We start from the raw sequence: 72,089 nt of genomic DNA, 5'->3' as shown, positions 1-72,089 counted from the left end.
TGGCTGAATGTTTCTAGAACAAAATATTTCAAAATGTGTCAGAGTCTCCATGCAGAGGACCCAAGTTTCAGGTGTAGCCAACACATAGTTTTATATGAGAAAAGTGAAGTGAATAAAGCTGGAAAAAACCAAAAAACCCCAAAACATATTGTGTCAATGGTGTGACCCTGGGTTCTACCCCCAGACCCCTTCTGGGCTATGCTGTGCTGTGCTCCATTGTGTTTGACTCTTTGTGACCCTATTCACTGTAGCCTGCCAGGCTCCTCGTTCCATGGAATTTTCCAGGCAAGAATATTGGAATGGATTGCCATATCCTTCTCCAGGGATCTTCCCAACCTTGGGATCAAACCTGGGTCTCCAGCTTCTCCTGCATTGGTAGGCAGATTCTTCACCACTGAGTTACCTGCGAAGCTCTGAGCCTGTCAAAACCCTGGTGGTCTCATTTGCTTCCCAACTTTATATCTCAAGCCAGATCCTCCTGCAAGTTCCAGATGCACATTCAACTGCCAGCTTGCTTCACCCTTGGGGCCAATGAGCGTTCAGACTCAGCCTGTCCACAGAGTGACTGCCAGGATCTACTGTAATGTGAACAAAGCTAGGTGCATAACAGGGTTTGTAGCATGCTAGCTTTTAAGCCTAAGAGAGGGCGGCCAGATGTGAATACACGAAGTGAATACACATGCATGTATCTGCATTTATTTATGTATTTAAGGAGAAGACAGGCACGGTCCCAGAAGTATTACTCTTAACTTACCTTACTCTCCCTCTCCCTTCTTCTGCTTACTTGGATCACCCCGGGGTGAACCTCCACCCACAGATTCTTGCTGCTGCTTTGTCTTTGGGGGACCATGTCTTTCCTGTCTTGGAAGATGGCACTCCCATCTCCCAAGTTGCTCAGGTCACAACCTTGAGGTCAAGGTCCAGTGTTAACTTTTCTCTCACACCCCAGATCCAATTCATCAGCAAATTCTGTTAGCTCTGCCTTCTAAAAAATAAGAAAAAAGGAATCCACCTGCCAGTGCAGGAGACATAGGTTCTATCCCTGGTCCAGGAAGATTCCACATGCTGCCAATGCAGAGCAACTAAGCCCATGCCCCATAACTACCACTCAGTGGACATGAATTTGAGCAAACTCCAGGAGATAGTGAAGGATAGAGGAGGCTGTCGTGCTGTAGGCCTTAGGATTGCAAAGAGCTGGATGTGACTGAATGACTGAAGACACACACTGCCTTGTAAATACACATAAGCTGGGTTTCCATCTTCACTCTCTTGCTCCCCACAGTGTTATGATCCACAAGCTAGGTGGACTTCTTGGTGGGGCCCTGGAGGGTGTGCTCTGGCCCTCGGCCTTTTCTTCTTTTCTGGAGAAAGATTTGTTTGAAGATGAGTTTTCTTGCTCTGCAGGGTTGGCTCTGGGCTCCAGCGGTGAATAAAGCAATGACAATTTCTTCAGTCTACTTTTGATTTGCCTTCCCCAGTGCAGTGTTAAGGACCAGCCAGGGCCAGTTTCCAAAAATTCCTTTGATTAGTTAGAAAAAGCCTTACACAATTTCACCAGAGGGACCCCAGAAATCAAATGCATAGTCAGCACAGGGATGTGCTGAACAGAAAGTTCAAATTCAGTGAATAGGGTGGTTTTGGTTAATTAACTAGTAATGGGACTTCAAGGCTTCTTCCCTCAGCTCAGTTGGTAAAGAATCCGCCTGCAATGCAGGAGACCCTGGGCCGATTCCTGGGTTGGGAAGATCTCCTGGAGGAGGGCTAGGCTACCCACTCCAGTATTCTTGGGCTTTCCTTGTGGCTCAGCTGGTAAAGAATCTGCTTTCAATGTGGGAGACCTGTTTTTGATCCCTGGGTTGGGAAGATCCCCTGGAGAAGTGAAAGGCTACCCGCTCTAGTATTTTGGCCTGGAAAATTTCACGGACTGTATAGTCCATGGAGTTGCAAAGAGTTGGACACAATTGAGTGACTTTCACTTTCAAGGGGTCTTCAAAGACTGTAATGTCTTTGCTGGTCCTGGGGGGCCCCCAGATGATCCACCCAAATGCAGGGACCTTGGGTGAGTCTAAGCTCTGGGGATGGGCAACTGGGTGAGGGGCGGCTCCCAGGTCACCCTGGGCTGCTACTGGACAATTAGAGAATTTTGCTGTTGTAGTCTCTAAGGTTGGGCTGATTGAAAGTGATGCAAAGGTCCAGTGCGACTAAGGTTTCATTAAGATTCTTGCTATTGTCAATGAGTATTTTAAAGACATAATTTATTACACGGGGGACTCCTGAGAAATCACTCCCATGTTATTCTTATTGGTTGCTCTGTGTGTGTTCTAAAATGCAGATAACTTACCCTCAAGTTTATTTCTTTAATAAGTTCATATTGCCAAGCTTCTAAAGGCCCAAGGGTCAGTAATGCCAGGCGCCACCCCTTCCTGGGTAAATCCCCTTCCACAAGAGACACAGCTGCTATACTTATTACCTACCCTGGTAGGGAGATGCAATGTTGGGAAGACTGCAAAGCCCTAGCTCTTTAAGAGGGAGAAGTTCCTAAGCAAAGGCTTTGGAGTCTGAATTGGGTCCTATTGTCTTAAACTGGGATCGTCCCAGGTGACACTTGCGGTAAAGAACCTGCCTGCAAATGCAGGGGACGCTGGAGATGCGGTTTGATCCCTGGGTCAGGAAGATCCCTTGGAGAAGAAATGGCAACCCGCTCCAGTATGCTTGTTGGGAAATCCCATGGACAGAGGAGCCTGGTGGGCTACAGTCCATGGGGTCGCAAAGAATCAGACACGATTGAGAACGCATGCGCAAAACACGTCTTAGACTGGGTTCCCTTGAAACACTGTAGCCATTGCCTGGGGAGTCTCTGGGGAGAGATGCCCAAGGCAGTTACGAGGGCAGGCCTGGGCATAAGAAGAAGACAAGTCCATCTCCTGCAACTGAGGCCCATCCTACCTGAAAACTCTGGTTGGTCCCAAATCAAGGCAAGAGGGCTGTGCCTTTGCACCCCCACATCACCAATGGGGGATGGTTACCTGCCATGAAGGGGGGATCTGGTCTATATTATCTACTACACCTGGCTGTCACTTGCTGACCCGCCTGCCACTGACACATTTATATCATCTGAGAAAGCTACTGAATCCCTCCAAGCCTCAGTTTGCTCATCTGTAAAATGGATTAAAAGATACCCTGTCTTAAGGATTAGAGATATAAAGCTCCTAGCACAGTGCTAGTGTGGCTAATAATATGTAAAATATGCACTGATTACCACAACTTAGTACAAAATATGTCAAATATTTTCACATAAATTACCTGCTGAAATGACAATATTTTGGATATACTGGATATATACTGATATATACTGGATATACTGGATTAAATAAAATGTATTAGTCTAAGAGTCACACACGAATGAGTGACTGAGGTAACTGATAGGTCAAATTAATCCCACCATTTCTTTAAAATTTTTTAAATTAAATTGATTAATTAATTTATTTTTCACTGTGCTGAGTCTTCATTACTGCAGGTGGGCTTTCTCTGTAGCCAGTGGGGGTTACTCTCTAGTTGCAAGAAGTGTGCAGGCTTCTCTTGTTGTGGAGCATAAGCTCTAGGTGCCCAGGCCAGGAGTTTTCGAACATGGGCTTTAGTTGCCCCACAGCATGTGGAATCCTCCTGGACTGGGGACCAAACCCATGTTCCCTGCATTGGCAGGTGGGTCTTTACACATTGGGCCACCAGGGAAGTCCTCTTTTTACTTTTTATAATGGTAGCTACTAGAGAATTAAAATTACATATGGGAGGCTCATTAGATTAATACCCTCTATTTATACTTAAGTAGGAAAGACTATAGTTCAGCTCCTAGACAATGTCCTTGGCAATTCCATCATTTCATCAGTGACATACTAGTTAACAAATCATCTGGTGTTGACTGGAGATAAAGAGAGCCAATGTGAGCTTTTGATGAGTCTTTTATTATTTTTTGAAATGAATTAATTTTATTTAATTGCATTAATTTTAAGGCGAAAAAAATTATACCAACATTGGTCTTTCACAGTAATGAGTAATAACATCATGTCATTATTGGGAAATTAGAACTGACATATACACACTACTATGTTTAAAATAGATAACTAATAATGACCTACTGTTTAGCACAAGGAATTTGACTCAATACTTCATAATGGGAAAAGCATCTAAAAAATAGAGTGGATATATGTGTATGAATAACTGATTCACTTAGGTGTACACCTGAAACTAACCCAACAGTGTAAATCAACCATACTCCAATACAATTTTTTAAAAAACCATTACCCCCAAACTGGGTTCAACTCTTGGTGAGTGTTGAGCCAAAAGACACAGCCAAGCCAAAGACTGGGAGGCGGGAGGGCTTATTACTTGTAGCAGGTAAAGGAGGACATGGAGCATCCTTCCCAAAGCATTGTCTCTGATGAGTCTTTTGAGTGTAGGTTCTAACTATCTCTGGAATTTTTGTGTTTCTAACTTAGCTGAACTGGTTGCCTGTAATTCACATGTTACAGATAGATTATGCTGAAGGATTTTAAGGTAGATTGCAGGGCACTTCCCTGGTGGCTCAGACAGTAAAGAAACTGCCAGCTGTGCAGGAGACTCTGGATCAATCCCTGGGTCGGGAAGATCCCCTAGAGAAGGGAATGGTTACCCTCTCCAGTATTTTTGCCTGGAGAATTCCATGGACAGGAGCCTGCTGGGCTGTGGTCCATGGGGTCACAAAGAGTTGGACATGACTGAGCGACTAACACTTTTACTTTCCCCAGTGGTCCAGTGGCTAAGACTCTGCACTCCCAATGCAGAGGGCCTGGATTCGATCTCTGGTCAGGGAACTAGATCCCACACACTGCAAAGACAGATCCAGAATTCAGAAACTGAGACTCAGCGTTCCCTTGTGGCTCAGACGGTAAAGAATCCACCTGCAATGCAGGAGACCTGGTGAGATTCCTGGGTCAGGAAGATCCCCTGGAGGAGGAAATGGCAACCTGCTCCAGTATTCTTGCCTGGGAAATGCCACTGACAAAGGAGCCTGGGGTTGCAAAGAGTGGGACATGACTGAGCAACTGACACACAACAACACAGCAAGACCCGGGGCAGTCAAATAAATAAAAAAATAGGTTACAAGCATTATCCCCACTTTTCAAGCCCTTTGCTCTTGAGACCATGGTGTTATAGCTCCAACTGAGTCTGACAAATATGTTTGTAATCACATTCAGAACATTCTGTTTAAGGAAACAGGAAATTAAATGCTCAGTTTTGGAAAGCATTTCATCCAAAATGTTTAACACATTTATCCTGGGAGCTTAAAGGAATCTTGCGTTTCTGCCACGCAGCTCCTGCTCCACTGATGTTAGAACCGAGACTATTTCATTGTACAGAGCACCTAACACGCCTTCCCACTGTTTTCTCCTTATAAAGAAAACATGACGAATTAGTGACCTGGAAGATCTGAATAAAAATCGCATAAGGAAATCATTGTTGAGACAGTTCTTTTCAGCTTAATTAATTCACTTTGGCTGTCCAAATTCATTCTAGGTCTGCAGGCAATTTTCAAGTAAACTGTTACAACAAAGTTCATACCAAAGATCTGGGACAAGGATGGGTGTTTGCTGAGCTGTCAGCTCAAGCTAAACAAATGCCAATAGAGAATCCTTAGGCAAATTAACTTCCCCCTGAATGGGTTCTTTTATGTCATCCATCTGCATTCATTCTCATGGGTACTTTCAGATGGGGCTAGCAAGTTAGATAAACACGAATGATGGAAAATTGTTTTGTTTTTTTTTTAAATCAATGGGTCAGTTTAAGAAAAGTTGATCCTGGTCTAAATAAGATTCTTTCTTTTTCTATCTATTTCAAGAACTCTAAAAATTTATTTCAATTTCCTCTCTCAATTTGCAAGGCATCTGAATATTTTTTGTTCTTCAGAATGTTAAATGGAGAGTGAGTGATAAATTGGGAGTTTGGGGTTGACACATACACATTACTATATATAAAATAGATAACCAATAAGGACCTGTTGTATGGCACAGGGAAATCTACTCAATACTCTGAAATGGCTTATATGGGAAAATAATCTAAAAAAGAGTGGATATATGTATTTGTATGATAGATTCACTTTGCTGTATACCTGAAACTAACAGAATATTGTAAATCAGTTCTACTCCATTAAAAATGTTATAAAAAGTTCCATATGATTTAGCAATTCCACTCCTAAAGTATATACCCAAAAGAATTGAAATCAAGTACTCAAGCAAATACTTCAACACAAATGTTCAAAACAGTACCATTGTTGTTGTTTAGTTGTCAGGTCGAGTCCGACTCTTTGTGACCCCATGGACTATAGCCTATCAGGCTCCTCTGTGCATGGGATTTCCCAGGCAGGAACACTGGAGTGGGCTGCCACTTCCTTCTCTAGGGGAATCTTCCCGACCCAAGAATCCAACCCACATCTCCTGCGTTGGCAAGCGGATTCTTTATTGCTGAGCCTCCAGGGAAGCCCAGCAGCACCATTAATAACAGGCAAATGGTAGAAAGACCAGAAATGTCCATCAACAGATAAATGGATAAATAAAATGGACTATGACTCACGGATAAAAAGAAATGGAATACAATGCTACAAATGGATGGACCTCAAAAAAGTGTGCTAAGTGAAAGAAGCCAGACATAAAAGTCACTTACAGTATGACTCCATTTATATGAAATATCCAGAATGGGTAAATCCACATAGAAACAGAAAGCAGAGTGGTGGTTGCAGAGGCTGGAGAAAGGATGGAACAGGGAGCGACACAGATAGGAGTTTCTATGGGGGTTATAAAGATATTTGGGACTAGACCAAGGTGGGGGATTATACATCACTGTGAACAGACTACATGCCACTGAACGGTATTCTTTAAACAGACTAATTTATGTTATGCAAATTACACCTCAATTAAAAAAAATCTGTCACCTTTTCTGTAACCACATATTTGACTGTCTGGGAAATGGAATTTTCTGAAAGTCTAAACCACCTTTTCTGAGCATCAGTCATTAATAGGTCTTCTGGTCCAACCTGGACTCTTAGACATCATAGTAGTGAGACACAAACTCATCCCTCTTTCATTGTGGGTCCTTTAATCCCTCCACTGCTCAGCTGTTTGCAGTCACCCTGGCTCTTGTATAAAGCTTTTTAAATTCTGCACAGTGTTTTTTTGACCACTGGGTGTCATGAGCGCACAATGTATGCTTCAGCTAGAAAAACTGCATGCTTAGGGGAATACGGCTTCATCCACGACGGCAGCAGTTCTCTGGATGGCCATGGAGAGGGCACCAGTAAAGTAATCAGGTTATGAGCTCTTGAAAATCTGTTTATGCAAGCACGACTGAGAAGCAAACAAAATACAGGCGATTGAAGATAAGCAAAAACACAGCACTGGCTTCCTCTTTGTTTTTTTCCAGCATATTTCAGTGGATTAGCTGTTATGGGAGGAAGATCAAAGTCTAACATAAAATACTCTTAGGGCCACTTCTCAAGTATTTTGATCAAGAAAGATGAGTGACCTGAAACTGTTTGGCCTCAGATGGTACAGGGCTCTGCTCAACCAGCAAATTAACATGAGGATAAGTAGATGCCAGTTGTCACTATCTTATTCCCAGGTGACACAATGGTAAAGAATCCACCTGCCAATGCAGGAGGCGCGAGTTCAGTTCCTTGGGAAGATCCCCTGGAGTAGGAAATGGAAACCTACTTCAGTATTCTTGCCTGAAAAATTCCATGGACAGAGGAGCCTGGTGGGCTACAGTCCATAGGGTCATAAAGAGCCTGATACAACTGAGTATGCTTTCACATAGGTTTTTTAATTTCACTAGAGAGTAACTTGTAAATTGTCCCGAATACAGTTAATCCTACTTCAGAATCATATGATTATGGAATTTTGGGCTATGTCCAGTCTTGGAACCAGTACTTCCTCACTGATAAATGTACTCCTGATGCCCTCTCTAAGCTGGGGCAGCTGAGTGAGGCCTGAATGTGCAAATCAGCCCCTTTAGTTATTCCTCTTGGCTATGAGAAATCGCCTGTGTTAATGACATCATTAACATTCTTTTAATTAGGAAGAAAGGTCAATGAACAAAGGAGGAAATAAACTGGGGCTCCAGAGAAGTTAAATCTAATAATTCCGAGGACACCAGGGTCATTTATCCCCTCAGTAGGTCTGTCTGCAAGTTACAAGGATTTTAATGGTTTGTGAAAACCTATTCATGTTCACGAAGGTGGAACTGTTGAGATGTGGGCTTAGAGAAATTGGAGCCAAGGCATTGGGAAGAAAAGAAATTACCACAAATTTAGATAAGACTTCTCAAAATATATTGTTTTATTTCTACGAGATAATCAACAATAGACATGTTAAAGCAGCAGCCTAACATCTGAGCAAACCCAGGAGTGAAGAGGAAGATGCTTTGACTTTGAGAATTCACCCTAATTCTCCCCATTCTTAACACTAATGATTTCCAGCATGGAAAAAAGAGCAGACTCGGAATGTAAAAAGAAGATTTGGTCATTCTTCAGAACTATTGTACAGGAAGAAATATAAGTGGGTATTTTGGGATGAGTGGTCAGAGAAAGCCTCTCTTAAGAGATGGACCTTGAGCAGTGACCTGAATGGGATGAAGGAGGACCCATGTGAGCATCTGGAGGAAGAGCATGTCAGGCAGGGGAACAGCAGGAGCAAAGGCCCTATGGTGAGAGCTCATTTGGTAGGTTTAAGGAACAGCAAGAGGCGAATGGAGTGATAGGAGGTGATGTTGCAGAGAGAGCAGGGCAGATGGTGTAGGGCCTGGAAGTCATGGTGAGTACTCAGTGGTACCCTGAGGGAGATGGGAGCCATTGGGTAGTTTTAAGCAAGGACTGCTGGGAGATGGCTTGTGCTTTAGAAGGATCTCTGGGGCCACTTGGAGAATAGACTTCAGAGACCAGAGTAGAAACAGGAGACCAGGTGGAGGCCACTGCAGGTGTGCAAGCAAGGGAGCTGGTGGCTTAGATCAGGCTGGTGATGGATCAGCGTCTGGTAATGGATTGAGTGTAGGTGACCCTCACATTTCTTCCTACCTTTGAGTTGCCATCCTGGTAGGCCTCCTTTGCCATTTCCATTCTCTGCTTCTTTCCCTGAAAGCTGTATGCAGGTAATTCCATGTGCCCTTTTGGAAAAAGAAAACACCACCACTATTTTTTAGATTGGTGCTAGTGTAAGTAGCCACATTACTCTCTTGCGTGTGTATTTTAAAAGGTTTTTATTTGTTTGTTTTTTAAATTAACACCAAAAGTCAAAGCATTATAATTTGTAAACTTAAATAATATGTCTTGTATCTTATTAGCTTAGTAGTTGGAACCACTTAGTCTTTAGGTGCAAATGTTGTTAGAGGACCATTGGTCTTCTAAAACCATTGTTGTTAGAGGACCAAGATAAAGTGTTTTATGGGTTATGAGACTGTACGTTTTTAAAAACAGCAATATGCAATAAAGAGATGAATTCATTCATGATCATACTGAATGGCATGTGGGATCTTAGTTCCCCAACCAGAGGGATCTGACCTGTGCTCCCTGAAGTGGAAGTACAGAATTTCAACCACTGGACTGCCATGGAAGTCCTCCCAAAATCTTACTTATTTTTAGTGTTTGTTTCCCCTGATCTGAATGTAAGCTCTGTGAAAGCACAGCTTAGAAAAGTGACAGAAATATTGTATATTTGTGAATGTATCACATGTTTTTATATACAAGTGACAGGCCACTCCCCCAACCCCCACAACTGCAAGAGATTCACAAAAAGGGATATTTTGGGGATAACAAACAGTGTGGAGGCAGTATCTGATATTGCTTCAGCTTCTCCCTGAAACCAGTGAGGACCCAACCTTCTGTTCATTCGACTTGGCCATCATTAGCACCCTGGCTTTTTGTCTTCATGGTCACAAGATAGCTGCTGCAGCTCCACGCATCTCACCTGATTTTAGAAAGGGGAAGAAACAATGTTGGCAAGCTCTCCTCTCATCTGTTTTTATAACAAAGGTAAAGATTTCCCCGAAATGTCCCCACTTGACTAACTTTTATGTCTCAGTGAAAGTCATGACTACTATTAGATGCAAGAGAGACAGAGAATTGGGCAATGTAAAGGAGTTACTTAGCCAGCAAGCATCCTTCCAGAGTAGAGTGAATGAACTGAAAGAGAGTCATCAGCAAAAGATGATACTCATCTAAGGGACCCCCAAAGCCCTATGGATATAGATTGAAAACTAGGAAAGTCTCAGAGAACCTTCATTCATTCATTCATCCCTGTTTTCTTTAGATTTTTTCTATCCAAGTTCACAAGTGACACTAGATTTTAATTTTTCTTTTACACACTGTCCTTGTTAGATTTTGGTGCCAAAGCTATTCTACCTTTATAAAATGGGCTGGAGAGAGTTCTCGATTTTTAGCAAGCTTTTTTTTTTCTGTGAAAGGCCAGATAGTAAACATTAGAGAGTAAATATTTGGCTTTGCAGAGTCTACAATGTCTGTCCTAACGTCTCAACACAGCTGTTATGGTGTGAAAGGAACCACAGACAATACGTAAAACAGTAGGCCTGGCCAAGTTTGGCCCACAAGCTGTGGTTTACCTGTCCCTATTCTAGGCTATGTTTTGTGTATGTTTAGATTTATTTTTTCAAATGTTTGGAAAAACTCTCCTGTAATACCTCATGGGCCTGTTTTTGATTTGGAAAATATTTTTAAATTGTGGATTCAATTTCTTCAGTAATTATAGGACTGTTCTGGTTGTCTCTTATGCAGAGACATTACCTTACATTGTATTTTTGAAGAAATTTGTCCATTTGATCTGTGTTTTCAAATGAACTGACAAAGAAGCTTTCATTATTAACTCTTTCTTTTATTATGGCAAAATACAAACAGAATAAGCATATTCATTCTAGTCATAAAACTTAAAATTTTAAAAATCGTGGCAAAATATATATAACATAAAATCTACTGTCTTAATCATTTTTCACTACTAACACATAGTTCAGTAGTGTTAAATACATCTACATGGTCATGTGACAATTTCCAGAACCCTTTCCCTCTTGCAATCTTGAACATTTTAGCCTTAAAATTTTTTTTTCTTTTTGACTGTGCCACATAGCATGTGGGATCTAGGTCTCTGACCAGGGATTGAACCTGCACTCCCTGCATTGGAAACTCAGACTCTTAACCACTGGACCTCCAGGGAAATCCCCATTTTAGCCATTTTTAAGTGTTTGATTTGGTGGCACTAAGTACATTCACAACGTTGAGAAACCGTCAGCACTATTCATATCCAGAACTTTCTCAACATCCCAGTTAGAAACTGTACCAATTGAACAAAACCTCCCCAGCCCCCTCTCCCCCTAGACTCTGGTAACCTCTATTCTACATTCAGTCTCTATGAACTTGCCTGTCCCAGGAACCTCATGTAAGTGGAGTCATATAATACCGGTTCTTTTGTGTCTGGCATATTTCACTTAGTGCAGTCTTTTCAAGGCTCATCGTTGCTATAGCATGTATCAGAATTTCATTTCTAGCTAAGGTTACAGTGGCAATCATTTTCCAGTATTAACAAATTAACATATTGTTTACCTTAAACTTGCATTAAATGTCAACTATAACTTTGATAAAGCTGAGAAAAAATTTTTGAAAAGATCTCATTCCTTTTTAGGGCTGAATAATATTCTATAGATATGGGTCTACCACATTTTGTTCACCCACTCCTCTGTCAACGGGCATTTGGGTTGTTTGCACCTTTTGCTGATTGTAAAGAATTACTGTTGTGTACGTCGCTGAGTCGGACATGACGAGTGACTTCACTTTCACTTTTCACTGTCATGCATTGGAGAAGGAAATGGCAACCCACTCCAGTGTTCTTGCCTGGAGAATCCCAGGGACGGGGGATCCTGGTGGGCTGCTGTCTATGGGGTCGCACAGAGTTGGACACGACTGCAGTGACTTAGCAGCAGCAGCAGCACCACACAGGTGTGCAGGTGACTGTGCTTTCAATTTTGGGGGGGTTTACACTGAGAAATGGAGTTGCTGGCTCCTATGGTAATTCTAAGTTTGATCTTTTGGGAAATTGCCAAACTGTTTTCCTTTATTATGGACATGTAAATACTAATTTGTTTTTGGCTGCGCTGGGTCTTTGTTGCTGTGCACAGGCTTTCTCTAGTTGAGGTGAGCAGGGACTCCTCTTCATTGTGGCGCATGGGCTTCTCATTGCAATGGCTTCTTTTGTTGCGGAGCATGGGCAGTAAGGCATGCAGGCTTCAGAAGTTCCAGCATGCTGGCTCAGATGCTGTGGTGTACAGGCTTAGTTGCTCCTTGGCATGTGAAATCTTCTCAGACCAGGGATAGAACCCATGTGCCCTGCACTGGCAGGTGATTTCTTATTCACTGGACTGTCAGGGAAGTCCCTACTATGGACATTTTAATTGAAGGTTTTCGTATTGAATATTGCACAAATCTTAAGTGTACACTTTACTAAATCACGTCACATCAACACCCCTGGGTAAACTGTCACTAGTTCAAGATCATGAGCAGCTCTCCTGAAGACCCATGTTCACTTCCATTCACTTCTCACACTATTGGTTAGTTTTGCCCATTTTGGAACTTTATAAATATAAAATAATATTTTATTTATTCTTTTGTGATAGACTTCATTCAGCATATTGTGAGGTTCATTCATGTTGTTCCCTGGAGCAGTAGCTAATTCATTCTGTTGTGTAAATATACCACCATTTACTTATTCGTTCTTCTGTTTTTTCAAATAATATTTTTATTTTGAAATTAATTTTTAATATTTGTTTATTTGGCTGTGCCAGATCCCAGATGTGGCACGCACGATCTTCGAACTTTGTTGTGGCATGCAGGACCTTTAATTGCGGCATCTGTAGTTCCCTGGTAGCTCAGCTGGCAAAGAATCTGCCTGCAGGAGACCCAGGTTCAATTCTCAGGTCGGGAAGATCCTCTGGAGAAGGGATAGGTTTTGGGGCTTCCCTGGTGGCTCAGCTGGTAAAGAATCTGCCTGCTATGTGGGAGTCCTGGGTTCGATCCCTGTGTTGGGCAGGTCCCCTTGGAGAAGGGAAAGGCTACCCAATCTAGTATTCTGGCCTGGAGAATTCCATGGACTATACAGTCTCAAAGAGTCAGACATGATGCAAAGAGCTGGACATGTCGCAAAGAGTCCGACACAACTGAGGGACTTTCACTCATGCCATTATACTTTTAAAAAGTAAACTTATTTTAGAATAGTTTTAGTTAAAAAAAGTTACAAAGATGATGTAGACAGTTCTTATAGTGGAAGCACTTTTTAAATTAAAAAAAAAATTAGTTTCCTAATTTTCTGTTGTTGTTACATAAAAATACAATTGCATCTAGGCTTTCCTTGTGGCTCAGATGGTAAAGAATCTGCCTGCAATGCAGGAGACTCAGGTTTGAGCCCTGGGTCGGGAAGATCCCCTGGAGAAGGAAATGGCCACCCACTTCAGTATTCTTTTCTGGAGAACCACTTGGACAGAAGAGCCTGGCGGGCTACGGTCCATACGGTTACAAAGAGTTGAACAGAACTGAGCAACTAACACTTTCACTTTCATATTGACTTTGTATATATTAACTTTATATATTTGGTTATTAATTGTAATAATTTATCTATTGATCATTTTGGATGTTTTACCTATCCAGTTATATAATCTGTAAATGATACTGTTTTACTTCTTCTTTCCAAATCCCTAAAAGTTTCCCCCTGTATTGAACTTGCCTGGACTCTCAGGGAAAAATAAGCTGTGGTAGCAAGTGTCCTACTCTTTCTCAGACTCATGGGAAAATGTCCAGTATTTCTTCTTTAAGTATGATGTTTGCTATAGAATCTTTTTTTTGTAGACATTCTTTATCTACAGTTTAGATTGGGAAAATCCACACCTTACCCTCAGTTTTGTTTTTTTTTTAAGTGAATTTTGATTTTTATCTTTTGGATGAATTTTATCAGTTGATATTTCTCCATATGTTGAAATGCTTTTGGTATCTTTTTCTCCTTAATTTTTGTTACATTAGTTTTCAAATGTTAAGCCAACCTTGCATTTCTGGGACAAAACCAACCTCTGATGATATATTATCCCATTTATATAACTCTGCCTTAATGATCTCTGATGCTTTTAGAGAGTCTAAAAAAAAAAAAAAAGTAATTTTTCCTACATTTCTAGTTACCTTAGTGGAAGTATTGATAAAATAAGCTAGATTTCTTTTGCTGAAGATTTTTAATTTCAGTGTATTGTTCTGTCCTCCTTTTCATTTTAAAATCAATACGGCGGAGGTTTGTGTGGACACAAAGCAAAGGAATCTGTATCCAGTGCAGAGGCTTCCCATGCATGACTCAGGCCAAAAGCTGACTGTTCCTTCTACACAACAAAAAGGTGTTGATCCACCCACACCTGGCAGATTGACTACATTGAGTCTTTGACCCCTCTCCTCTCTGCTATTAACATTTTTTTCAGGCTGCTGGGTTGCTGTTCCAGTCCAACCAGCTGACTCTGGTCCTACTATTATGGCCATTAAAAGTTCAATGAAGTGCCTAGCAATTGTGTTGTTGTTGTTTACTTGATAAGTCTTGTCCCACTCTTTGCAACCCTGTGGACTGTAGCACACCAGATTCCTCTATTCATGGGATTTGCCATGCAAGAATACTAGAGTGGGTTGCTGTTTCCTTTAAAAAAAAATTTATTTATTTTTAATTGAAAGATAACTGCCTTACAGTATTGTATTGGTTTATGCCAAATATCAACATGAATCAGTCATAGGAATACATATGTCCCTTCCCTCTTAAGCCTCCCTCCCACCTCCCTCCCTATCCCACCCCTCTAGGTTGTTACAGAACCCTGGTTTGAATTCCCTGAGTCATACAGTAAATTCCCATTGGCTATCTATTTTACATATGGTAATGTATGTTTCCATGTTACTCTCCTCCATACATCCCACCCTCTCCTTCCTCCCCCTCACTGTGTCCATGAGTCTGCTCTCATGTGAAAGTGTTAGCTGCTCAGTCATTTCCGATTATTTGCAGCCCCATGGACTATAGCCTGCTAGGTCCATGGAATTCTCCAGTCAAGAATACTGGAGTGGGTTGCCATTCCCTTCTCTAGAGGATCTTTTTGACCCAGGGACCGAACCCAGGTTTCCTGCATTGCAGGCAGAATCTTTACTATCTGAGCCACCAGGTAAGCCATGTGTCTCCATTGCTGTCCTGCAAATGATGCCATCAGTACAATCTTTCTAGATTCCATATATGTGCATTAGTATGTGATATTTGTTTTTCTCTTTCTGACTTATTTCACTCTGTGTAATAGGCTCTAGGTTCATCCACCTCATTAGAACTGATTCAAATGCATTCATTTTTATGGCTGAGTAATATTCCATTGTATATATGTACCACATATATACATTCTTTATCTACTCATGTGCCTATGGAAATCTAGGTTACTTCCATGTCCTAGCTATTGTAAATAGTGCTGCAAGGAGCATTGAGGTACACGTGTCTTTTTCAGTTTTGGTTTCCTCAGGGTATATGTCTAGTAGCGGGATTGCTGGGTCATATGGTGATTTTATTCCTAGTTTTTAAAGGAATTTCCATACTGTCTTCAATAGTGGCTGTATCAATTTGCATTCCCACCAATAGTGCAGGAGGATTCCCTTTTCTCCACACCCTCTCTAGCATTTATTGTTTGTAGACTTTTTAATGATTGCCATTCTGACTGGTGTTAGGTGATATCTCATTGTAATTTTGATTTGCATTTCTCTAATAATGAGCCATGTTGAGCATCTTTTCATGTGTTTATTAGCCATCTCTTGGGAGAAATGTCTGTTTAGGTCTTTTTCTCATTTTTTGATTTGGTTGTTTGTTTTTCTGGCATTGACTTGTATGAGCTGCTTGTATATTTTGGAGCTGTAAAGAATTTGCCTGCAATGCAGGAGCTGCAGGAGACGGGTTCAGTCTCTGGGTTGGGAAGATCCTCTGGAGGAGGACATGGCAACAAACTCCAGTATTCTTGCCGGAGAATTCCTTGGACAGAAGAGCCTGAAGGTCTACAGTCCATACGGTCATAAAGAGTTGGACACAACTGAAGCAACTTAGCATGCATGCATGCAATCCTTTGTCAATTCTTTCATTTCCTATTATTTTCTTCCATTCTGAAGGTTGTCTTTGCACCTTGTTTATAGTTTCCTTTGCTGTGCAAAAGCTTTTAAGTTTAATTGTCCCACTTGTTTATTTTTGTCTTCATTTCCATTACTCTAGGAGGTGGGTCATAGAGGATCTTGCTGTGATTTATATCATAGAGTGTTTTGCTTATGTTTTCCTCTAAGAGTTTTATAGTTTTTGATCTTACATTAAGGTCTTTAATTTGTTTTGAGTTTATCTTTGTGTATGGTATTAGGAAGTGTTCTAATTTTTTTTATACCTAGCCGCCCAGTTTTCCCAGTACCACTTATTGAAGACTCTATCTTTGCCCCATTGTATATTCTTGCCTCCTTTGTCAAAAATAAGGTACTCATAGGTGCGTGGGTTTATTTCTGGGCTTTCTATCTTGTTCCATTGGTCTATATTTATGTTTTTGTGACAGAACCTTACTGTCTTGATTACTGTAGCTTTGTAGTATAGTCTGAAGTCAGGAGGGTTGATTTCTCCAGCTCCATTCTGCTTTCTTAAGATTGCTTTGGCTATTTGGAATCTTTTGTGTTTCTGTATAAATTGTGAGGTATTTGTTCTAGTTCTATAAAAAGTGCCATTGGTAATTCGATAGGGATGCATTGAATTTGATAGAGATTGCATTTGATAGTATAGGCATTTTCACAATATTGATTCTTTGAATCCAAGACATGGAATATCTCTCCATCTGTTTATATTTTTTTTTTATTTCTTTCATCAGTGTCTTATAATTTTCTGTGTACAGTTCTTTTGTCTCCTTATGTAGGTTTATTCTTAGATATTTTATTCTCTATTCACTGTTGCTATGGTGAGTGGGATTGATTCCTTAATTTCTCTTTCTGATTTTCCATTGTTATTTTATAAGAATGCAAGTCATTTCTATGTATTGATTTTGTATCCTGTGACTTTGCTAAATTCATTGCTAAGCTCTAGTAATTTCTTGATAGTATCTTTATGGTTTTCTATATATGTTATCATGTTTTCTGCAAACAGTAAGAGTTTTACCTCTTCTTTTTCAATCTGAATTCCTTTTATTTCTTTTTCTTCTCTGATTGCCATAGCCAGGACTTCTAAAACTATGTTGAATAACAGTGGTGATAGTGGGCACCCTTGTCCTTTTCTTGATCTTAGAGGGAATGCTTTCAGTTTTTCATAATTCAGAATAATGCTTGCTGTGGGTTTATCAGATATGGCCTATATAGCCATATGTTGAGGTAGGTCCATTCTATGCCCATTTTTTTTTTGAGGAGTTTCTATCATAAATGGGTGCTGAATTTTGTCAAAGGCTTTTTCTGCATCTATTGAGATTATCATATATTTTTTTATCTTTCAGTTTGTTAATATGTGTGTCACATTGATTGATTTGCTTATATTGAAGAATCCTTGCATCCCTGGGATAAACCCAACTTGATCATGGTGTATGATCATTTTAATGTGCTGTTGAAATCCATTTGCTAGAATTTTACGGAGGATTTTTGCATATATGTTCATCAGTAATATTGGCCTGTAATTTTCTTTTTTGTGTGTTGTCTTCACCTGCTTTGGTATCGATAGTGTGTCACGGTCTTTGTAGACTGAGACCTGTGGACTGGAGTTGAGGAGAAGAGGGATGCAGGGGACCCAAGTCTCAAGTGAAACAAGGGTGCTTTATTGGTAGAAACGCGTATTTATATATCTTCATACAAGGCAGCTTTAGGCAATTAAAAAAAAAACTGAGCAGAAACAAAACCAAACAAATAACAATCTTCAAAGGCCAGAAAGCATGCCATATCCTGAGTAAGAGGGGCATAACTGAATAGATTACTTTTAAGTAAGGTCACTGAAGGGATTCACTGAAGGGAGTCACTGAAAGGAATCCAAACAGGTGCCCTTTCTCATGATCTCAGTCCTAAAAACTGCACGCAGCTCTGCTCATTCCTATTTTCCACAAACTGATAAGAAATAGAGAATCCTTGAGAAATGGCACACAAAAGAAAAGAATAACATATTGGATCCCTTAAAGCTGAATGTCCCCTGACAATAGTGGCCTCGTAGAATGAGTTTGGAGAGTTTTTTCCTCTGCAATTTTTTGAAAGAATTTTAGAAGGATAGGCATTAACTATTCTCTAAATGTTTGATAGAATTCACCTCTGAAGCCCTTTGACCCTGGCCTTTTGTTTTTTAGGAGATTTGTGATCACAGTTTTGATTTTACTGCTTGTAATTGGCTCATTCATAATTTCTTTTTTTTCCTGGTTCAGTCTTTGAAGATTGAGCTTTTCTAAAAATCTCTCCATTTCTTCCATGTTGTGAAAAGACAGGAAGTGAAAAGCAAAGGAGAAAAGGAAAGATATACCCATTTGAATGCAGAGGTCCAAAGAATAGCAAGGAGAGATAAGAAAGGCTTCCTCAGCAATCAATACAAGGGAATAGAGGAAAATAATAGAATGGGAAAGACTAGAGATCTCTTCAAGAAAATTAGAGATACCAAGGGAACATTTCATGCAAAGATAGGCTCAATAAAGGACAGAAATGGTCTGGACCTAACAGAAGCAGAAGATATTAAGAAGAGGTACCAAGAATACACAGAAGAACTGTACAAAAAAGATCTTCGCGACCAAGATAATCACGATGGTGTGATCACTCACCTAGAGCCAGACATCCTGGAATGTGAAGTCAAGTGGGCCTTAGGAAGCATCACTATGAACAAAGCTAGTGGAGGTGATGGAATTCCAGTTGAGCTATTTCAAACTCTGAAAGAGGACGCTGTGAGAGTGCTGCACTCAATATGCCAGCAAATTTGGAAAACTCAGCAGTGGCCACAGGACTGGAAAAGGTCAGTTTTCATTCCAATCCCAAAGAAAGGCAATGCCAAAGAATGCTCAAACCACCGCACAATTGCACTCATCTCACATGCTAGTAAAGTAATGCTTAAAATTCTCCAAGCCAGGCTTCATCAATACGTGAACCATGAACTTCCAGATGTTCAAGCTGGTTTTAGAAAAGGCAGAAGAACCAGAGGTCAAATTGCCAACATCTGCTGGATCATCGGGAAAGCAAGTGAGTTCCAGGAAACATCTATTTCTGCTTTATTGACTATGCCAAAGCCTTTGACTGTGTGGATCACAATAAACTCTGGAAGATTCTGAAAGAGATGGGAATACCAGACCACCTGACCTGCCTCTTGAGAAATCTGTATGCAGGTCAGGAAGCAACAGTTAGAACTGGACATGAAACAACAGACTGGTTTCAAATAGGAAAAGGAGTACGTCAAGACTGTATATTGTCATCCTGCTTATTTAACTTATATGCAGAGTTCATGAGAAACGCTGGGCTGGAGGAAGCACAAGCTGGAATCAAGATTGCCAGGAGAAATATCAATAACCTCAGATATGCAGATGACACCACCCTTATGGCAGGAAGTGAAGAAGAACTAAAGAGCCTCTTGATGAAAGTGAAAGAGGAGAGTGAAATGTTGGCTTAAAGCTCAACATTCAGAAAACGAAGATCATGGCATCTGGTCCCATCACTTCATGGCAAATAGATGGGGAAACAGTGGAAACAATGGCTGACTTTATTTTTCTGGGCTCCAAAATCACTGCAGATGGTGATTGCAGTGATGAAATATAAAGACGCTTACTCCTTGGATGGAAAGTTATGACCAACCTAGACAGTATATTAAAAAACAAAGACATTGTTTTGCCAGCAAAGGTCCATCTAGTCAAGGCTATGGTTTTTCCAGTGGTCATGTATGGATATAAGAGTTGGACTATAAAGAAAGCTGAGCACTGAAGAATTGATGCTTTTGAACTGTGGTGTTGGAGAAGACTCTTGAGAGTCCCTTGGACTGCAAGGAGATCCAACCAGTCCATCCTAAAAGAGATCAGTCCTGGGTGATCACTGGAAGGACTGATGTTGAAGCTGAAACTCCAATACTTTGGCCACCTGACGCAAAGAGCTGACTTATTGGAAAAGACCCTGATGCTGGGAAAGATTGAGGGCAGGAGGAGAAGGGGATGACAGAGGATGAGATGGTTGGATGGCATCATCGACTCGATGGACATGGGTTTGGGTGGACTCTGGGAGTTGGTGATGGACAGGGAGGCCTGGCATGCTGCAGTTCATGGAGTCACAAAGAGTTGGACACGACTGAGCGACTGAATTGCACTGAACTATCCGTTTTATTGACATATAGTTGCTTGTAATAGTCTCTTATGATCATTTGAATTTCTGCATTGTCTGTCGCAACCTGTCCTTTTTCAATTCTTATTTTGTTGATTTGACTCTTCTCTTTTTTTCTTGATGAATCTGGTTAAAATTTGTCAACTTTGCTTGTCTTCTCAAAGAACAAGCTTTTAGTTTTATTGATCTTTTCTATTGTTTTCTTTGTTTTTCATCTATTTCTGCTCTGATCTTTATTATTTCTTTCCTTCTAATTTTGTTATTCTTCTTTTCCCAGTTGTTTTAGGTGCACAGTTAGGCTGCCTGTTCAGTGTTTTTCTTGTTTCTTGAGGTAAGATTGTATTGCTATTAACTTTCCTCTTAAACTTAGGGAGAGAACTGCTTTTGCCACACCCCATAGGTTTTGAGTTGTTGTGTTTTCATTGTTAATTGTTTCTAGGAATTTTTTATTTCCCTTTTGATTTCTTCAGTAACCTGTTGGTTAGTTAGAAATGTATTGTGTAATCTCCATACATTTGTGTTTTTTAGTTTTTTTCCCCCTGTCCTTGATATCCAGTCTCATAGCATTGTGGTCAGAAAAGATGCTTGATACAATGTCAATTTTCTCAGATTTAGTGACATTTGATTTGTGACCCCAGATGTGATCTACCCTGGAGAATGCTCCTTATGCACTTGAGAAGAAAGTGTATTCTTCTGTATTTGGATGGAATGTCCTGAAGATATCAATTAGATCCATCTGGCATGATGTGTCACTTAAGGCTTGTGTTTCCTCATTAATTTTCTGTTTTAATGATCAAGTCACTGGTGTAAGTGGGGTGTTAAAGTCCCCTACTATTATTGTGTTACTGTCAATTTCTCCTTTTATATCTGTTAGTGTTTGTATTGAGGTGTGCCTATGTTGGGTGCATAAATATTTATAATTGTTATGTCTTCCTCATGGATTGATCCTTTGATCATTATGTAGTGTCCTTCCTTATCTCTTGTAGTATTCTTTATTTTAAGGTCTATTTTGTCTGATATGACGATTGCTACTTTGGCTTTCTTTTGATTTCCATTTACATGGAAATCATTTCCATTTACATTTCTCAATCCTCTCACTTTCAATCTGTATGTGTCTCTAGGTCTGAAGTGGATCTCTTGCAGACAGCATATATGTGGGTCTTGTTTTTGTAACCATTCAGCCAGTCTGTGTCTTTTGGTTGGAGTGTTTAATCCATTTACATTTAAAGTAAGTTTTGATAGATATGTTCCTGTTGCCGTTTTCTTAATTGCTTGGGGTTTGTTTTTGTAGATCCTTTTCTTCCCTTGTGTTTCCTGTTTATAGAAGTCACTTTAACATTTATTGTAAGGCTGGTTTAGTGGTACTAAACTTTCTAACTTTGGCTTGTCTATAAAGCTTTTGATTTATCCATCAATTTTTAATGAATTCTTTGCTGGGTAGAGTAATCTTGGTTGTAGATTTTTCCCTCTCAGTAATTTAAATATATCCTGCCATTCCCTTCTGGCCTGCAGAGTTTATTCTGAAAGATCAGCTGTTATTCTTATGGGGTTTCCCCTGTATGCTACTTGCTGCTTTTCCCTTGCTGCTTTTAATATTCTTTCTTTGTGTTTAACCTTTGTTAGTTTGATTATTATGTAACTTCATGTGTTTCTCCTCAGGCTTATCCTCTATGGGACTCTCTGCCCTTCTTGGACTTGATTGACTGCTTGCTTTCTCGTGCTGGGGAAATTTTTTACTATAATCTCTTCAAAAAAATTTTCATATGCTTTCTTTTTCTCTTTTTCTGGAACCCCTATAATTTGAATGTTGGTGTGTTTGGTATTATCCCAGAGGTTTCTGAGACTATCCTCAGTTCTTTTCATTTTTTTCCCTTTATTCTACTTCTCAGCAGTTATTTCCACCATTCTATCTTCCAGCTCACTTATCTGTTCTTTTGCCTCAGATATTCTGCTATTGATTCCTTCTAGAGTATTTTTAATTTCAATAATTGTGTTGTTCATCTGTTTATTCTTTATTTCTTCTAGATTCTTGTTAAATGTGTTAATTGATTCTTGCATTTTCTCCATTCTGTTTTTGAAGTTTGGGATCATCTATACTATCATTGGAAAAGGCAATAGCACCCCACTCCAGTACTCTTGCCTGGAAAATCCCATGGACAAAGGAGCCTGGTAGGCTGTAGTCCATGGGGTCGCTAAGAGTTGGACGCAACTGAGCGGCTTCACTTTCATTTTTCACTTTCATGCATTGGAGAAGGAAATGGCAACCCACTCCAGTGTTGTTGACTGGAGAATCCCAGGGATGGGGGAGGCTTGTGGGCTTCTGTCTATGGGGTCTCACAGAGTCGGACACGACTGAAGTGACTTAGCAGTAACAGCAGCATACTATCATTACTCTGAATTCTTTTTCAGGTAGTTTGTCTATTTCCTCTTCATTTATTTGGACTTGTGTGTTTCTAGGCTGTTCCTTCATTTGTACAATATTTCTCTGCCTTTTCTTTTTTCTTTTTTTTTTTTTTTTTTGACTTATTGTGTTTGAGGTCTCCTTTTCCTAGGTTTTAAGATCAAATTCTTTCTTCCTTTGGTTTCTGCTGGTCGGGTTGGTCCAGTGATTTCTGTAGGCTTCATGTAGACTGTGATTTGGGCTTGTGTTCTGGTGGGAAAGGTGAGGGTTTTTTTTTTTAAACCTCTGATGGGCAGGGCTGTGTGAGGTGGTAATCCTGTATGCTGATGATTAGGCTTGTATCTTTGCCTTTGTCGTTTGGATGAGGTGTCCTGAACTGAGTGCTGCCAGGAGTTGGGTGATGCCAGGTTTTGTGTACTGGTGGATGCCTGTGTGGGAGTTCTTGCTAATTAATACACCCTAGGGTTAGGAGTTCTCTGGCAGTCTAGGGTCTTGGAGTCAGCACTCCTACTCCAAAGGCTCAGGACCCAATCTCTGGCCAGGGGGTGGAGATTCCACAAGTGGTTTGTTATCGCATTAAAGGGGATTAAAACAAACACACAAAAAGAAAAAAGAAAAGGCAAACCCCAGACAAATGGCAAATACAAAATCACGCAAATAATAACAAAAATAATGAAATATACACACACCTATATACACCATTAAAAAAAAAAAACAATCTCCCTCACCAAAAAAAAAAGTGCGATAGACTGGCCCAGCAAGCAAAAGAAACCAAAAGTGATATCAACCAGTTAAAAACAAAACTAAAGCACAAACTGAAAAACAAAACCAAATCAAGGTGCCAACTGGGGAATAAAGCAATGAAAACAAAACAAACTAACAAACATGGTGGGAAAAAAAAGGAAAGAAAGAATAGAAATACAAAGTTAAATAGAGATGGATAAAGAAGATTTACATATAAAGAATAACTACAATAGGAAAAGCAAACAAAAGAAAACATGTAGAAAAAGATAATAAATTTAAAAAAATTTTAAATAAAAAAAATGAAAGCCCCACAAAATAGTACAGGCAGAAGTATATAAAAGAAATAAAAAGTGTGATTAAGAAAAATAATTCTCAAAAACTTAAATATGTGGTGGATTCATGTCAATGTATGGCAAAACCAATTTAAATTAAAAAAAAGAAAGAAAAAACTTAAATAGATTGAATAGTACTAATAAAATCAACAATTATAGCAACAGAGGGGGAAAAAAGGAAAAAAATCCAGAAGCAACTACAGAACTAGTCAACATGAAAGAATAATAAATGTTTTTCTTGAATCTCAGCTGTCAGCATCCTTTCCCTGGCTGTGAGCCACACTCCACCTCTCCTCCCTAGGATGCCCCTTCAGTACTGGGCTGATCTCTGGACCTGCTGTGGGGGCTGCTCAGACTCTTATCTGGTTCTGCTCCTGTGTGTTCTTGCCTCCAGTATCCACACCTGCCAGAACTATTGCATTTTCTTTTGTGGGAACTCTCATTGTCTTTTTATATACTCCATAGACACAGAGTCTGCCTAGTTGATTGTGTGGACTTAATCTGCAGCTTATACAGCTGGTGGAAAGATTTTGGGTCCTCTTCATTAGCCACACTGCCCCTGGGTTTCAATTGTGGTTTTATCTCCACCTCTGCATGTGAGTCATCCACAGGGCTTTAGTCCTGAGGCTTCCCTGGAGGACTTGGGTCTGCCCCAGTGAAGCCCAGGTATGGAGGTGGCATAGCTGCTTGGTTCACAGGGGCTCTGGTAGCACCAGGTACACAGGGGAGTCAGTGGCTAGGTCAGCAGGAAATACAGTGCTCTTAGGGTTTTTTATAGCCTCTGGCAGCTCTGTCCCAGAGTGTGAATGTGGTGGGTTGCTTAGATCACAGGGATCCTGGCAGTGCCAGGTACTCAGGGGGGGCCAGTGGCTATTGTCATGAGATAGGTGCTATTAGAGCTTTTTCTAGCCTCTGGCTGCTTTGCATCAGTGAGAATTGAGCATGGAGGTGGTATAGCTGCTTGGATCTTGAGGACCCTGGTGGTACCAAGCCTGTATCTTGGGGACCGTGATGGTGCCAAGTCTGTTTGTATCCTGGGGACCCTGACAGTGCTAAGTGTGTACCAACTGCCTTAGCCGCAGGGGCTATAACCCTATCAGAGTCTTTTTCTAGTCTCTGGCAGCTGGCAATCAGAGGGCCTCTGACTGGTCCTTCTCTGTTGCTTGATGCATCAGGTGCTTCAAGGACAGCCTCTCTGTGGTCTTCATTGTTCAGCTACTGGTGCTGGTGTGTGGGAAGAGAGAGGCTACAGTAATGGGTCCACCCGCTGCACATGACTCAGCAGTATTGCCCTGCCTCCAGTGGCTACCTGGTTTTCCTCCACAGGCATTTTCCATGTGATCTCCCCCGTCACGTCCCCTTGGGCTGTCTCCATGCAATCAATAGCAGACCTCGCCCTGACACTGCTCTCCAATCCCTACACATCATCTCCCAGCCACTGTGCTTTCTAGGAGACTTGCATCCTTGTCTGGGGTAGGTATGGCTGTGACAAGGACTCTATGTGTGATTCTTATTCCATTCAGACTGCCACAGATCAGCTGCTACAGTCAGTCTCAGCCTCAAATGCGTTTCCTCTGTCCTGGACAATTGCCCCAGTGTGGGGATCTGACCCCTGTTTCAGTTCTCCACCCTTCAGGTGCAGATCCAGTCCTGCTCGCTCCCCTCTTCTCCCCCTGCTTCCTTCATCCTACTGAATTTTGCGTGCTCTGTACATTCTTTTCCAGTGGTCAGGTACTCCTGCCTGCTCTCTGCTGGTGTTCTGCAAGATTTTTTGTCTCTGAAGGTGTATTCTTGATGTCTCTGTGGAGAGAGAGATACTCCATGTCTGCCTACTCCTCCACCATCTTGTTCTCCCTTACTGTTTCCTTCTGCAGGGAATCTTCCCAACCCTGGGATTGAACCTGTGTCTCCTGCATTAGCAGACAGATTCTTTACCACTGAGCCACCAGGGAAGCCCCTGGCAATTGTATTGGGTTGGTCAAAGTTTCTTTGGGTTTTCCCGTAACACTGTACCAAAAGCCCTGAGTGAAAATTTTGGCCAACCCGATATATTCTCCTGACAGATCAGCTGTTGTACATCTTGTTTTCTTGTAGTCCTCTCCATTTCTGATGTATTTCATGGCATTGTGGATTTGTTTTGTTGTTCTTTAAAGTTTAAATCCCATTTTTAGCCACTCATGGTTTAATTTAACTTGGTAGACCCTTGAACCCTTGCGGTAGGCTGAACAGTGCCCTCCTCAAAGGCGTCCACATCTTCATCCCCAGAACCTGTCAAAGGTACAGAAAATAATTGCAGGTGTGATTAAGGTAAAGATTTTGAGATGGGGAGATGATCCTGGATTACCTGGGTAAGCCCTAAATGTGATCACAAGGATCCTCGTAAGAGGGAAGCTAGAAGATCAAATGAGGAAGTTGGAGATGTGATGATGGAAGGGAGAGACTGGTGGGATTCAAGGAAGAAGCTGGGAGCCAAGTAGAGTAGGCAGCCTCAAGAGCTGAAAAGCAGGAGGTTCAGATTCTCCTGTGAAGTTCTAGAATGAACCACCTCTGCCGACACCTTGACTTCAGCCCAGGCAAAGCAATTTTGGATTTCTGAGCTCCAGATCTGTACAAGAAAAATATTATCTTGTTTTGAGTAATTTGTGGTAATTTGTTACAGTGGTGACTGAAGGAGTCTTCGGGGCCTAGGAAAGAAAACAACAGTTTCAAAGGCCCTTGCTGAATCATCTAACATCGGAGAAAACAAAACTGAACTTTAGGTCCTTCCCTGATGCTCCAGGCCGGTTGCATCACTCTGGGACTTATCACCCCCTGTCCATAAAACTGCCACCCCCTATACCTGCCCAGAAGACTTATCACCCCCTGTCCGGAAACCTTCCACCCTCTACACCTGCCCAGAAGACTTATCAGCCCCTGCCCAACCACAAATGCCATCTCAGCTAAAAAATACCCCAAACATCCCACCTGATTAACGTTTCCCTTATTGCTTCCACACACCTCCCTATAAATATGGAGCCTCCCTGATCCCTCTCCACAATCAGCCTGGTCATTAGGCCGACTGTCGCCCCTCCTTGCCTGAATAAAGGTAACCTACATCTGTGGAGGTCGTCTTTCCTCTTTCTGCCATGGCCTGAACTATATCTTACATTCTTGGTGCCGAAACCCAGGAAGGGGCAAGGCACTTGGCTCTCTCTCTCTCACTCTCTCTCCCTCTCCCTCCCTCTCATTGTTTTCCCTTTTCCAGGAGTCTGGGAGCGTGAACATCCGCTGAGCTCACTTTTCTGCCAGGGCTCAAGTTCCCCTCGAGGATGCCTAGTGCCTTTGTGAGTGGTGCAAGCCTTGGGCTAAGGCTTTATTGATGCTTTGCGTACCCCCAGGCCTCAGCTCTACCCCCTTTCCCTCTCTCTCTCTCTGACGACCTCTGGAATAGGGAACTCTTGCCATTTGACTGCTCTACATGCAACACCCCACTCAAGCTGGCCCCTAGATTAAGGTAAGATCCGGATGGTGTTCTAGAGGCGCCCCAGAACTCAGTCCTCTCTGAGTCCCGGAACCCCGGTCCAGAGCTACTCTGTAGGCGACGGTGGGGTACGCTCCACCTCGACACAGAGCTCTCTTCTCATAACCCCTATTGTGACTTCGGGTGACGACTCGAGCTCTCAATAGGAGCCTCTGCTTGCCTTTCAATTATGGGGTCTGGCCAATCTTTTCCCAAAGATTCCCTCTGACTTGTGTTCTCAAAAATCTCAAACCACTCTCACTCACTGAACTGAAAGCTAACCGTTTAAAACAACTCTGTACACAGATTTGGCCTCAATACCAATTAGACAATCAAGACCCCTGGCCTGAAGCCGGCACATTTGACTTTAACATTCTTCAAAATCTCGCAGGCTTCCTTAAATGGGATGGCAAGTGGTGGGAGGTCCCATACGCCCAAGCCTTTTGGGCCCTTCGGAGCAGGCCCTCCCTATACAAGGCCTGCTCCACCCACGCGGTCCTTCTCTGCACCTTGCCTCCCAAGCAACAGGGCTCTTCTTCTTCAGCTAACCACAGACCCCAAACTTCCACACCCCCAGAGTTCGACCCCACGGACTAGCCCCCTCCCTACCTGCCACCCCGCCAACCCTCTCCTTCCCTTTCATCCAACTCCCCTACTGGTTCTACCTCTCCTGACTCCCCCTCCACCCCACTACCCCATCTCCCTGACTCCCCCTCCCCCCTTCCTTCTCCCACTGCCACAGGGTCACTACCCAATACATGTTTCCCCTAGGAGAGGTGGCAGGACCAGAGGGCCCCACCCGACTCCACGTGCCATTTTCCTTGTCAGATATGAGCCAGATAGAATAAAAGTTTGGATCATTTTCTGAAAATCCTACCAGATACAGAAAAGAATTCATGAGATTCTCCCAGGCCTATAACCTCACATGGAGGGATGTATATTATATCCTAAATGCCACTCTCACCCCTGACGAAAAAGACCATATCTGACAAGCAGCAAAAGCCCATGCTGATCGTTTACATAACCAAGACTGGGATAGACCAGTTGCTGATGAGGCGCTGCCTCAGTTAGATCCCCACGGACTTACCAGCCTGGTGATCCAGGTATCAGGAGACTCAATCATATGATTACCTGCATTCTAGAAGGAATGCAGAAAAATACTCATATCCATGTCAATTATGATAAAGTCGGAGAAATCACCCAAGGGGCAGACGAAAACCCAGCCTTATTCTGGGCACGCCTCAGAGGCAGTTCAGAAGTAGACCAGCCTAGACTTCACCACCCCCGCTGGGTCACTCGACCTTCACGTTCAGTTCATCAGCCAGTCCGCCCCTGACATCAGACGCAAGCTTCGACAACTAGGAAAGGGCCCTGAGACCCCTCAAAGAGACCTTGTAGAAGGAGCCTTCAAGGTGTTCGATAACAGGGAGGAGGAGCCTAAGAGAGAAAAAGAACATGAAAGAAAAGCTAAATATGCCTTTTTGGTGGCAGCAATTAAGGGAAGAGATCAGCCTGGCCCAAGTCATCCCAGAACGGGGCCTAAGACCACCCCACCCCCGGACCCTACTTCTGATGCAACCAGTCAGGACACTGGGCAAAGGCATGCCCGAACCCGTGGCCCCCCACAAAAGCATGCCCAACTTGTGGCCAATGGGGACACTGGAAGATGGACTGTCCCCAGGGGTGCCCCCTGGGGAGGTCCCCACCTCCCAGACCTGGAGAGTGGAATGTCCACAGGGACGGCTTGGCGCCTCTGGGGAAATCCCCACTTCTCCCCAGAACCCCAGCCCAATCCTATGAGAGTTGTTCCAATGACGGGGCCTGGGTGCCAGCCCCCTGACCCTGTGCCCATGAGCTCGGAACTTAGGGTAGACGGGGTAGTGGCTGGAAAAAAGGCCTCCTTTATAGTAGACACTGGAGCCACTTTCTCTCTCTTAACTTCCTACTCTGGCCCAACTCAAGACTCAGAACTCACAGTCAAGGGGGTCTCTGGAGTTCCCCTAAGGTCAAAAATCAGCCCTCCATTACTCTGTCAGTTTGGAAAAGTGACTCTTATACACTCATTCCTCATAATGCCTCAGTGCCCGATGGCACTCCTAGGGAGAGATTTGTTACCATACCCCGCCTCGATACAGTCTCTATATTCTGCATGCAGATGGCACCCGGACAGTCCCTATCCCTCACCCCTGACCTTCCCTTGGATCTACCCACCTTAGACCCCCAAGTCTGGGACGCTGATCACCCATCCATAGCCAAACATCACCCCCCCAGTCCACATTACCCTAAAAGACCCCTCGACTATAATCACCCAACAACAGTACTCTCTCACCCCAGAGGCCCACAGGGGACTTAAGCCTATCGTAGACCGTCTTCTTCAAGCCTCTCTCCTAATTCCTACCCATTCACCACACAACACTCTTATTCTGGCAGTAAGGAAGGGACCAAGCTTTTGGAGACTGGTCCAGGATCTGCAAAAACTCAATGAGGCCATCACATAGACATTCCCGGTAGTCCCTGACCCTTACACCCTTCTGTCTACCATAACCCTGACTGCAACCCACTTCAAGGTATTAGATCTCAAAGATGCCTTTTTCACCATCCCTCTCCACCCCCTCTCCCAGCCCTTTTTCCCCTTCACCGGGCAAGACCCCGAGACTCACGTTTCCCAACAACTAACATGGACAGTTCTCCCCCAGGGGTTCAGAGACAGTCCTCACTTTTTTGGGCAGGCTTTACAAAAGGACCTACAGACACTCAACCTAGCTCCGAGTCACCTCCTCCAATACATAGATGACCTCCTCCTTTGTAGCCCAACCCGAAAACTCTGCCTCCAACATATTGCCAAATTCCTTTGGGCCCTGGGATCCTGGGGTTATCAGGTATCTCAATCTAAGGCCCAAACAGCCCAGACAAACGTCACCTACCTGGTTCTCTCCATATCCCATCAACAAAGAACTATTCCCCCAGATAGAATCCAGGCCTTGATTAACTGTCCACTTCCAAAAACGAAAAGGGAACTCCTGTCTATCCTCGGCCTCCTGAACTTTTTCCGTATCTGGATCCCTAACTTCTCACTCATTGCAAAGCTGCCCTATGAGGCAACTAAAGGATGTCTGGACGAGCTCCTCTTTAACTCCTCCTCGCTGGCCAATCCTCTTCGCCAGCTCACCCAGAGCCTCCTCTGAGTGCCAACTCTCCACCTGCCAGATCACACCAGACCATTCTTTCTCTTTGCACATTCCAACCAAGGACAGGCCTTGGGACTTCTGGGTCAATGGGCTGGAGATACCTGGGTTCCCATAGCCTATCTATCCAAACAGCTTGACATAGTGACCAAGGGGTGGCCTCCCTGTATACAGGCCATGGCTGCTATCGCAGCCCTCGTACCCGAAGCAAATAAACTCTCCAGACATGCCCCTTTAACAGTCTGTTCTCCACACACCTTCCGAGACTTACTATCACATCGGGCTTTCCTCTCCCTTCCTCCTTCCAGGGTACAGGTCCTACATGCCTTTCTCCTCGACCCTCAGCTCTCATTCTCCCCCTGCTCTTCCCTTAACCCTGCCAGCTTATTATCCACGTTCTCTACAACAGACTCCCTCCTACATAGCTGCAGCCTAACAGTAGATCTTACCCAAAACCCCTTCCAACATTTAGCAGATCAGCCCATCCTAGACCCAGACACCCCACACTGGTTCATTGATGGCAGCTCTCAAAACGGCACTCCCCACCCTTTGCAGCAGGATATGCCGTCATCTGGGGGGACCTTTGTCACAATCACGAAACCCAGACAATTGAAGCTTCACCTCTGCCACCTCACACCACCTCCCAACAGGCAGAACTGATAGCTCTCACCAGAGCTTAAACTCTGGCTAAAAATCTAAGGGTTAACATCCACACAGACTCCAATATGTTATGCCTGTAACATACTTCACTCAAACATCCTAATATGGAAAGAGGTTTCCTAACCCAAAAGGGATCCCCCATTATTAATTCAGACCTGATCCACAAACTTCTAGAGGCAGCAGTCTTACCAAAGAAAGCAGCCATCCTCCACTGTAGAGGACATCAAAAGGGAAGACTCATATCAGCCTACAACAATGAAGGCAAAGGAGATAACACTGTCCCATCCCTCCCTCCAGTCCCCTGTCATCTTAGCTCTGACTCCACCCGACCCTCCCACCACCAGAGAAATCCTATCTTATCTACACTCACTTTTTCATCCCTCATCCAAGACACTCCAACAGTTCCTCTGTAACCACTTCCCCATATCCATTGCTGACCAACAACACTTAGATAACCTTACCCGCTCCTGTCAAACATGTCAACGTAGTAACCCCAGTTCCAACCTTAAACCAACATCCTTTCCGACCCATCAAATGCGAGGCAGCCTCCCAGCACAGGATTGGCAGATAGGCTTTACTCATATGCCCCCAGTCCGGAGAGTCAGATACCTCCTGGTCCTTGTGGACACCTTTTCGGGATTACCCACTACAAACAAAAGAGCCCACACCGTGGCCCAAATCCTCCTCACAGAAATTATCCACAGGTTTGGCCTGCCTTCATCCCTACAGTCTGATAATGGCCTGGAATTTACATCGAAGGTCACCCAACAACTTGTCCAATTCTTACAGATACCCTGGAAATTTCACATTCCATACTGTCCACAGTCCTCAGGAAAGGCAGAAAGGATGAATAGAATAATCAAAGAAACCCTTACCAAACTAACCCTTGAAGTACATCTGGATTAGGCTAAATTTTTGCCAACTGTTCTCAGAATGTGGGCTTTGCCCAGAAAGCCCCTGGGGCTGAGCCCCTTTGAGGTGATGTATGGAAGGCCCATGCAACCTCCTGGACTCCCTCCTGAACCTCCTCCCATACCAAGCTTCTTACACTCCCCTATGCTGGCGGAACTTCGAAATGCCCTCTGGAAATACAGCAAACACAACTTGCTTGCCCCTGACCCCCAAACCTCTGCCCTCTTTACAAACTGGGGACATGGTCTATCTGTCTGATAATCCCCAGGGTGACCTAACCCTAAGGTGGCAGGGACCATTGAAAATCATCCTCCTTACCCCAGCTGCAGCTAAACTTGAGAAGGTCACCTGCTGGGTACACCTCTCTCGCCTAAAACAGGTCACCTCTGATCCTGCACTGCCCTCCTTAACTGATCATTCTCAGGTCTCCCTCTCAGGACCTACCTACTTAAAATTTTCCCGGCAACAACCTCTGTCAACCATCCAAGAAGACACTAAATGACCTGGACTCTCTTCAGCCTACAGCTGGTCCAACTACTGGGTTGGAACCAACTACTACAAGCCCTCTGGACCAGCGCCCTGACAGAAACCTCCTTCAAAGGCCTGACTACACTGGTGTCTCAACTGTAGCTCCAGGGAACCTTCTTCAACCTGACTACAGAAAAAATTGATTTTTTACTCTCATTCTCTACATCATTCTACATCCTAATGAACATTGTTCCTCCTCAGATTCAAATAACCACCAACTTGGGGCCTTTTTCCCCTCACCCTGACTGGCCTCTCCTTGTCTCCCTAACTGTAATAGCACTCTTAATCTTAATCCTTGCTATAGGCCTAGTAACTGTCTCCCCTCAGGACTGGCCACCTATCCTTCGTCTTTCCGTGGGTATCACCTGCGTTGCTAGCTGGGTTCTACTCCTAGGGTGCTATTTCCCCGGCACTGCCTAACTAACAGCCCCATGACTCCTCGGTTCCTTATCCCCGCTGCACTCCCCAGCCCTCGGCTACTCCCTGCCCTGCTCTGACATTTATTCATATGTACATTCCTCATGTTATAATACAGCTCCAAAACCACGCACCATGAACCTCGGGGGCGGGAACTCCACATCCCTACTCACTGTTAAAGCACAAAAGAGAGGGAGTTTCATGAGTACCTGCCATAAGCCAAATGGAAGAAACATATGTTTCTATCCCATTAACCATGGGGGGTACTCAGATGGGGGCAGGGTACCAGATCAAAATCAGGAAAAGAAACAAGAACAAGTCATAAAGAACATAATTTCCCGGTTACAGGTGACCCCTGAGCCTTATAAACGCCTAGACCTTCTTTCCCAATTATGGCCTCTCCTAAAACCTCCCTCTGGCAACCAACACCTTACCAGCCTTCTCAACTCTTCCTTCCAATTCTCCCAGCACACACCACACACATCCCAGTGCTGGACATGCATGTCACTCTCTCCCTCACCGCACAGAGCAATTCCTTTACCTTCAACCTGGCTGTTACAGGGCAACTAAACCTCCCCTTCCCAACAAAAAACTACACAACTCATTGGGCCAGTCTCTGACAATGTCCTACTCTCAGCCTCTTCAAACCTAACCTGTATTAACTACTCTAGTCCCAACTACACTGGTCTTACAAACTCAGCTCCCTCCTTCTCTTCCCCTTGGGTTCTCTGGAACAGCACAAAGAATTGCACCAATCCGAGAATCTTCATTCTCTGGGGGACCTATGCATATTCATGTCTCCTGGTGGACCCACCTGGACCTTGGTCTTCCTGACCCTGGGCCTAACATTCCTCAAAGAAGAAGAGGTAGAACAAATAGTCTACCCCCAAGGGGAGCTTTCCCACAGGGAAAGATGAGCTGTCATAGCCCCCCTCCTGATTGGGACTGGCATAGCAGCAGCCCTAGGCACCGGGATTGGAGGCATCTCGACCTCTGCCCATTTCTACTATAAGCTGTCCCAAGGACTTAATGAAGACATGGAGCAGGCAGTGGAGTTCCGCGTTTCAATTCAAAGACAGATGAACTCATTAGCTTCTGTGGGCCTACAAAATAGACGAGCCCTGGACCTTCTCACCGCAGAAAAGGCAGGGACCTGCCTTTTCCTAGGAGAGGACTGCTGCTGTTTTGTTAATGAAACGGGCATAGTCCAGGGCAGAGTCAAAGAACTTAGAGACATAATCGAACACCACAGAAAAGAGTTACAAAACCTTTACAGTCCCCGAAACCTGTTCCAACAGGCCCTCCCTTGGTTGCTCCCTTTCCTGGGACCACTGGTGCTTACCATTCTGTTCCTCTTCTTTGGACTCTGTCTTTTCAATCTCTTTCAAAGGTTTCTCCAAGAACGGATTCGGGCCATCTCGAGATCAGGTCAAGACCATTCTTGTTCTCGAGAGCTCAGCCCAAGCTCAGAGAAAGGGGATCCTGGGCCCTAGGACGATCCTCCATTCCAGACTGAAAATAGTCACCCCTATCCAGCAGGAAGTAGCCAGAGAGATACAGCGCCCTTTTCCCCATTTTTTTTTTATGATTTCAGGGTTTGGAATGAAAGAGTCTTTGGGGCTTAAGAAAGATAACAACAGTTTCAAATGCCCTTGCTAGAAAACAAAACTGAACTTTAGGTCCTTCTCTGATGCTCCAGGCAGGTTGCATCTATCTGGGACTTATCACCCCCTATCTGGAAACCTTCCACCCCCTACACGTGCCTAGAAGACTTATCAGCCCCTGCCCAACTACAAAGCCCATCTCAACTAAAGAATACCCAAAACACCCGCTTGATTTTCCCTTATTGCTTCCACACACCTCCCTATAAATATGGAGCCTCCCGGATCCCTCTCCGCCCTCAACCTGGTCATTAGGCAGACTGTCGCCCCTCCTTGCCTGAAAAATGGTAACCTACTTCTGTTGAGGTCGTCTTTCCTTTTTCTGCCTCGGTCCGAACTATACCTTACAGTGACAGGAAATGAATAGTCTTTTACTTGTGGACTTCCCTGGTGGCTCAGACGGTAAAGCGTCTATCTACAGTGCGGGAGACCAGGGTTCGATCCCTGGGTTGGGAAGTTCCCCTGGAGAAGGAAATGGCAATCCACTCCAGGACTATTGCCTGGAAAATCCAATGACAGAGGAGCCTACAGCTCATGTAGTCTACAGCTCATGGGGTCGCAAAGGGTCGGACACAACTGAGTGACTTCACTTCACTTCTACTTGTGTAACCAGTTTCTGGGTGTAAGGGGAAGATTAGGACTCAGTATAGATCTGGAATTGCTTATTGACCAATTCAGGGTGGAGCTGGAAGCATACAAACCTGTCCTACAGAAATAGACCAGGGGAGGAGTACACAAAAGGGCTTGAAGCAAGACCTGGCCCAAGTGTCTTTCAAGGAGCTGGAAGAGACACCCAGCAGGAGAGGCTAATGGGACTTCCAACTCCATCAGGTCCTACGGTGAGTTTGCACAGACAAGGGCCACAAAATGTGGATGGAAGTCTGAACAGTAAATATTTTTAGATATTGGATCCTAACTTGCTTGCATGTGTGTGTGCTTGCTAAGTCTCTTCAGTCGTGTCCGATTCTTTGCGACGTTGTGGACCATAGCTTACCAGGCTTCTCTGTGCATGGTGAGAGGGTAACAGGCAGGAAGTCCAGGGGTCTCCAAACAGAGGAAATAGGCTGCAAATGTCAGACGTTTTTATTTCTCTTAAGCAGCAGGAGGAAACGAACTAGCGATATTTTTTCCTTTCTCTATACAAATTTAAAAGGTTTCTCTTAAAATACTGTGTTGCCATAATGACACCTGGTTCCACCTGATGTTAACTATTCTCAAATCTTGAGTCAACCAATGCATTTTTCTTATGGAAATGTTTGTCTTAAATTATGTTAATGTACTATGCATTTACCCCAGACTCTGTCTTCAAGTTGGTTCTGCCTAATGGCTCAGAACCTACTTGACAAATCATTAAGTTATACTCAGACATTGTTTCCCTAATCTATGTAAACAAAACTATTTGTATGGTAATCTGCCCTTCTATGAGATTCAAGTCATTCATTTTATGGCCCAGGATGACTTGTCTGGTGCCAAGATTATCCCCAAATACATTTTATGGATGAGGGGCCTGGTGCCATTCTGAGTTTTAAGACATTCCTTTCTTTCATTAACAAACTGCTAGTGACCATATAACATCCAGCTGAAGACTAGCTGGGGCAGTGCGGGGGGGGGCGGGGGGGGGGCGGGGTACTCTTTCTGCCCCCTTCTGATGCCTATGTCAGAAGCTTTCTCTACCTCCTTTATACTTTAGTGAAACTTTATTACACAAAAGCTCTGAGCGATCAAGCCTAGTCTCTGGCACCGGATTAAATTCTTCTCCTCTAGAGGCCAAGAATCCTGGCATCTTTTTGTGGTTCAGCAACAACTTTTCAATGGGATTCTCCAGGCAAGAATACTGCAATATGTTGCCATGCCCTCCTTCAGGGATCGACCCAGGGATCTAACCCACAAGTCTCATGTCTCCTGCATTGGAAGACGGGCTCTTTACCACTAGCACCACCCAGGAAGCTCTCTGTTATTCCCATATTAATAATGGAGAAGAGAATCTCCACAAGGGTGTTGGTCTGGATTATTTTTTTAATGTTTATATATTTGTCTGATGGGTCTTAGTTGCAGCACGTGGGATCTTCATGTGTCATGTGAGATTTTTTGTTGTGCTACACAGACTCTCTAGTTGTGACATGTAGGTTCAGTAGTTACAGCATGTGGACTTAGCTGCTTCTTTGCGTGTGGGATCTTAGTTCACTGATCAGAGATCAAATCTGTGTCCCCTGCATTGCAAGGTGGACTCTTGACCACCAGACTGCCAGGGAAGTCCTAGTCTGGATGTTTTTTGATGTGGCTTACTGGTACCCAGTAAGGAAGAAGGATAGATACAGTGGAGGAAAATGCCTGCTGGTAGACGAAACAGTAGGTGCTGAATTCTAGGAGGACAGATGAGACTGGAGGTTCCCTGTAAGACTGGGGAATTCATCCACCAAGAGGCTGGGGAAAGAAAGCATGGGCCTCACTGAATCAGGGCTAGATGTGGTCGAATATTCTGCAAGTATGTTATTTAGCTTGATAGTTTAGTAATGCTTCATTTATATGGGTATAACCCAAAGGCAGAAAGGATGTAAACATTTCTGAGTAGTCAAAAATGAATATTTCAGTGTTTGCATTCTTTGGTTTTAGAACAGCCTCAAGGCTCTTGGTTCCGCTGTCTTCATTCTTCTTGTGCATATAATTCTAAGGAGTGTAATTATCTGATCACTGACCAACTAGATAAAAAGCAGCAAGAAGCCAGGAAGTGAAGGCACCAAACGGACAATTAAGAAGCACCAGCTGACAGCCTATGTTGCAGTTTGTCATTGTTATTCAGTCGCTAAGTTGCGTCCATGTCATTGCAACACCATTGATTGTAACCCAGCAGGCTCCTCTGTCCATGGGGTTTTCCAGGCAAGAATACTGGAGTGAGTTGCCATTTCCTTCTCCAGGGGATCTTCCAAGACCAGGGATCTAACCCATGTCTCAAGCATTGGCAGGCAGATTCTTTTACTACTGAGCCATCAGTAAGGAATCATTAACTATTAAAAAGTGAACATACACATTGGTACCTCCAGATGCTCCAGCTTCCCAGCCTTTCCCTAGCACTTCCCAATCTCTTTATAATCTATCAATTAAAGAGTTAACTTCTAGCAGAGCAGAGTCCTCCAGACCCTGCCTTAGCACCAAGTGTCATTTCTGTGTCAGTTGATCTTCTGTTGTTGCTGAGTGGCTAAGTCGTGTCCAGCTCTGCAACCTCATAGACTGCAGCGAGCCAGGCTTCCCTGCCCTTTACTATCTCTCGGAGTTTGGTCAAATTCATGTCCACTGAATCAGTGATGCTATTTAACCATCTCATCCTCTGCTGCCCTCTTCTCCTCCTGCCCTCAGTCTTTCCAGTATCAGGGTCTTTTCCAATGAGTTGGCTCCTCACATCAGGTGGCCAAAGTATTGGGGCTTCAGCTTCAGCATCAGTCCTTCCAATGGATATTTCCTTTAGGATTGACTGGTTTGATCTCCTTGCAGTCCAAGGGACTCTGAAGAGTCTTCTCCAGCACCACAATTTAAAGTCATCAGTTCTTCAGCACTCAGTCTTCTTTATGGTCCAACTCTCATGTCCATACATGACTATTGGAAAAGCCATAGCTTTTACTATACTGCCTTCTGTATGTTACATGCCTTCTATATGTTAATAATTTGACTATTTTACCCATGAACATGGGTGTACATTGCTTTAAAAATTGAGAGATGAAATTCCTCTCTCAACATCTGAAACAAGAAATCCAAAAGTGTAACAGTTAGGGTTGTTTCATGTAGGGAGAGGACTTGTGTAATTATAGGCCCAGTGGGCATAAATATATTATGATGAAGGATAATAATTGATATTTATATTAGTGGGTCTTGGTCATTAAGAAAAGTTTAATTGTGTTCAGCTTAATCTATTGCAGACAACAGGCAAGAGCAAGGTACACCTTAAAATTTTAATCCAAAGTGGACTAAGCATCTTAGAGGCGCTTATATAGAATTGAACCTTTACTCATCTAGACAACTAACTTGTTCAGAATAATTCAGTCTTCAGGATTCCAGAGCTGGAACTCCTAAATGAAACAGAACAATGGCCTGTCTGTATTACCTACAGTCAAAGGGTATGTGTTCTTGTGTAGCCAAATTCATCTTTCCATGCCAGTCCTGTGCAAACCTGAGCATTGGCTCCCCTGGGCTTACAGCACTTCCCTATTTATGTGGGCTGATAGTATTTCCCTGTACACCTGGGCTTATCACTCCTCCCTGCTCACCTGGACTGACCACACCTCCTTGTTCACCTGTGTTAATCACTTCTTTCTGCTCACCTGGGCTGATCACCCATCCCTGCTCATCCAGACTGATCACCCCTCTCTGCCCCCCTGGACTAATCACCCCTCTCTGCTCCCCTGGCCTGATCACCCCTCCTTGCCCCCCTGGACTGGTGTTGCTTCCTGGTTTATCTGGGCTAACCACACCTCACTGCCCTCCCTTTTTCTTTGCCTCAGTGGGCCTCCTTCATGCAGCTGTGGTGGCACCAAGGAGAAACAAGTCTCCTTTGTCATTTCTGACATTATGTTGTGATTAAAAGTGGCATACTTGTCAACTCATCTCAGACAGCCACTCAAATCACAGTCTCCAGAAAAACAGGAGTTGAGAATAAGACACATCCTTGATGAGCTGGAGATGTGGTTGGATGAAAGCAGAAAAGGCAAGTTCAGAGTGTAATGTGGCACATGATACAAACCAAAACAATATGCTTTTCAAATACAGGGCGGAAACATGTTCAAAGTCAATGGAAAATTTTGGGGTCAAAGAAGACAGTGAGCTAGAAAGTAGACAACAAATGTGACCTTGACCGATTCTGTGTGGATTAGGTCACTGGAGTCTTATACACAGGAGAGGGAGGGGACCCAGAATCCCCACCCCTCCCTAGTTAGGTGCCCTCATTAGCAGATGGGACTTGACTAGTCTGATCACTCTATTAACTTAATTATTCACCCTAACCACTTATTCGCAGTGTTAGCCAGCTGTACAGACTAGCAGCTGGCCAAAGAGACAGAGAAACCCAGGCAAAGCTGCAGGTCTGATGGATGGATTCATGTTCTGCAGTAGGGCTCCAGGTGAGGGATGCTAACATTACAGATGCCCAAAAGCAACTGTGCACTTACTTCAAAGATTTCGCAGAGCAATAAAGCACCAGGGCTCTCTCAGGCATCCCAAAGCGCTGACCCTAGGACCACACTTCTCACACACAAATGAGAAACGGCGTATGGGAGCCATTGGAAGCAGCCGACGCTCAGGCCAGACCATGTGGCTCCAGGAACCCTCCTTTCTCTGTAGGTCTATTCCCATCTTCTCTCATTCTCCTTTCTGCCTCCCTCTCTCTGCAGTTTCCCCTGTCTTACACTCTGGCTTACTTGAGTTCCTTCTCATGTCAGCAAAGCTCCTTGGCTTCTCCACATCAGGATCTTTCTGGCTCCCTCTGCAGTTCTCTAATTCTTTCTGTGATTCTTCAGAAAAAAGTTGAGATGGCTCAGTTTTTGTTTTCTTACCAGTTGGGTATCAGGGCACCCTGGCTTGTCTAAAAGTCCTAAAGGTAGATGCCCAGCTCAGTGTCCTCAGAAGAACTGGGGTCTTACAAGGTGGCCCTTTCAGCCAGACCTGGGCCCAGCAGGCTGGGATCTAACTTCCTTAGCAAAGACTGGGCAGTGGATTTCCGAGTTCCGAAAACCTGGGAAAGCTGTTTCATTTGGAGATCGAGTTCTGCATTTTCACCTCTGTTCCCTCCCCAACAGGCTAGATGACAATGATGTCACTTCCTTTCTCCATAAAATGATAATAACACTGTTTGCCACATACCAGGTGCTACTCTTAGTATTACATCCTCAGCAGGAGGAGGTTGCTGTTTTTCAGTTGCTCAGGCGTGTATAACTCTTTGCAACCCCATGGAATGCAGCACGCCAGGCTTCCCTGTCCTTCACTATTTCCAAAAGTTTGCTCAAACTCATGGCCATCAAGTCAGTAATGCCATCCAACCATCTCATCCTCAGTTGCTCCCTTTTCCTCCTGCTCTCAATCTTTCCCAGCATTAGGGTCTTTCCCAATGAGTCAGCTCTCCACATCAGGTTGCCAAAGTATTGGAGCTTCAACTGCAGCATCAGTCCTTCCAATGAATATTCAGGGTTGATTTCCTTTAGGATTGACTGGTTTGATCTCCTAGCATGAGGAAATACTATCCTTAAGTCTTATTAAACTGGAGAAATGGAGGCAAAGAGCAGTTGAGTAACTTGCTGAAGGTCACACAGCTAGTAAGTGGCAGAGAAAGAATGTGAACTCTGTTGGTCTGGCCACAGGATTGCCATTGCAGCATCCCTCAGACTCCAGGGAAAAGTAGGCCATGAGATTAAAGAAGCTGCAGAGGGCGTTAGCTCTGTTCTGCAGAACAGGACTGTCCTTTGTTTCAGGCCAAGAACATTTCTGCCCTTTGCCTGTGTCCTCTCTGAAGGGCATAGGAAGTGCAAGCCTGTCAGCAAGTATAATCTCGAAAATTTCTCTCTCAGCTAATTTCAAGGACTGTTTACCCAAGTGGACACAGGAGGATTAGGCAATTCATTGATCTGGAGTGTTGGATGGGTTTGGGTGTGACCAAGCGCACTGTGGCTGTCACAGCAAGTCCATTCCGTAGAGCAACTCAGACACCCACAGTAGCTGGGATAGCCCAGAACACGTGTTGGGATGTGGCTCGTGAGCTGGGACTCAGCATCCACCAGTGATTCAAGAGAGGATGAGGAACTTCCCCGGTGGTCCAGTGGTTGAAACTTTGCCTTCCAACGCAGAGGGTGCAGGTTTGATCCCTGGTCTGGGAGCTAAGATCCCACATGCCTTGTGGCCGGAAAACCAAGACATCAGAAAACTGAAGCAATGTAACAAATTCAATAAAGACTTTAAAAATGGCCCACACACACACACATACACACAAAAGGCTTAAGAGAAAAAGAGGATGAGAACAGGACAGCCTGCAGTTGGATCCTCCATTTTATGCTCAAACATGGGGCTTCCCCAGTTGCTCAGCAGAATCCGCGTGTAATGCAGGAGACAGAGAGATGTGGGTTTGATCCCTGGGTCAGGAAGATCCCCTGAAGGAGGGCATGGCAACCCACTCCAGTACTCTTACCAGGAGAATCCCATGGATGGAGGAGCCTGGTGGGCTACAGTCCATGGAGTCTCGAAAGAGTCGACACCACTGACCACGCATGGGGCCCAGGCCATCTCTCCAACTGTCTGGCTGAGGACGGCCCTAAGTCTGCATTAGTGGCAGGTGTCTACTGCTGAGGCAGGCAGGAAATACCATGCAGCATCCGGCTGGGGTTTTAGGCACTGGTGATGCCCCTCACCGGTTCCCTTCCTGGGCCCTGCTTGCCAGGAGTGAGGTCACAGAAAATGCCATTGTTTTGGAAAAACCTCCCCACTCTGCAGCCCTCTGCCTGGGGCCATCTCCTTGGCCCGAGGTAGTCGCTTGCCCACAAAGGCCGCACTGTGTGACCCTCTGAGTGAGTTTTCATAAATCAGACAGCAAACAACCAAACCCTCGGGCCAAGTGGACTCAGTGCTTGTGCCAGGGGTGATGGGGCAGGTGCGCGTCACCTGGCCGGGGAAGCGGGTGTGAGGGGCGTGCTATTTTTCAGTGGGCGCAGCGAAGGGTGGATCAGCCGGCCAGACCCGGTAAATTGTTATTTACAGTTTCTGAGCTTTTAAAAGAGGAGCCTCCGCAGCATCGGCCCTGACTCCAGACCTGCCGCAACATGATGCCCCTGATCACCCTGCTATCCCTGCTCGTGCTGGGAGCCCAGGCCGGGCATGGGGTCGAGTGGACCTATTCAGGTAAGTCCCACCCCAGGGGCAGTGCCCAGTTCTTGAGGGTGAAGCCTGGTCAGTCGGGGTGACCACATGTGACAACTGTGTGCGGTGCTGTTGGGGGCTCCACATCTCACGCTGGGGGAGACCTCGGTTAGGGAGAGAAGGACAGAGTTCTCCCCATTTCTAGATCCCTGAATCAAGCACAGGGTTTCTGCTTTTCCAGTCCTGGTGCTGGCTTGACAGCCTGCTCAGTGCTTCTGACAGCGAAGCCATTTACACTCTCTGTCTGTGGAGATAAAAAATAAAGTGGTTATATGGAGTGAAGTAAGTCAGAAAGAGAAAGACAAATACTGTATATTAACGCATGTGTATGGAATCTAGAAAGATGGTACTGATGAACCTATTTGTAGGACAGCAAGGGGGATTCCTGCAATGCAGGAGACCCGGGTTCAGTCCCTGGGTTGGGAAGATCCCCTGGAGAAACGAATGGCTGCCCACTCTAGTATTCTTGCCTGAAGGATTCCATGGACAGAGGAGCCTGGCTGGCTATAGTCCATGGGGTCACAAAGAGTGGGACATGACTGAGCGACTATCACTTTCACTTCAGTAGAGATGCCGGCATAGAGAACAGATTTGTGGACACAGGAAGGGGAAGAAGAGGGTGGGACGAATTGAGAGAATAGCATGGAAACAAACAAATTACCATACATAAAACACATTGGCAGTGGGAATTTCTGTGTGACTCAAGGAGCTCAATCCAGTGCTCTGTGACAACCGAGAGGGGTGGGATAGCATGAGTGATGGGAGGGCAGTTCAGGAAGGAGGTAACATATAAATGCATGCGTACTAAGTCGCTTCAGTCATGTCTGATTCATGGACTGTAGCCCACCAGGCTCCTCTGTTCATGGGATTCTCCAGGCAAGAATATTAGAGTGGACAGCCAGGCCTTCCTCTAGGGGATCTTCCCAACCCAGGAATCAAACCTGTGTCTTTTATGTCTCCTGAATTAACAGGCAGGTTCTTTACTACTAGCATCACCTGAGAAGTCCAGACATATGTATACCTGTGGCTGATTCATGTTGATGTATGGCAGAAACCAACACAGTATTGTAAAGCAATTATCCTCCAATAGGAAAAAAAAGTGGTTGACGGGAGCTCCCTGCAGTCCCACTGAAAATGTATGGGGTTTGCAAGAACTTTCTTATTGGAAATTCCATGATACACAGTTTATCTAGAACGGCTCAATGTGCCAAGAACCAAGTGACCACTACACGGCCTCCGAGCTGGTCTCTCTCCGTTGCCTAGCCCTGCTGAGGCCCCAGACTCACACCTCGAGCCCCGCTTACAGGACATGAAGTGGAAAAAAAACCTCTAGTGTTTACCACAGGCTCACATGTGAGCCAAAGAGAGGAAGATTGTGGGGTTCAGATAAGAAACACCCCTTCTGTGTGGCAGGAGCAAAAGCACTGCCTGGCCCTCCTCCTCTATGTCCTGGAGGGAGGCATGGGGCCCAAGAGGATGCTCACGGCTGCTGGAGTCAGGAGCAAGCAGGTTTTGAAAGTGCTCTCTGCACAGTCCACCCTGGCCTCAGATACTGGGGGGAGTGTCCACCTAGGGTGGATGTGTGTCCTGTTACATCAAGGGCAGCAGAGTCAGGGACATCATGGGAGGGTTCAGGAAGTCTGGCAGCAGAGGGTAGGAAAGCCAACTGACCAATCATTCTGTCTGACCCAGAGGATCCCTCCCTGGCTCAGTGCCATGAGACCCCAGGGTTTCTGCTTGGGCAGGCCTGTAGATGCTGAGGGTGGTTGTAGGGTAAGGACAAGCGAGGATTCCCACAGTGCAGACTATTCCTCTCAGCTCAGCATAGCCTGAGACTGCGGCCTTCTGGAAGCACCAGGAGTACAGGAAAGCTACTGCAAATACCTCTCGGAAACGAGAGACCCGCCTGCTGGGAAAAAGCCTTTTGGCAGTGCTCAAGACGTCTGGCCTTGGGACTTCCCTGGGGTCCAGTGGTTAAGATTCTGCACTTCTAATGCACAGAGCAGGGGTTCGATCCCCGGTCCCAGATCTTAGATCCTGCATGCCAGGCAGCGGAGCAAAAAAAAAAAAAAATTCTGACTTTGATGCTTGCATCTGCTTCTAGGAAAGACTTGTCTACAATTTGGTGTGTATTATTGAATAGTGAGGAGAGGAAGAGAAATAAAGAATTGACTTTTTATTGAACCAGGAAACTATAAGAGGCCCAGATACGATCATCTTTCTCAAAATGACCTGTGGGTGACACAGCTGCCCCCTGAGAGGGGAGAGAGAGCTGGAGTCCCTGCTGCAAACAGGTGAGACCAGAAATCCACAACTGTTTGCAGGCTGAATAACCCATTACAAAGACTTGCTTTTTTTGTTGTTTTATTTTTTAAAATTTTTTGGCTGTCCACACAGCTTGTGGGATCTCAATTCCCAGTCCAGGTATCTAACTGTGGAAGTGCACAGTCTTAACCACTAGACTATCAGGGAATTCCTATGCTTTCATCACTCTTTTTTGTAATTAGTAACTACCTTTAAGAAAATAAATTTCCTTTCTTTGACATTTTTTCAACTAATTTTTCTAGATTATCCTTGAACCTGATGCTTCATTTCTTGCCTTGAATCCACAGTGTAGGCACCCAGGTGGTCTTTACAATACTGGGAACCAGTGAAGGGGGGTTGGGAAAGAAAAGAGGTGGGAAGGTCCTGCCGTAGGGTGCAGATGGGGCTTTGATAGTGTTGAGGGCTGTGAAAGGAAACTGCCACTCAGAAGTGAGGAAAAGCCCTTAAAAGTAACACAGGAAGGCCAAGGCCAAGGAGCCCTCAGCACTGTTTATCAGCTGTGTGCTGTGGCAAGTTCCTTTAGTTATGTCCGACTCTTTGTGATCCCGTGAACTGTAGCCTGCCAGGCTCCTCTGTCCATGGGATTTTCCAGGCAAGAATACTGGAGTGGATTGCCATGCCCTCCTTCAGGGGATCTTCCCAATCCAGGGATCGAACCTGTGTCTCTTTTATCTCCTGCATTGGCAGGCAGGTTCTTTACCACTGGCACCGTAGCCAGATCCCATATTCATCAGCTGACAGTCACTCAAAGAAAAAAACCAAAGCTAGGTCTTAAAGATAGCCATTGCTTTCAAAATACTAAGTCATGTTCTCAGGGCCAGTGGTTGCAACAGAAAAATTAGGAACCAGCCCCGAAGCCCCCCCAGGGTCTGTGAAGCTGATTTAGATGTCCTTCCTGCCTCCTTGGGCTTCCCAGATGGCTCAGTGGTAAAGAATCCATCTGCCATTGCAGGAGATGCAGGTTTGATCCCTGGGTCAGGAAGATCCCCTGGAGAAGGAAATGGCAACCCACTCCAGTATTCTTGCCTGGGAAATCCCAGGGACAGAGGAGCCTGGCAGGCTACAGTCCATGGGGTCACAAAAATTTGGACACAACTGAACAACTAAACAACAACAACAACCTGTCTCCTGGAGGCCCTGCTCTGCTTTCTAGAAGGCAGACCTCTGGCCTTGACCTCAACCTCTGCTGGCCTCCCTGGCCAGGCCCTGCTGTGAGCTACCAGCTCTGGCCTCTATACTGAGTGAAGTGCCCACAGACAGGGCCCAGCTGGGCAGCATCTCTCACTGTGACCCCCTTGCCTCTCTCCCATGTCAGAGGGTATGCTGGACGAAGCACACTGGCCGCTGGAGTACCCGAAATGTGGGGGGAGAAGACAGTCGCCCATTGACCTGCAGATGAAGAAAGTTCAGTACAACCCTTCTCTGAGGGCTCTGAACCTCACAGGCTACGGACTCTGGCACGGGGAGTTCCCCATGACCAACAATGGCCACACGGGTAAGGATGGGCTACAGACCGGCTTCTGTCCCTGGGGGGAGAGTGGGGGAAGTGGGCGGTGGGGGAGGCTGGTAGGGCTGCCTAGAGCTAGACATGCAGAGTTGCAGCGTGTGGCCTGGGGGCTGCAGGTGTTGAGTCCTGGCGCTTTGTCTCGGGTTGCGCAGCGGCTGTCTGTAGACTCAGTTTTCCACTCACCCCTTCATACCCCACTGGCCTCTCTCCAAGCCCACTCTGACTCAACCAGTGGAAATTCAGCGGACAGACAGGCGACGCAGTGAAGCTGCACGGCCCACTGTGTGTTCTGTTGATCTGTGCCCTGGTCTGATTGGCCATGTTTTATATGTGAGAAGGTCAGACAGGAAAGGCTGGGTGTTGGGGCCTCCCTATTTTAGAAGCCCAGACTGGACACTTATAAAATCCGGCTATACCTTGGCACACATCTTTCTCATTTTCACCAAGTGGGTTGTTTCCTCCAAGCCTCAAGACAAGCCCAGAGGGAGGTATTTTTTAGGCTGAAACCAGGGACTTTGAGAATCCAAGGGACTTCCAGTCATACAGTCTCTAATGGTCGAGCTGGACCCAGTCCCCGGATGTCGATTCCTCCACTATGTCCTCCATGGAAACATCCCTTTCTACTCCCACTACTGTCCATTTGCATAGGCTTATGGGGGGTAGGGTCATAGGACTCAGATTTCCTCTTTGCTCTGCTGAGAAAATAAAACCCATTGCTCTTCATGTGGCTAGCGAAGGTAGCAGCCCTCAGATACCTATGATTTGGATCACTGACCTCCACAAATAATTCATGAACCGGTCATTTTATCACGAATGTCAAGATCCTGCTTCCAGCATCACTCTCTGAAGCATCTGGGAGGTTGGCAGAAGAGTGTGACCTTTTCAGATTGGCTTATTTCACATGTGCTGGTGTCTGACTCTTGAAGACCCCATGGACTGCAGCCAGCCAGGCTCCTCTGTCCACGGGATTCTCCAGGCAAGCATACTGGAGTGGGTTGCCATGCCCTCCTCCAGGGGATCGTCCCAATCCAGGGATCTAACCGGGGTCTCCTGCATTGCAGGCAGATTCTTTGCCATCTGAGTTACCAGGGAAGCCCTTCTTTCACCTAGTCATGTGCATTGAAGGTTCCTCTGTGTCTTTTCACAACTTGATAGCTCCTTTCTTTTTCAGCATTGGATTGTATTCCATTGTCTGGATGCACCAAAGTTCATTTACCCATTCACCAACTTAAGGACATCTTGGCTGCTTCCAAGATTTAGCAATAAGAATAAAGCTGCTATAAACATCAATAAACACCAATGTGTAGATGTTTGTGTGGACATAAGGTTTCCACTCATTTGGGAAGACAGCAAGGAGCGTGATTGCTGGATTGTATGGTAAGAGTATGTTTAGTTTTATAAGGAACTGCTCATCTCTCTTCCAACGTGGCTGCACCATGTTGCATTCCCACCAGCAATGCATGAGAGTTCCTCTTGCTCCACATCCTTGCCAGCATTTGGTGTTGTCAGTGTTCTGGAATTTGGTTATTTTCATAGGTGTGTAGTGGCATCTTATGGTTGGTTTAATTTGTATTTCCTTGATGAACTGTGCTATGGAGCATCTTTTCATGTTTATTTGCCATCTGTGTATCTTCTTTGGGGAGGTATCTGTTATGGTCTCTGGGTTATTTGTCTTCTTATTGTTGAGTTTTAAGGGTTCATTGTATATTTTGGGTGGCAGTTCTTTATCAGATGTGTCTTGTACAAATATTTCTTCCCAGTCTATGGCTTGCTGTCTAATTCTCTTGATGCTCTCTTTTGCAGAAGTTTTAAATTGTAATTGAGCCCAGGTTATCAATTCTTTGTTTCATGAATTGCATCTTTGCTGTTGAATCTAAAAAGGTACCATACCCAAAGTTATCTAGATTTTCTATGTTATCTTCTAAGAATTTTATAGTTTTGTACAGTACATTTAGGTCTGTGATCTATTTTGCATTAATTTTGGTGAAGTGTATAAGGTCTTTATCCAGATTCTTTTTTTTTTCGCGGGTGGATGTCTAGTTGTCCCAGCACCATTTGTTGAAGAGACTCTCTTTGCTCCATTGTATCACCTTTGCCATAGGCTTCCCTGGTGGCTCAGTGGTAAAGAATCCACCTGCCAATGCAGGAGGTGAAGGTTCGATTCCTGGGTCAGGAAGATCCCCTGGAGAAGGAAATGAAAATCCACTCCAGTATTCTTGCTTGGGAAATCTCATGGACAGAGGAGCTGGGCAGGCTACAGTTCATGGAAGTCACAAAGAATCAGACACGACTCAGCAAGTAAAGAACAATAACAACATCACCTTTGCTACTTGGTTAAAGATCAGTTAGATGTGTTTATGGGGGTCTATTTCTGGGCTTTCTTTTCAGCTCACCGATCTATTTGTGTATTCTTCCACCAAGACCACACTGCATTGATTATTGTAGCTTTTTTTCTTTCCTGGCCTTGTGGAGAGGCATGTGGGATCTTAGTTCACGACCAGGGATTGAACCCACACCCCCTGCAGTGGAAGAGCAGAGTCCTAACCACTGAACTGTCAGGGAGTCCCTATTGTAGCTTTTTAATAAGCCTTAAAAAAAATTAATTTATTTATTTGGCTGCACTGGGTCTTAGTTGCTGCATGTGGGATCTAGTTACCTGACTAGGGATCAAACCTGGGCTCCTAGATGCGGAGTATAGCGTCTTAGCTACTGGACCACCAGATGACCCTACTGTAGTTCTACAATAAGTCTTAAAGTTGGGTATCATTGGTGCTCCAGCTTTATTCCCCTCCTTCAACACTGTGTCAGCTATCCTGGGCCTTTGGCTTCTCCATGTGAATGTCAGAATTAATTTGTTGACATCCGCAAGACAACCTGTTGGGGTTTTGATTAGGACCACACTGAGTCTCTAGGTCACATGGAGAAGAACTGACATCTGGACAATAGTGAGTCCTCCTATCCAGGACTGTGGACTACCTCTCCATTTTTTAAGTTATTCTGTGACTCCTTTTATCAGAATCTTTCAGTTTTCCTCATATAGATCTTGTATATAATTCGTTAGCTTTATACCTAATTATTTAATTGGGAGGGAGTGCTAATGTAAATGATATTGTGGGGTTTTTGCAGCTTAAACCACAGAATCTTATTTTCTCACTGTTGTGGAGAGTAGAAGTCCAAGATCAAGTGTCGCAAGGTTAGTTTCTTTTTCGAGGCCTTTCTCATTGATTTGTAGATGGTCAATCAGATTGTATTCTTAATCTCAAATTCTACTTTATATGTCTATTTTATGTTTATATCCTTCCATTTTTATTATTAGATTAGAATACAGATATAAAATTACATTTTAACAAAAAGAAATTGAAAACACACTTGGATGTTGAAAGAAAGTGCTGCAAAAGTTTCTAAAGCTTATTTTCTTCTTTTTTAAAAAATATTTATCTATTTGGTTGCACCAGGTCTTAGTTGCAGCATGCAAGATTTTCAGTTGTGGCGTGTGGGATCTAGTTCCCAGACCAGGGATTGAACCCCGGGGCCCCCTGCATTGGGAGCATAGACCACCAGGGAAATCCTTCTAAAACTTGTTTTCAGTTTCTCTATTTTGTTGTAGACATGAGCACAGAAAATGCTCAGATCATGTGGTTTTTCTGGGCTGATAAGAATCTGGTTAAATTAGTTCCGAACAAAGAGGAGTCAGTTCTGGAAGTTAAATCAATTGTCAGAACCTGGAAGGTTCAGCAAATTGATTTTGGGGAGGACAGCTAGTTGGCCTTACCTTTTCAAAAGCACAGTGATAAGCCCAGAAGTGCTGCCATTTTTCAGTCTGGCCTGTGCGATCCTGTTGATACAGCTTGAGAACTGAGACATTCTGTCTGCAGGGGATTGTGTTTCTGGGGAAACACGCTTATCGGGATCTCTGTTATGGCTCATGTGGTACTAACTGTCCTCAGCTCTGCAGTCTCTGGACACAGAAAACTGAGCATCTTCTTTGATAAACTCTTCCATTTTTCTCATGGGAGCATTGACTTTGAGGCTGGCCACATTTTAAGCACTAAACACAAAACACCTGTTCTGCCAAAGGGCATGTAAAACCTCAGAGGCCAGATTCCTGCCTTCTGGCATATTATGAAGCTGTCATCAGCTTCCTGCTGCTTCTGGAAGGGAAGAAGGGGACATTTGACAGATATCAAATTCCTAATTTGGGGGTTTTTTGGCCACACCTTGAGAAGTGTGGAATCTAATTGCTTGACCAGGGATCCAACCCATGCCCCCTGCATGGGAAGTACAGAGTCTTAACCATTGGACCACCAGGGAAGTCCTCAAAGATCTAATATATGCTTGTTAAGAAAATGTACTTGTTTATAACTATCATCAATGACTTTAAATAGAAAACCTTGTTAACAAGACAGATGCTGACTGTCCCTTTCCGAGTCCTAAGTTGTACTCTCATAGATATTTTTCTTGGTCACTTTTGGGGTCACTCTGCATGTCTCCCTTTGCCTGACTCATTCCAAAATATAGAGCTTTCTCTGAGGCCTGAGCCAGTGGAATAAACAAGACAGCTGTCTGACCAGAGTGACTTCCCTGTAGAAAGTCTGTAGGGCCCAAGGCATGAGTTATCTAGAAGACTAAACCATTTTCCTGTCAACAAAAACCTAACATTTGAAACTGTTGATGATTACATCAAATTCAATCCCATGCTGAGAGTCTGTGTATTCCCTGACATCCTGCAGAATTTGATCTCTTGTCTTCTGAAAACCAGTTGAGGCCTGCAGTGATGATGTCCTGTCCAGGCCTGGTTCTGCCTGGACCTACAAACTGAGTGACTGCAAACCTTTCTATCTCCCTGGGTTGGCTCTTTGGTCCATAAAATAAAGGGACTTCTCTAGGAGTCCAGTAGTTAAGAATCTGCCTGCAGCTGCAGGGGACACAGGTTTGATCCCTGGTCTGGGAAGATTCCACATGCCACGGGACAGCTAAGCCCAAGCACCACAACTACTGAGCCTGTGCTCTAGAACCCAGGAGCTACAACTATTGAGCCCGCATGCCCTAGAGCCTGTGCTCCACAACAAGAGAAGCCACCATGATGAGAAGCTAGCACACCACAACTAGAGAAAGCCTGAGCAGCAATGAAGACCCAGAGCAGTTCAACCAAAAAAAAAAGTGTAGAAACCCTCAGGGATGCTCCTTTCTATGCAGCAGGATTGGTTGTTAGTTGGGCTGGTTCTAGAAATCAACAGGGGATGAAGATTTTAACCACATCTTGGAGAAGATTATGACCTCAATTCGGCCTTCCAGGGTATTCACCTCAGGTAGTAAAAGTAATCAAAACAGTCCCAAGAGGCCCCATTTCCTGTTCCCTACCCTGCGGGCAAATTTCAAAATTGGCCTCAGCTGAAGAGTGGAATTCTGGCTTCCACACTCACTAGCCCTGTTTTTTCAGGAATAATCTTGGTGTCCTGCTCCTGACCTGCTGGTCCTGAGTGGGAAGGTGTGTGCCCTGGGACAAGTGCCTGTCCAGCCCAGCTCAGGGCCTGGTCCCCAACTGGCCCTGTGTGCCAGTTGCCTCCTCAGCGGGGGTCACCCTGCCCATGGCAATCTAGGTCTGTCTATAGCACCTGCTTGCTCCAGGAGTGGGCAGGTGAGCAGGAACGCTGCCTCACCTGTGGGCCTGCCCTGTCCTCACCCATCCGCACACTCCCCACCCCTCGTCTTCTCTTCTAGTACAGATCAGCCTGCCATCCACCATGAGCATGACGACATCCGACGGCACGCAGTACTTAGCCAAGCAGATGCACTTCCACTGGGGCGGAGCGTCCTCGGAGATCAGCGGCTCTGAACACACTGTGGATGGGATGCGATACGTAATTGAGGTACCTTCAGGTTCCTCTTTCTTTCAAACCCCATAGTCATGTTTGTGATACTTTCTTTTTAAAAAATATTTACTTATTTATTTATTGGCTGTCCTGGGTCTTTGCCACTGCGAGGGCTTTGCTCTAGTCTGCCACCCCATGGACAGCAGCCCGCCACGCTCCTCTGTCCATGTGATTTCCCAGACAAGAATATTCGAGTGGGTTGCCACTTCCTCCTGCAGGAGATCTTCCCAACCCAGAGATCAAACCCAGGTCTCCTGGGTCGGCAGGTGGATTCTTTACCACTGAGCCACCTGGGAAGCCCTGTTTTAAAAAATATTTATCTATTTTATTTTTGGCTGTCCGGATCTTCATTGCTGCTAGGCCTTTTCTCTAGTTGCAGTGCTTGGGCTTCTCATTGCGGGGGCTTCTTTTGTGGAGCGCGACTGTAGAGCCTCAGACTTCCATAGTTGTGGCATGTGGGCTCAGTAGTTGCAGCTCCCGGGCTCTAGCGCATAGGCTCAGCAGTTGCGGAACAGAGGCTTAGTTTGCTCCTCAGCATGTGGGATCTTCTCAGATCAGGGATCAAACCGAGGTTTCCTGCACTGGAGGCAGATTCTTTACTACTGAGCCACCAGGGAAGCCCTGTTTAATTTATTATTACTGTTTTTTGGTGGCTCTTGCTGCTTCTAGGCTTTCTCTAGTTGCAGTGAGTGGGGGCTACTCTCTAGTGATGCTGCACGGGATTCTCACTGCGGTGGCTTCTCTTGTTGTGGAGTTCGGGCTCTCGGGTTTGCAGGCTTCAGCAGCTGTGCTGCACCGGCTGAGTTGCCCCTTGGCACATGGGATCTTCCCGGACCAGGGATTGAACTGGTGTCCCCTGCATTGCAAAGCAGATTCTTAACCATTGGATTACCAGGGAACCCCTACTTTTCTCACTAAAACAGCCAAAAACACTTTGTGCAGTGATGAGTCAGGTCACCCTGAGGTTAAATTTATTTTTCATTCACTCACCACTAATCACTGTTCTGTGCTGGGGGTTCCGGTTGGGTCCCCGCCTTCACGAAGTCAGCCCGAAGCAGGAGTATACAGCCCACCGAGTGGGGCAAGCCCTCTTTAGTTTCAGCTGGATTTCTGTGTGGTAGATTTGCTGGTTTCCTCTCTTGCTTAGGATGGATGCATGCCAAGTCGCTTTAGTCGTGTCTGACTCTTTGCAACCCCATGGATCGTAGCCTGATAGGTTCCTCTATACATAGGATTTTCCAGGCAAGAATACTGGAGTGGGTTGCCATGCCCTCCTTCAGGGGATCTTCCCAGCCCAGGAATTGAATTTATGTATTTTAAGGTTCCTGCCTTGGCAAGCAGGTTCTTTACCACTAGTGCCACCTAGGAGGCTTCATAAAGATAGCCTATTGGATTCTACTTCAAAAGAGAGAACTGATGAGACACTAGTGAGGATTATCACTGCTTCGGCTGACCATGTTTTGACAGTGGCCTCCTGAGGTAAGGGGGCATATGCCCACTCTAGGGAGACCTCAGGAGAACCCCGTGGCCTCATACGATCTCCTAGAACTCTGCCAGCTTGTCTGCCTAGGGGAAGGTGAATTGCCATCTCCTCATAAGAGACGCAGGTTTGATCCCTGGGTCAGGAAGATCCCCTGGAGGAGGGCATGGCAACCCACTCCAGTAGTCATGCCTGGAGAATCCCATGGACAGAGGAGCCTGGCGGGCTACAGTCTGTGGTGTCACAAAGAGTCAGACGTGACTGAAGCAACTTAGCACACAGCAAACATAATCCCACTTATGTTCTTTGCATTCTTGGAGAATTTTCTGGGCTCTTCTTTTTAGGGTCAAAATTTTAATTTAAACTTGATTCACATATTTCATACCTTATTCTTTTTTATTGATATATATGTTATTGAAGTATAGCTGATTTACAGTTTCAGGTGTACAGCAAGAAGATTCAGTTATACATATAGACATATATTATTTTTCATATTATTTCCCATTATAGGTTATTACAAGATATTGACTATAGTTCCCTGTGCCATACAGTAAACTTTTGTTGCTTGTTGTGTATCTGTTTTTTTTAAATTAGAAATCTAGCACTTATTCTTACTAAGCAAACAAGTGGTATACATTATTTTTTTGTATGAGTACAGGATATGCAAATTAAGCTGTTTCAATAAATATTAGAAATGTTCATTACTTTGCAAATATAAAGCAAAATCAGCTAATACAAGCAATACAAGCCTGCATTAACCAGAGCTTCTCCCCATGAACTTTTCTCAGCCCTTTCCTCATGTCCTTCTCAGAACTTTCTGGTCTTAGATGTTGTAGCCCAGATGGAGGGAGATGGTGGTCAGCAGTGTTTGTCGGTCAAGCAGAGGTGCCAGATGAAGCATCTTTTTTTCATTTTCCTCCTTTCCTGAAAACCTGAAGCATTTGAAGGTTATAGGAATTGCCCTTGACTTGCCCTGATAGCTCAGCCTGTTAAGAATTTGCCTGCAATGCAGGAGACCCTGGTTTGATTTCTGGGTTGAGAAGATCCACTGGAGAAGGGATAGGCTACCTACTCCAGTATTCTTGGGCTTCCCTGGTGGCTCAGTTGGTAAAGAATCCACCTTCCATGCGGGTGACCTCAGTTCGATCCCTGGGTTGGGAAGATCCCCTGGAGAAGGGAAAGGCTACTCACTCTAGTATTCTGGCCTGGAGAATTCCATGGACTGTGTAGTCCATGGGGTCGCAAAGAGTCAGACACAACTGAACAACTTTCACTCCCTTTCTTGTTTCCACAGATTCACGTCGTCCACTACAATTCTAAATACAACAGCTATGAGGAAGCCCAGAAAGAGCCAGATGGTTTGGCTGTGCTGGCGGCCCTGGTTGAGGTAGGCTGAACCTACACACTCGAAGTTATAAACTGGTGTCAAAACAAGGTGTTAAGTGTAGACAGAGGGTTTTCCTACTTGTCTCTCCTCATGTATTCCTGAGCTCACAATTCTTGGAAACACTGACTTGATAAAAGATCTACTCTTTTATTTTTATTTATTTATTTCTTTAAGATCTACTCTTTTAAAGAAAAATATTTGTCTACTTATCTGGTCTTAGTCGTGGCACGAAGGATCTTTGTCCCTTATTGCAGCATGCAGCATCTTTAACTGAGACGTGTGGGATCTAGTTCCCTGATCAGGGATCAAACCTGGGCCCGCTGTATTGGGAGTGTGGAGTCTTAACCACCAGACCATCGGGGAAGTCCCTGAAAGACCTACTCTTTCCCCAGTCCTTGCTCACAGTTACTGTGGTGCTTCTGGGTCACCAACCTCAAGGACCTTGGATGATCTGGACAAGCTGAGTTAGAAGAGCTGATCCCAGAGGGGCTGACTTGACAGAAACTGGTCTGAGGACATGAGGAAGCCTGTGGCCCAGTAGACAGAGGCCACATCTCTGCATCCCTCAGAAAGTCTGGAGAGTGGGACTTATGTCTAGGCAGCAAGAAATGGTCAGTGAATATGATCCCCTCCCAAAAAAAGTATTATATTAGCTTCCCTGATGGTTCAGCTGGTAAAGAAACCACCTGCCAATGCAGGAGACATAAGAGACACAGGTTCAATCCCTGGGTCAGGAAGATTGCCTGGAGAAGGAAGTGACAACTGTCTCTAGTATACTTGCCTGGAAAATTCCATGGACGGAGAAGCCTGGCAGGCTACAGTCCATGTGGTCACAAAGAGCTGGACACGACTGATCATAGCTCATCAAAACCAAGCGTTTCAGTGCTCTGGAAATGGACCAAAGACAGTAACAAGGTAAAGCACTTATTTATGATAAATGCTGAGAATTTTGAGTAAGAACAATGGGAGTTTGTGGGCTTCTTGCCTGGCACTCTTTCCATCTGTTAACTTGGTCAGCAAGTAATCCAAAATGAAATCAAACCTAAATATTCATTGGAAGGACTGATGCTGAAGCTGAAGCTCCAACACTTTGGCCACTTGATGGGAAGAACTGATTCACTGTAAAAGACCCTGATGTTGGGAAAGATTGAAGACAAGAGGAGAAGGGGACAACAGAGGATAGGATGGTTGGATGGCATCACCGACTCAATGGACATGAGTATAAGCAGACTCCTGGAGATGGTGAAGGACAGGGGAGCCTGGCGTGCGGCAATCCATTGGGTCACAAAGAGTCGGACACAACTTAGCAACTGAACAACAACAACTTGGTCAGCAAGGTAGTTTCCTCAGGGCAGGTGAACAGGAGAACCAGCAGCTTCACTGCCTGGTACAGGGATTCATTAGATTGCTGATAAAAGTAGCAAACAACAGAAAAGACAGGAACCAGGAAAACTCACAGCTTTGGGAGTTTATTGAGGTGAGTGGCCAGGGGCAGACCAATCAGAAATCTAACTGGGAGATCCTGAAAATGAGAGAGACACAGAGAGCTTGTGTTGGCTTCCCAAGAAGGCCTGATGGAACGTGAAAGCTGGGTCTGACTTGGTAACTGGCTGACCTTTGAATGTGCTCCTCAAGCCACACACAGATCCATCAGCTTGGGCTCCTGGGGTTTGAGCACAACCTCTACTAAAATCACTGAGTGACTTTAAAATTGTGCTGACCATAGATGGTCCTAGGCTAAAAAAATAAAAATAAGACTTAAGACCTGAGCAGATCCATCAGCTGCTACACAGTACTATGGACACATATTCTACAGATAAAGCCCAGGCAAGTCACTGAATAGTTACATGAACAACAACAAAAACTCCACAGGACAGTTTTTAAAAATCAGAATTTAGATTAGCTACCATATGTTATCTAAAATGTCTAGGAATCAAGGAAAAATTTCAGCATGCAAATAGGAAAATATGATCTGTATTTAGGAGAAAATGCTCAGTTGTGTCCAACTCTTTGCGACCCCATGGACTGTAGCCCACCAGGCTCCTCTGTCCCTGGAATTTTCTAGGCAAGAATACTAGAATGAGTTGCCATGCCCTCCTCCAGGGGATCTTCCTGACCTGGGGATCAAACCAGAGTTTCTTGTGTCTCCTGCATTGGCAGGTGGATTGTTTACCACTGCACCACCTGGGATGCTCTCTAGCACAAACTGATGTAAGTTGCACATTGAAGTCACTAGAGCAACCATTAATAACTTAAAATGGTTAAATGGTACACTGAAAGTATTTGTTTAACACGAAAGGTAGCTAGAAGGACAGAGAAAGAGAGAACACATTTAGAAAACAGATAAAGGACAGTCAGAAATCGAAGGAAGAGGGTTGGGAGGAAGGAGACCTCCGGAGGGATGTATGGGAGAGAGTAACATGGAAACTTACATTACCATATGTAGAACAGATAGCCAATGGGAATTTGCTTTATGACTCGGGGAACTCAAACCGGGCTCTGTAACGATCTAGAGGGGTGGGATGGGGAGGAAGGTGGGAAGGAGGGTCAAGAGGGAGGGGACATATATATACCTATGGATGACTCATGTTGATGTTTGGCAGAAATCAACACAATTCTATAAAGCAATTATCCTTCAATTAAAAAATACATTTAAGATTAGAAAAAGAAGAAATCCAAGAAAGTCTGAATTTTCACGCAATGGAAGAATGGATCAGCATCGTTGACTGAAAAGAACCATTGTCCACAGACCTTTGTCACCAAAAGCAACTCTCCTGACTTCTAAAAAGTAAACACTCATTCAAAAAATAGAGGATGTCGGAGGTCAGCGTTGGAGCAATTTTGCCTTGGACAGTTGGCTCTCGTCCATCCAGTTAAAAGTCCTGAGGATTAAGAAGGGAGCACTTGAGACCAAGCTCCCTGACCATAATGCATCTGGGGGCCTCCCTGGTGGTCCAGCAGTTAAGACTCTACACTTCCCCTACAGAGGGTATGGGCTTGATCCCTGGTCAGGGAACTAAGATTCTGCATGCTGTGTGGCAGTGGCTAAAAAAAAAAAAAAAAAAAAAAGCAGGATACAGCATGCTTGGGGCTGGTGCACAGTGATGACCCAGAGAGATGTTATGGGGAGGGAGGTGGGAGGGGGGTTCATGTTTGGGAACGCATGCACACCCGTGGTGGATTCATGTCAATGTATGGCAAAACCAATACAGTATTGTAAATTAAAATAAAGTAAAAAAAAAAAAAAAAGTGAGCCACTGGGGAAAAAAAAAAAACCCACAATGAATCTGACTGTGGCTGACATTGCCCAAAGCTAAGGTCACTGGGGATATTTTAACAGTGACTTTGGCCATTCCATGAGGATATCACCAGATACTGCCAAGAAGATCTTTTTCTGGGAAGCTGCCAAAATGCTTCAGATCTTGTCTTTCTGGAAGAAACTGGTGAGCCAAGGCAGTTGGTGCAAAGAACAGCTAGACTGTCTCCCCGGATGCCTCCTTGCGCTCATAGCTCTGCCCCACCAGCAAGGATACCAAACAGCTGAATTAAGGGAGATAGTACCAGATGGAGGACCCACCTCCCTTAGGTTAACGGCTCCATGTTTCCCCTGCAGGTAAAGGATTATACTGAAAATGCTTACTACAGCAAATTCATTTCTCACTTGGAAGACATCCGGTATGCAGGTAAGGGAAACCAACAGAAGGTGCACCGGGGCAGAGGAATGAGCCTGCGTGTGATGGGGACGGAGGGCAGGGAGAGCCACGGGCAGGGCGGGTTGCAGATAAGCTTTCCAGGGGTCACTTAGCTCCCTGTGCAAGGTCTCTGGCTCCAGCAGTTCCCGTGGTTGGCTCAGGCTGTACACACCTCTGAGAGACCCATTCATAAACTGCCTGTCGATTTCCACAGCTGGAACATCTGGATGGCCAGAGTTCATGAATGAGGGATATTTTCAACTAAGTCACCCTCACCTCTGGCCCCATCTGGTAGTGATGATCCTGGTCCTTAGACAGAGATGAGCTCCTTGGTTTCTAGTTGAGAAGAGTCTCAAGAGTGAAGCCTCTTGTCATGGTGTCTGTGAATGCAGACACTGGGCTGGTCTCCCTTCTCTCTGCCTCTAGAAGGCAGAGTTCTTGTCAGAGCATTTGCCCACTCCCACGATCAACTCTTGACCTTAAGCTGTAACCATGTCTGCTGCAGCCTTGGTTCTGGGCATCTCACTTTGCCCCATATACCGGACTCCAGTTCCCTGACCTCAGTCCTCAACCTCTCCAGTAATCTCCTGACCTCCAATTCATGGGCCTCCACGTTTTCACTACTAGTCACGCTTCTTGCCTCTCAGTTCTCTTTACCTGGCTTGGATGCCACGGACCATCATACTGACAAACCCATGCAAATGCCCTCCCTCCCTCCACAAGCTTACCTGATAAAGCCCTATGCCAACTTCTACTTTCTCAGAGTCTGTAGCCAAAGAGCCTATAAGGAATGTGCCTGAGAGAAACGCAGATATTTCTAACTGGTATTACTTTCATTCCTAGCTAAAATATAAACAAGTACTAACACTGCTCAGAAATCCTAAAATACTCCTCTGGGCATTTTCTTTTCCCCTCTCCACAATGATTGCATCACCTTTTCTCCTCTCTCCTGAAGCACCCCTCCCTGGCCCCAGCTTCTCCCCTGAAGGGGATCCCTGACCTCCCACTTCATGGAGAAGGTAGCCAGTCACTCACTCATCTTCTTAACTTGGCAGTCCAGTGGTTAAGACTCCCAATTTCCACTGCAGGGAGTACAGGTTCAATCCCTGTTCAGGAAGTAAGATCCTGCATGCCATGTAGTGCAACCAGAAAAAAAAAAAAAAAACTTAGAAATTTTTTGCCTGCACATTGGGCTATGCACTACTAGACTTCACAGCCTTGGTTAAACAAGCCTGTTTATGTATATATTACACTGATATCCTCTTTGCCATTAAAAAAAATGCAAAAGTGCTCAGGGAAAAAAGCAGAATTCCTGCCACATGCAGCATCTTTCATTGCAGCATGTGGGATCTAGTTCCCTGACCAGGGATCAAACCCAGACCCCCTGCATTGATAGCACAGAGTCTTAGCCACTGGACCACCAGGGAACTCCCATGAGTGTCCCCTGTCTATAGACAGGTGAGTATCCCGCCAGGGCCACCCAGCCAGAGGAGATATTTGAGTGGGTTTCTCCCCAAAGTCTTTTCTCTTAACCCTTTCCAGGAAGTAGCATACTGGGTGATGTTTCCCAATGATCAGGTTCTAAGTTCTTCTGCTTAAATCAGGAGATTTAAACATGGTGAGATATGAGCCAAAAGCTGTCCTCTCAAGGGGCAGCAGTGGTCCCTGACATTGCTTCTCATCCCCTCTATTAGGACAAAGCACAGTTCTGAGGGGCCTTGACATTGAGGACATGCTACCTGGGGACCTCCGCTACTACTACAGCTACTTGGGGTCACTCACCACTCCTCCCTGTACAGAAAATGTCCACTGGTTTGTGGTAGCAGATACTGTCAAGCTCTCTAAGACACAGGTAATGTACGAGATTGCTTTAATATCCAAGTCTCTCCACGGCCTGATCAACATGAGTGTTCCCCTAAATCTTATCTAATGCCAATATCTGGGCTCCTGTAGTGTTTTCTATGTCCAGGGCTGTAGTGCCTCACCTCTATCACCATGGGTGATCTTACTAGTGCTGTGCTCTAGCAGAAACGGGCCAACAGGCATCAGAGAGTCCAAGAAATTGATAGGCAATGCAACAACAACAACAGAAAACACTGGGACCTGATCCAAGTCATAGGAGAAAATTTGCATAGTGAAGGCAAATATTTATTGAGTGCCGCTCTCACCAGGTATTACATGCGCAAACTCCATGTCCTTATGGGGCTACATTCTAACCTCGTAAATAACTTTATGCAAGAAGGACAGCTTCAGATTTAGCCCTTTACCATTTAAAAATGTCTGTAGCCCTTTGAGGAGAAGAGCTGTATCAATCATCTTTTGTCCTTGAGCCTAGCATGGGCACATAATAAGTATTTGTTGAGTTAAATAAAGAACAAATGTTACTGAGGTTGCAAAGCAAACCTGGGTTCCTCAGAATGTTGTTCCTCTTTTAAAATTTTCCATTTCCCTATTTCAGGAAAAAATGCAAAGTCCCCTTATTCTTATACCAACATGTAAAAACATTGGCAACCAGGTTGAAAGTGCCCTGAAATACCTAACAAAAGTCAAGGTTAGTTATCTACGAGAAATGCACCTTAAATTCAGATCTAGAAGAATTTCTGCAAATAAAGTTATCTGAGATGAACTCAATTTTTAAAAAAAATCACAAAATACCAAGAAAAAGGCACTATGAGTGAGTATCAGCAGAGTTAGACCTACAAAGATTTCAGATATTGTAATTATCAGCCAATTAATATAAAGGATGTTTAATATTATAAAGAATGCATAATATCTATAAATAAACATATTCAATATGTACAAGAGTTTGAAATACAAAGAAAGAACAAAGTATAAAAATGACCAAGTCAACTTGAAAAAAGTAAATTGTTAATTTCTAGAAATGAAAAGATAGTAACTGAAATTAATAATTCAACAAATGAGTTTAATAGCATGTAGGACAAGTTCAAGAAAGAATCGGTAAGCGGAAGACAGAGCTGAGACAATTATGCAAAATGCGGCATCATAAACAGAAAAAGAGGTAGAAATATGAAAAAGCAGAGAGGTATGGAGAAAATTCTAGAAAGACCTGAAAAATGTCAAGTTGAAATTATAGTGGGAGAAGAGAGGTGGTATGGAGAAGAGGAATAATTTGAGAAATGTTGACTGACAATTTTCCAGAGGGTTGAAAGGCACCATGTTATATAATAAGGAAGCCCAATGAGTCAATGAAAACAAAAAGGAGCCTACATTAAACACGTCACAGTGAAGCCACAAGCTATCAAAGCAGAGATCTAAATATCAGCCAAAGAGAAAAGACATATTTCATGAAAGAAATATGGCTAAATACCCATAGAAAAAGATTGAAAGATATTGTCAGAAGAATGATTGGGTGGATGAACGCCAAGGCACGTAGTGCCCAGAACCACTTCAGGACTTGGGATCTTTATCAGAGTTATATAAATCCAAGCGCTGGTTCAACTGTTAACTAACTTAAAAAAAGTTACCCAGTGCCTCTCCTCTCATGAATTCCTTTCATGTTGCTGGCAGGTTGAGAAGCTAGAGAATTCCTTACTGAATCACCAGAACAAGACCATCCAAAACGATTACCGCAGGACTCAGCCCCTGAACCACAGAGTGGTGGAAGCCAACTTCATGTCTCGCCCTCATCAGGGTGAGTGAGATCAGCTCTCGTTTGTCCTCTGCCGTATGTGATGATAATTTCCCGTTTTCCTCCTTCTCTGGGTGAGTCCCTCTCTTCTGGCCACAGTAAGGGAAGGGGAGTCATCTAAACCTCAGGGGCCACGGGTGGACCAATAAGAACGGGGCTTGGGCGAAGAGCATGACTCATTTTCCCAGTCCAGGCAGTGGTACTCCTGAGTAGGACAGAGAGGGTGATGAGAACGAACCAGCTCCATAATAGTATCTAGTATTGGCCAGAGACAGTGGGAGAAGCAAGATGTCAGTAACATAAGATGCTCCCATCAAGTGTTGGCTCAAGTTAACCTCATCATATCCAACTCAGATATTTCCCCCACACTTCTATCTTGGTCTGCATTACAAACCCATCCTCAACTCCTCCCATAAATTCCCTCAAGGTGGAGTTAACTAGACCACATAATGCTTATTACCTTTTCTTGGGGATCAGACTGGGGGTGGATTAGCCACCAAATGGCCTTAGAACCTCCCAGGTGGCTCAGTGGTAAAGAAACGGCCTGCCAATATTAGGAGAAGCACAAGATGCAGGTTAGCTCCCTGGGTCAGGAAGATCTCCTGGAGGAGGAAACAGCAACCCACTCCAGTATCTTTGCCTGGGAAATCTCATAGACAGAGGAGCCTGGTGGGCTACAGTCCATGGGGTCACAAAGAGCTGGACACGCCTGGATGCACACAGGTGAAGCTGCAGATGCCAGGATGCTGGAAGCAGGCATCAGTGGTCCAGTTTCCCCTGGACTTCCAGTCCAGGAGGTGGGGCTTCAACTGTGTCTGTTTGACTTACCTCATTTCTGTGGTCACAGGAATGTAAATATTCTGCAATTTCCCGTCCCTATTTTGTCCAGTTCTCTGTAAAGTGGTGGTGAACTGCACGCATTCCCTGAATTCACTGTCTTTACAGTATATTCCTATTAACCATTCCTGAGGACTTTATTGGAGTAGGAAATGGCAATCCACTCCAGGATTCTTGCCTGGAAAATTCCATGGATGCCTTTATATTCTCTAATAAATAGACCTGGTCTCCAGTCAATATTACCCTACCTCTACATGTACCTTGCAAAACTTAAAAATTTCCATACATATTCCCCAGCACAATAAAGCTCCATTTACAGTTTTCGCCCCATCTCTCCTGGATCATTTATTGTTTTCCATTGTATCAGTTTGCTCCTTTCATACAATACTAACAGGAACAATGACACCAACTATAATTTTAATTTCCCCATATTATACTTTATACAATATTGTTGTTGTTCAGTCACTAAGTCATGTCCGACTCTTTGTGACCCCATGGATTGCAGCATGCCAGCCTTCCCTGTCCTTCACCATCTCCCAGAGTTTGTTCAAACTTGTGTCCATTGAGTTAGTGATACCCTCCAACCATCTCATCTCTGTCTCCACCTTCTCTTTCTGCCCTCAGTCTTTCTCAGCACCAGGGTCTTTTCCAGTGAGTCGGCTCTTTTCATCAGGTGGCCAAAGTATTGGATATTAACAGTCACAATTTCTTTTTCTAAAGGACGACACCCTCCTAAACAGGTCCAATCACTAGCAGACTAAACAAAGGGAGCTTAGACCCATTGATCTGTCTCCTTGTTCTAATTTTGCTATGCTCCCTGTTTAACATCTTATGCTATTCTTGCAACAAGCACAGCTTGTATCATTCTCCTTAGGCCACTTCTCCAATGCTCTTTCTGTTGCAGCAGGGCAGGAGTGTCGTTCCAATGTACCCTCATGAGCGATACCTCAGAGGTTCTAATAACCGCTTCTTAGTCCAGAATGTCCCATCTTGCAGTATGTCATTTTGGCCCTCACTTCTGAGACTTGCTATTTAGGAGGAGTACACTAAGCCCCAGGCTTCCCTGGTGGCTCAGCACTAAAGAATCCTCCTGCCAATGCAGGAGACTTGGGTTCCATCCCTGGTTTGGGAAGATCCCTGGAGAAGGAAATGGCACCCTGATTCAGTACTCTTGCCTGGAAAATCCCGAGGACAGAAGAGCCTGGCAGGTTACAGTCCATGGGATCACAAAGAGTCGGACATGACTTAGCAACTAACGATAGCGATAACAATAGCAACAACATACCAACTCCCAGGAGATAGGAACAGGGCTTCTTCCCAACCCCAGCCAAGGGATCTGAGCAATGCCCTTCCTTTACCGAGAAGAGAACAGAGAACTGGCCATCATCTCACTCTTACTTTACTCAGACCCAGACTTCTATGTAGCAGCCCAACTGTACAATCCACATGGTATTTCATAGTTCTACAGTATCCATGCCAGATCGGTTAATATGATCAACTCATCAAAGATGAATGACCTGAGAAATAAAGATCAGTTATAAACACAGGAGAATAGCAAAATCGGCCCTCTCGCAACTTATTTATTAGAAAACACCTATGTATTCTAAGGAAAGGCTACTGAGCTTCACATGAAAAAACCAAGGGTCAAGGGTTGAACCATCTTTGACATGTCACCCCTTGGATTCTGGCAGCTTACAAGCCTAAGTTCAGACATAGCAAGGATGCCTGAAGCCGATAGGATGGGAACATGGCAGGCGTATGAAAGAATCAAAAATATTTCTCCTAAATATTCATGTAGGGAATGGTATCTGGCTGTCCTGTTGCCCCTGTTTTCATGAATCTCTTCAAAGTTCTGACTTTTTCCTGTTAACTCTTCTTTTTATAGAATACACTTTAGCCTCCAAACTCCACTTTTATCTAAACAATATTGACCAAACCCTTGAGTACCTGAGAAGATTTATTGAACAGAAGATACCAAAGAGAAAAAAACAAGAGAATTGGCCTTGAAGAGTGAGCCCTGCCTTCTGTCCAAGAAGCCCTGGGTGACCAGATCATACTGTTTCTACCGAGGCAGCTACTTAATTTACGATTAAAACAGGAGAAACCGTCATCCATGAACGGAAATGAGATGGCTTAAATGCATGAGAAGAGTTTGAGCGAGATGATACCAATGGGAATTGACTGGAAAAGAAATTTAACTACCCTCCTATCGAATCATGTACATTGATTTGTCTTAATTAGAAATCAGCCTGAAATCCTAATAGCATTTAGATGAAATAAAATAACTTTGGAAATTTGTTATTTAAGAACTTCTCCCTTCTATTCCTTTGTGCCATTTCAAATACTGTTTCTTTGCTATATCGGGAGGGACCCAGGTGATGGGGTAGAAATGAAGGTGGGACGGATTTCCAGCTTTTTTCAAAAGTTCCCACCGACGTTATTGAAAGGTTAAAAATGAAAGTTTCCAGTCAAGAACTGATATTTTTATAACTTTTATGAAAACTGTAAGTACAATTGTTTGTATTATTATTGTTAATTTATGCTTCCAACTTTCCACTATTACAACAATGCAGAGTAGGAATTTCAGTCGTGTCCAACTCCCTGTGACTCTATGGACCACAGCCCACCAGGCTCCTCTGTCCATGAGATTCTCCAGGCAAGAATACTGGAGTGGGTTGCCATTTCCTTCTCCAGTGATAAAGTGTGAAGTGAGTGAAGTGAAGTGGCTCAGTCATGTCTGACTCTTTGCCACCCCAGGGACTGTAGCCTACCAGGCTCCTCTGTCCATGGGATTTTCCAGGCAAGAGTACTGGAGTGGTTTGCCATTTCCTTCTCCAGGAATTTGGCTGAGTTTAGCTTTAAAAACCTGACTTCCCTGGTATCTCAGACCAGGGAAGAATTCACCTGCTACACAGGAGACCCAGGTTCAATCCCTGGGTTGGGAAGATCCCTTGGAGAAGGGCATGACAACCTACTCCAGTGTTCTTGAAACCAAAAAAATAAACCCAGCACAACAACAACGAAAGCCAAAAACACCCAAAGAAAAAAGTAAAATGGTTTGAGGTGATATTCATTTGGGCTAATGTTATTTCTCTAGATTGTCATTGCGAACATTTAAAAAACTATCTGCATTGGCAGGTGGAGTCTTTACCACTACACCACTTGGGAAGCCTTTTTAAACTAAATTGCTGTCAACTTTGTGATCCAATAGTTTTGTCCTGGGAGGGAGCTGTGGAGGACAGAGGGCACATTGCATCCTAGTGACAGAAGAAAAAAGACGCTTACTCCTTGGAAAAAAAGTTATGACCAACCTAGATAGTATATTCAAAAGCAGAGACATTACTTTGCCGACTAAGCTCCGTCTAGTCAAGGCTATGGTTTTTCCTGTGGTCATGTATGGATGTGAGAATTGGACTGTGAAGAAGGCTGAGCGCTGAAGACTTGATGCTTTTGAACTGTGGTGTTGGAGAAGACTCTTGAGAGTCCCTTGGACTGCAAGGAGATCCAACCAGTCCATTCTGAAGGAGATCAACCCTGGGATTTCTTTGGACGGAATGATGGTAAAGCTGAAGCTCCAGGACTTTGGCCACCTCATGAGAAGAGTTGACTCATTGGAAAAGACTGTGATGCTGGGAGGGATTGGGGGCAGGAGAAGAAGGGGACGACAGAGGATGAGATGGCTGGATGGCATCACGGACTTGATGGACGTGAGTCTGAGTGAACTCAGGGAGATGGTGATGGACAGGGAGGCCTGGTGTGCTGCGATTCACGGGGTCGCAAAGAGTCGGACACAACTGAGTGACTGAACTGAACTGAACTGACAGCAGAAAGTGTGGTTCTTTAAAAAGCGACAAAAACAGCCTCCTGCTGTCAGGGAGAAGAAAGCCACCTGGCCAGCCACCCCCTTCAGGGGCAAGCCTGGGTCCCCCAGGAGCGGAAGCTGGGGGGACCCCCTTTGCAGGTTCTGCGATTTCAGAATACTAAAACTCGTTTCCGTGAGTTCATGGTTCTCGAGAGAAGTTTTGAGAAACAAAATATCCCTTAGAAACAGCCCTTTAGTTGTTCCATGGTGCTCTCAGGGGACGTTCCTCTTCAAGAGTGCCGGAAATTTCCCCGAAGGCCTTCTGCGCGGGTGCCATTTTGTGAAGAACTAACTAGAGCAAAGGTTTTTGTGAAGGACAGGTGAGAGAGAGGTGAGAGAGAGGTGAGTGGACAGACTGTGTTTGAAGGGAAGCTGCTGCCCTCCAGTGGCCACTGTGAGATTGGCGGGGCCTGTGCCCACGGGACCTTGGCAAGCCCCTCCACCCCTCCCATCTTTCCTGTTGTTAACCTGGGGCCCAAAGACCTCTAAGGATTCTTCTGTAAGTTACAGGCGTATCAGGGACGAACATTATAGCGCAAGTCCCTGGACTTCATCCTTTTCACACAATGAAAGACGTGGAGTTGCCCTCACTGGGCTGTGGTCCCTCTTACTTCCATGTCCTGCTTATAGAATTTCAAAGCATCACCACCCTTGGATGATAGATACCCAGCCCTTCCCAACTACCCTCTTGTCACCTGGGGGGCCGCCTCCCCCACCCCTGCTGAATGGACAGGCTGGCAACTCAGATGCCCCCTCTCAGGCCTGAGCTGGCAACTTGAACCCAGTTGACATGAGGCCCGGCTGACGTCCAACCGAGGCCGTGCAGAGGGGCCCAGGACAGCACCTGGCAACCTTGAACCTCACATGGGGAGCAGATGCCATGCTCTCCCAGGGACAGCTGCTGTCCAGAGAGAAGCTTCTGGAGAGAAGCACAGAAGGACCTCTGGCCTCAGAGAGATGGTCCAGTGTGGCTGAGAGTGGCAGGTGGTGAATGCTGGACTGGGCTGTACTTCCTGCCATTGGAAGTCCCCTGGCCACAGGCCTCGACTGAGCAAGTTATGATTGCATTTTTGCTCTCCACAAACACACAATCTCCAACTAAGACATAATATGTCTCTTATTTTGTTGGAGCCTCAGAAGCAAACAGCTGGAGGACTTGGTTTGATTATCTCCAGTTAAGATAATCAATTAACTGGGACCAGATAGTGTGCTCTGACACACAGCATCTTAGTGGGGAAGCAGGAACTCAACGGATGTGAGAGCTGGATCACAAAGAAGGCTGAGCGCCGAAGAACTGATGCTTTCAAATTGTGGTGCTGGAGAAGACTCTTGAGAGTCCCTTGGACAACAAGGAGATCAAACCAGTCAATCCTAAAGGAAATCAACCCTGAATATTCATTGGAAGGACTGATGCTGAAGTCTCAATACTTTGACCACCTGATGCAAAGAGCCAACTCATTGGAAAAGACCCAGATGTTGGGAAAAATCGAAGGCAAAAGGAGAAGGGGTTGGCAGAGGATGAAGAGGATGGTAGAAAACAGCACAGACTCAATGGACATGAATTTCAGCAAACTCTGGGAGAGTTGGACAGGACTTAGCAACTGATCAACATCAAGGAACACAACTCCCAGTCCTGTGCTATAACCACGTTCTTGTTGACCCCTTGGAAGACTGGAATTGGCCTAGGGAACAAGTCAGGAAGAGGCAGCGGGTTATTTTCAGGCTTTCAATTCAGTGGCCTCAGCTCCACCAAGGAAGATTCCTGGGGTGAGTTTTAGGGTGTCAGTGCCCCAGAATCTTCCAGATGCATGGTAAACGCCTCATTGGCCCCTGCTCCAGAGCTCCCCACCCCACCCTTGACAGCATAACAGGCTGCTGGGGGGTGGAAGCTGAGAGAGAGAGGCCCCCAATGGCTCCACGGTGGGTGCTCAAACACTGGTCCCTCTGTGGGGAGTCACAGGAAAGCCTGCTGATGTACATCTTGCTTAGAGGCAGATGGTGGGCAAACAGAGCCATCACTAGGCCCAGGGGCAAAATACCGCCGCATGGAACAACTAGCCTTTGCCAAGAATGAAAGGATCCAAGGAGGGCGTTGGAGGCACTGCTCACTCTGCCACCCCCTCTCCGCCTGGTGAGCTCATGTCATCCTTCAGGGCGTGGTGCATTCTTGCCTACAAGGTTGCCCACCGATACGATGCTGGGACCCTGATGCTGGGAGAGGTTGAGGACAAGAGGGGAAAGGGCTGACAGAGGATGAGATGGGTGGATGGCATCACTGACGCAACGGACATGAGTCTGAGCAAACTCAGGGAGACAGTGAAGGACAGGGAAGCCTGGCGTGCCGCAGTCCATGGAGTCGCAAAGAGCTGGACACAACTGAGCGACTAAACAACACAACAATGATACACGTTTAAGAGGAAAGACCAGAGACGAGGAGGTTAAGCAACTTGTCCAGGTGCTTCAGGTACCAAATGGGAGAGCAAGATCTAGAACCAGGTCTCCTGTTTCTTAGGTTAGTTGTCTTTCTACTAATTTCTTATTTAAGGGCTTCCCTGGTGGCTCAGAAAGGGTCAGAAACAACTGGATGACGGAACAACAATGGCATACTTGCAATATAGTGGATGTTTCTTTCATTCAAGCATATGGCAATTGGCAAATTAATTGTTAATCAAGTACGTACAAGAAGAGGTTCTGGGAATTCCCTGGTGGTCCAGTGACTTCCACCGAGGGGGTGCGGGGCGTGTAGGTTAGACCCTTGGTTGGGGAACTAAGACCCTGCATGCTGCACGCTGTGACAAAAAAAAAAAAAAAAAGTCCTATGAGTCCTGCTTTAATAAAGAGTTTTCAATTACCAGTGTGTTTTCTTTTATGCATGAAAACTGAACTAGAATGGTTCTTTAAAGTGGAAGCAGTGGCAGATTGTGTTTTCTTGGGCTCCAGAATCACTATGGATGGTGACTGCAGCCACGAAATTAAAAGACACTTGCCCCCTGGAAGGAAAGTTATGACAAAACTAGACAGTGTACTAAAAAGCAGAGACATCACTTTGCTGACAAAGGTCCATATAGTCAAATCTATGGTTTTCCAGTAGTCATGCACGGATGTGAGAGTTGGACCATAAAGAAGGCTGAGCTCTGAATAACTGATGCTTTCAAACTGTGGTGCTAAAGAAGGCAGATTCTTGAGAGTCCCTTGGACAGCAAGGAAATCAAACCAGTCAGTCCTAAAGGAAATCAGTACTGAATATTCAGTGAGACAACTCACTGGAAAAGACCCTGATACTGGAAAAAATTGAAGGCAGGAGGAGAAGGGGGCAGAGGATGTGATGGTTGGATGGCATCACCAACTCAATGGACATGAGTTTGAGCAAACTCAAGGAGATGGTGAAGGACAGGGAAGCCTGGCATGCTTCAGTCCATGGGGTGACAAACAGTTGAACATGCTTCAACAACTAAACAACAATGGTTCTTTAAGAGCTAGTTTTCTTTAGAGGACTTCCCATTCTTCCCTAAAAACTGACAACCATGGCACTTCAAGTCCACGTGTAAATGTGAATTCCAAAGAGAGGCCCAGCCAAATGGAATTCCTGGGGTCTCACCAAAACCTTGGCTCACTCTCTTCCTTCCTGGGAACCTTGATCTGGGCATCCCTCCTTATCTGCAGAGTCACGTCTTTGCAGCAACTGGGCTTAGGAGTAAAGATCAGTGAGTCCCTGTAAACTAAGCAAAGTACAAGTATTATGCTTAATTCTCAAATAAGACATGAGTCGAGGGCATGAAGAGTTACCCAGTGTGGGCCCTACTCCTCAGAACAACATGATTGAGGCAGCAAAGGGGGAGGCTGCAGCTGGTATAACCTGGAGCCTGGGTCACCTTACCTCGAATTAAACCACCTATAAAATAATTGAAAGTGTTAGTCGCTCAGTCATGTCCAACTCCTTGTGACCCCATGGACTGTAGCCTGCCAGGCTCCTCTGTCCATGGGATTTTCCAGGCCAGAATACTGGAGTGGATTGCCATTCCCTTCTCCAGGGGATCTTCCCAACCCAGGGATTGAACCCAGGTCTCCCGTACTGCAGAATGATTGTTTACCATCTGAGCTGTATATACCCGGATATATTATTATTCTTATAACACAGTACTGTATTCTATTTGTGAAAAATTTAACATAATTTTTGTATTTATGTTTATGAGGGTATTAGTCTGTAGTTTTCTGTCTCTATTTTTGGTTTTGGTATCAGAGAAATGATGGTTTCTAAAATGAGTAATGTATTCCTTTCTCTTAATTTTCTGGAAAAATTCATGTCAAATTGGTATTATTTCTTCCTAAAATGTTTGGTAGAATTCACCAATAAGTCCATTTGGACCTTGAGTTTCCTTTGTGAGAAAGTGTTGTTTTTTTTTTGTTTGTTTGTTTTTTCTTTTTTTTTTGCTATGCTGAGTCTTCACTACTTTGTGTGGGCTATTCTCTAGTTGCAGCAAGCGGGAGCTCCTCTCCATTGTGAAGCTTGGGCTTCACATTGCGATGGCTTCTCTTGTTGTGGAGCACAGGCTCTAGGATGCTTGGGCGTCAGTAGTTGCAACACACAGGCTCAGTAATTGCGGCTCACAGGCTCTAGAGTGAGGGCTCAGCAGTTGTGGTGCAGATTTAGTTGCTCCATAGCATGTTGAACCTTCCTGGACCAAGGATCAAACCCATGTCCCTGGAACAGGGATCGAATCCACGGGCATTGGCAAGTGGGTTCTTATCCACTACACCACCAGAATTGTCCCGAGGGAAGGATTTTAACTACACATTCAATTTCTTTAGTTGATGGAGATACAGATAATCTATTTCAGATTGAGAAACCT

The 72,089-nt window shown here is 44.7% G+C and overlaps 1 protein-coding gene across 1 annotated transcript; it reads left to right on the top strand.

Annotated features, from left to right (window-relative positions):
• The first annotated feature begins 42,396 nt into the window (after positions 1-42,396).
• CA6 (carbonic anhydrase 6) lies at positions 42,397-65,683 on the top strand. The gene is made up of 8 exons (XM_069544418.1): positions 42,397-42,609; positions 46,268-46,447; positions 52,181-52,329; positions 55,107-55,199; positions 58,813-58,882; positions 60,586-60,743; positions 62,420-62,543; positions 65,263-65,683. Exons 1-8 carry the CDS (start codon positions 42,531-42,533, stop codon positions 65,382-65,384), a joined length of 975 nt encoding a protein of 324 aa, XP_069400519.1. The 5' UTR covers positions 42,397-42,530; the 3' UTR covers positions 65,385-65,683.
• Positions 65,684-72,089: the final 6,406 nt, after the last annotated feature.

Source organism: Ovis canadensis, chromosome 12 (assembly GCF_042477335.2).
Source record: "Ovis canadensis isolate MfBH-ARS-UI-01 breed Bighorn chromosome 12, ARS-UI_OviCan_v2, whole genome shotgun sequence".
Classification (NCBI taxonomy): Eukaryota; Metazoa; Chordata; class Mammalia; order Artiodactyla; family Bovidae; genus Ovis; species Ovis canadensis.
This window is presented reverse-complemented; position numbering and strand designations above follow the sequence as displayed.

Excerpts from the sequence above, each read along its gene's own strand:
- CA6 (XM_069544418.1), top strand. The coding sequence starts at position 42,531 with ATGATGCCCCTGATCACCCTGCTATCCCTGCTCGTGCTGGGAGCCCAG. Across the intron at positions 60,744-62,419 it reads TCAAGCTCTCTAAGACACAG|GTTGAGAAGCTAGAGAATTC; the intron begins GTAATGTACGAG and ends TGTTGCTGGCAG. Across the intron at positions 62,544-65,262 it reads CATGTCTCGCCCTCATCAGG|AATACACTTTAGCCTCCAAA; the intron begins GTGAGTGAGATC and ends TTCTTTTTATAG.